We start from the raw sequence: 71169 nt of genomic DNA, 5'->3' as shown, positions 1-71169 counted from the left end.
ACTGAGATTCTTACCATGACCTGCATTGCTGTGGAAAGACACCAGGGAATTGTGCATCCACTAAAAATGAAGTGGCAGTACACCAATAAAAGAGCTTTCACCATGCTTGGTAAGATTTTAGGCATCTCCAGTGATTGTGTGTGAGAAATGATCTTCAGTGTGGATCCACAGACGGCAGTGATATGACCAGTGATTCAGAGGCAGAGTTAATTGACCTTTATAAAATAGCTCAAGGATAGTGCCTACAAGTAAAGTATTCACTAGCCAAAGCTCTCACAAGGGACTTAGCATGTGAAGTCCAAAATGTACTTAACAAAGATGAACCTTTAGCCACCTTTTTTTTTAAAGAAAAGTTCAAAATGTGCAAGCACTGATTAAAAAGTGTCACGGGGAAATGACCCTTTCATTGTTACACAATGAGGTTTATTTAATACTCCTTGTGCAGATTAAGTGCTTTTCCCTGTGGAATATCAATACATGGAGGTGGTTTGAGAGACAGACAACTGATGTCAAAAGAGCATGCTGTTATTGATGTGTTGACTGATGAATGCCTCGTAGAAAACTTTATTATTTGCTACAGTTTTCTACCTTGCCTGACTTTTCAAAGCTCTTAAGCTGTTCATAGCAAATCCTGCTTGTTGGACAAAGCATGAAAAAATGTCTTTGTTTACAGGCATAGTGTGGGTGCTGGCTCTCATTGTTGGGTCGCCCATGTGGTATGTGCAGCGCCTTGAGGTAAGTTAGGTCAGATGGGGGTTTGCTTATTGAACTCAGTCCTTGCTGCATATTCCTCTACCTTTAGGTGAAATTGAATCAACTCCTGTGAAATTAGAGGGGGATAAGGGAGGGAGGTGGAGCTTTGGTTCTGTATGCCAGCCTGGGAAAGGCTGAGGATTAGAGCTTGCATGTACTAGTATGGGACTAGTCATGGCTGCTCTCCCTAATTACATCAAAGAAGAGTTAATTACATCTGTGACTTCCACTGTGGATTTCTTTTGCACTGGCACACAGGAATAGAGGGCTTAGATTGTTGTTTCAGGATGACACAATGCTCCCCAACATCTGGAAGAGCTGTGCTTAGTTCAGAATTAATTAGCTGCTCATTATAGTTGATGAGTTACCACACACGTTTGGAGGTTAGGCAGAAGACTTAGCAGAATCTGCTGCTTGTGAATCTGAATGTTGATAATTTTCTTGTTTTCTCAAGTGGCTAATGTGAGGTTTCCATACATCCATCTTTACTTGCAAAGCATGTAGCCAAGGTCTCCTTTGAAGTCCAAATCAGAGCATCTCCCTGCCTCTTTTTGTCAATTTGGATTGAACCAAGTATTTGATTGGACAAGTGCTTGAAAGACTTTTGTCACTCTGAAAAATCTGTTGAATTTTGGTTGTTCCATTAAGAGCAAGGAATATCTGAATGTGCTTGGGATTTACACTTGGAATAAAACACCTTATTGATTCATCTTCTTTGCATTTGTTACAGGTTAAATATGACTTTCTATATGAAAAAGTGCATGTTTGTTGCTTGGAAGAATGGGCCAGTCCCATTTATCAGAAGATCTATACGACCTTTATTCTTGTCATACTCTTCCTTCTGCCTCTGATGCTGATGCTCTTTCTGTACACTAAAATTGGCTATGAACTCTGGATTAAGAAACGAGTGGGAGACGCTTCAGTTCTTCAAACCATTCACGGGAGTGAAATGTCTAAAATATCAAGGTTTGTAAGCAAAATGCACTTGGAACTTTGACTTCTAGGAAGCTTTATTCCTGACTTTTTTATTATTCCTTCTGAATAGAGTTGAAAATGCCTTGCAAGACATGCTACTGTCATGCTGCAAAGTGCTCTGCTGTCCCAAAAAAGAGAAATCAAGTGCTAGATTTATACGATGATGCATTTTTTCTTTCCAAGGGGATTGTGTACTTCTGAGCTTTCCTTGAGGGTTTTATTTGAATCTACAGCCATCAGAACACAGTCACAGATGTAACTTGAAGAGAGATATGTAACTGCCAGCCAGTTCCCAGTGACTCAGTGTGGAATTCTTGGTGCAATTTCAGGAAGAAGAAGCGAGCAATTGTTATGATGGTGACAGTGGTGTTTCTCTTTGCAGTCTGTTGGGCCCCTTTCCATGTGATTCACATGATGATGGAGTACAGTGAGTACCTGCCATATCTCATAGAATGAAGTCTGGAGTTTTGGGGTTTTTATTAGTTAATGGGACTTCAGATTGTGAAAATCTAATGATGCTACAGCATTCAGCTCTGAAATACCTTCAGATAGCAAAGGTTGATGTCCTGCTTTAAGGAAAACCAGGAGTGTTAGAGGGGTGAGCCTGTCTGTGTAGATGCTTTTTCTTACCATGTCTGTTATGTTGCCCTCATTTGCTGAAAGGCCAAAAGGGCTTGGCTGGAAGGTAAAAGTTATTTCTGAGCATAAAACATCTTGAAGTTTTTAATTATATTTAATTTAACTTAACTGTTTTGAGTTACACTTAAAATGAAATATTTATCCCTTTTATTGTGGTAGGCATATTGGAAATATAAATACTGGACATCACAGTGATGATATCCAATTAATCCAGCTGGAGCTTTTCAGTGCTCTCTGCTGAAAACTGGCTTGGAAAGGCCCTTAATGCTTTTGTGTTGGCTTTTTTGCTATTTGCCTTATTCTCTGGGGTCTTGCACTGTTCATCTCCCACCTCCTCCATGGATACTGGAGCAGCCTATGAGCAGGAACAAGAGGAATTTTTCACTAGTTGTACTCTACTTGCTAAAGGCAAGTAGCGTTCCTTTGTCTTCTGACACAAAAAAGATTCTAGCAGATAAATCAATAGTTCAGCCAGTCAGCTTTTTTGGCTCATAAATTTTCTTTCTTTTGATTCTGTTACTGTCTACATACAAAGCAGGACTGTGTGATAGATCTTGATTTTATCTTGTTGAGAAAACTCAATTACTAATGTTAAGAGCTTCCAGCATGGGTTTTTGTTGATTTTAAACAAAAACATCTAATGCCAAACTGGATATAAACAGACTAAGTAGTAAGCATTTATGACCTTCTTTACTTAGAACATATTTCTCTTCTTCTCTGCAGGTAATTTTGAGAAGGAGTATGATGATGTGACAATCAAAATGATTTTTGCAATTGTCCAGATAATAGGATTCTTCAATTCTATTTGTAACCCTATTGTGTATGCTTTCATGAATGAGAACTTCAAGAAAAATTTTCTGTCTGCCCTCTGCTTCTGCGTTATGAAAGACAACACATCCCCAAGCAGGCAGCTTGGGAACTCAGGAATGACCATGAGGAGGAAAAAGCCAAGTGCATCTCAGAAAAATCCCACGGATTCGGACGAAGGCATGAGGGAGGCATTCAGTGATGGCAACATCGAGGTCAAGTTCTGTGATCAGCCAGCTTCCAAAAGGAATTTGAAAAGGCACCTGGTCCTGTTCAGCTCTGAGCTTACTGTGCACTCTGCAGTAGGAAATGGACAGTAGCGTCACAAGGGGGTTGGGAATGGAGATGTTGCTCTCTTTATGTTCATCTCAATAAGCCATTTAAAAGAGTTTGCTGCTTTGCATGCTGAAATGAGGGGGGAAGATGATGTGTGGACTCTAATAATGTTGGGATAGTGACTGAGAAAATGTAATATTTATTTTATAATTATGAGGAGTAAGACTTTGGAAATGAACATTACTGTGTGATTTCCAGGAGAAAAAAATTGCTTCCTGACTTAATGTAGGGCTTGTTTGCCTTCTACTTTAGATAAACCAAACAACTGCTGCTTGCTCCATTTATTGTGTGTCTGGACTGTGCACAGCTGAATGCATGGAGACAGGAACTATGGAGAGCATGTGCACCTTTTTGGGACAGCTGACATGGGGATGACATTGTAAGATCTACTTTCTGCATCTTTGAGGACAGAGCAGCTTCAGAGCTGAGTTCAGGAAAGATGGAGACTGAAATGCAGTTCCATTTTAGAAAAAAAAGGGAATATGAAAGAGTTATCCAGAACATGACTCTGAAGAGGTTTAAGGTTTAAACATTACGTGCATGTTCAGATTTGTTACCAGGAAGCATATTAGTCAATGCATGCATAATTACTGTGCTGTTTACAGGTTCATTCCTGGGTACAAATTTCAATGCCATTTTGCTGCCCTGCAAACTGCATTGTTCTGCTGGAAAATGGAGAGGCTGGAAAAGTGCTGTACAAGAGAGTGCAGATGCAGGAGGTGTGGTCTGTAGAGTAAAACTGCACTGAACTTCCAGTCATGCTTGGGCATGTGACTCTCAGGTTGAAAGGGCGTTGTTGCCATTTTCTGGAGAGTTACAGGGGCCTGATCCAGAGCCTGTTGGGACTTCATGGAAGACTGTCAATGGAATACGATGATCTTTTGACCAGACACTTCTCTGAGGACATGCTTGTATTTTTGTCTGTCCATCATCTTCAAAAGGGATTAGTTGCTGTCTGACAGCTGGGCCAGTGCTTTGTTATTTTAGGCTTCATACTAAGTGAGGTTGATATTCTTACAAATTCTAAATGTTTTTGCTCTCAGTGGGCCAAACTGCAAAATTGCCAAGGTATGTTTGCAAGTGTGGGACTGGGGGGAGGTGAGTGTGATCTGATCTGGTACACTGAGATTCCATAAATGAGGCCTTGAAATTCAGAATTTCCCACTCCAGCTGAGATTAGGTTGGATCCTTTAGCAGCCTGTAAAATGTCAGTGCTCTCTTCTGTCACCCCTTGCCTCACCTATGGGACATTGGTGCTGCCTTGGCAGTCAATTTAAGATTCTTTTACATTGCTACTTTACATTTCATTGTAAATGAAAACGTAGAGTAAAATATCCTTGTATAATTTGGATGTCATTTCATCGTTCTGTAGTGTCTACAGATTGCAATGGGTTTGTGACACACTTGGTTCACATATGTATTTTTTATATTCTATTTGATACACTCCTGTGCAATGACTGAAAGCTCCTGACTGTCCTGAGGGCCAGGAATTAAGAGTTTATTGGGTTATCATCATAGTTTTCCTCAGCAGATGTAAAGTTCAACTGTCTGATGGTGAGAACTATGTGTTTGGATAGAATCTGTGACTGAAAACTGATTTATTTTAAGCTATTTATTTATTTGCACTGCTAATTTCAGTGGCAGATTTTAACAAGCATTTAACCAGAACTTCCAAGTATCTTATGTTTTTGTTTTGTCCTCCCTGCTTCTGTTGTCTCATAAAACGTTGTGTCAATGAATAACTGCTGTAGTATTAATTTTGTTTTCATTAAAGTTCCTTTATGGCTTTGTTGGTGCCGTTTTGCACTAGGGATATCTGCTGTAAACTTCACTTTGAGTCTCTCTTTTTTTGAAGATTGATGTGAGCTTATCCTTGCCTCTTTAGTGATTAAATTCCAGTCCTGTTACAGGTGCCAGCTGCTCCTGTGATCCTGAGAGCTGTGATTTAAAGGATTTTACAGAATAAGGTGAGAAAGAAAAAGAATAGTCCAGTGTCTTGGTAGAAGAGAAGTGATAAATATTTCAGCATAGATGTATGGGGCTATGTTTAGATTAAATATAAACTAAAATAATATAAAAGACTGTTCTTATACTGTTCTTAATGGTAATTATATTATTTGTGCTTTTTTGACAGAGTAGTTGTCTTGAAGCCAGGTAATCTTGTCCTGGCTGCAGGGAATAAATGATAATAAAAGATCCATTATTGGCATAAGCACCACCAGGATTTTGCCCATTGTTTTATAGATCTGTCAGAGCTTCAGCTTTGATTGAGCCAACCAAACCAGCTGTGCTGTTGAAGAGTTTCAGTTTCAGCCTGGTTAACCTATCCCTGGCAGTGCTTGTACCCTGTGTGTGGCTGTAACTGAGTGCTTCAAACCAGGCAAAGCCCTGCTGTCCCTCAGCCTGCCTTTCCATCTTCCAGTAACTGCATGGCTCCATCTTCCAGTAACTGCATGGCTCATCTGAGCACAAAAATATTCCTGGCTAATGAATTTATCAGAGAACAGAAAAAATAACCACTCTCATTTCCCTAAACTGAGAATATTTATTGAAGCTGTTGTGTTCTTTGAGGGAAAATGTTTTGTCTTGTTTTTTATTATCTTAGTTATGAATTACTTATAATTTCTTTGATAAAATTGAAGAGAAACTTCTTTTATTCTCAGCTGCAAGGGACTAAGCCTTTAAGTTGCAGTGAGATGATGCCAGGGACTGAGTGGCTGATGAAGACAGGAGCCTGGAAGGACACATTCAACTGAACAGACACTCTGGAAATTGAATGGATGAGGAAAAAGTGTCAGATGTGTCAGCTTGTTCAACTGATACCAGAGTATTAACAAGGAAAACAGTGAGTAGAAGGGATTGAACCCTCTCAGTAATTGCTGAGTAGCAATTGAAAAAATATCCACTATCAGCATGTTCCAAGGAATAACCAATTGCCCATGACTGCCAAAGCAGTGGAGATGTGTGATGTGCCTGCACCCAGGGAGTAAGTACAGAAATTCTCAGCCTGGAGATGTGTTAGCCGTGTCTGTGTGCTGATGGCAGGATTACCTCATGAGCAGTGCTTGCTTGTGCTGCTGGCAGAGGCCATTGAAACAAGTGATCCAGCAGAGGGGAAGGGACACCTGAGAAATCAGAGAAATATATTGCAGAGGAGACCTAGATTATTATTGCTAAGGAAAAAAATAATAAGGAATAAGTAGAGGAAAGGAAAAAAAATAATAAGGAATAAGTAGAGGAAAGGATTTAGTAGAGCTGTTGACTTGGAGAGATGGGAGAGGAAGATAATCATGGCAAGCTATATTTTTGTATTTTATATATCAATGTTTTTATATCTATTAGAGTTGATCTGAGTGTTAGAAAAGTTGGGAGAGTTTTGGCATTGTATTCAGAGAGCAGCTCAGTGAACAGAGCAGCATCTCATTGCACAGGGCAAAAGGCTGGGAAGAGTGAAACCTGCCCTCTTGGTGCCTCTCCAGGTGGGAGCAGTGGAAGGGACCAGGAGCTTCACCGGCCTGAGGAGGAGACAGGTAAATGTGCATTTAATACACACTGATTTTGTATATCCCTTCAGAAACACTGACATAAGTCTCTGTATTTCTGTCTGTACTCCAAGTCCTGCTTCACCCCTCAGATCTGGCTTCCAGGAGTACTGCTCCATGTTCAAGCCGTGATGAGCTTCCTCTGTTGACACTCCAGTGAAGCTGATGAATTGTGAAGTTACTTTAAATGCTGTGGTGTGGTTTGAGATGAAGGCTCACATGCTGGTTTATTATCAGGGTGAAATCTCCCCCCAGCTCTTCATGCACATCAGTACAACAAAACCTGCTCAGTCAAAAGCAGTAAAACCTGGTTCCTTTAATTCCAAAAAATACAGACTCACAGCCCTACAAGTTAGGCTCACACAATGTTTGTTTTGCTACAAAAGTGCTGTCCTCCAAGCCAGGGTTATTTTTGAGAAGGTTTAAGGGTGTTTGTATATACTTTATGCATTCATGAAAGAAGAGATCTTGTAGAGACACAAACAAACTTCTACAAATTGTATCTCTGCCCTGTAGGGTGCTTAAAACACCAACCAAGACTTGAAAAGATGTTGCCTGAAAAAGGTTGAATTTTGTTTCTCAACCTCCTGTGGAGGAATACAAAGCTTTCTATGAAAGGCTCTTATTTCCATGCATTTTCCTTTTTTTTTTTTCTCCACAAAGCAGAAGCTTCTGCTTATTCTTTGGTGAAATAATCATAAAACCTTTTCCCCAAACATATTGTGGAATATATTCAGTTTATGATAGGGACACTTTCCCAAAATTATATGTGCTTGCATTGAAAAGCTTTTTTCCATTAGCACTTCTTAGATGAAAATGTCTTTATTTTTTTAACCTTCTGTTGAAATCTCTTGCCAGCATTCTAACTTTTATTTGCTCCTTCCAATGCCATCACTAATTTTTTCTAAGTTCATTTCACCAGGGTTTCTCAGGACTCACTCTCCTCTGGTGAATTTACTGTTCCCTTGAACATGGTCCTTTTTTTCTATCTCTAATCTTTTCCATGCTTTATTAAATTGTATGGTCTTACACCATCTTTCCCCATGCTCCTGGGCAAAGCCTTAATTAATTGATTTAAAATTTATGGCACAGTCTCCATAAATCTCTTGTTGCATCTTGGAAATTCATAAGAAAGCTTTCCGGCTTTTTCAGTGCTCTGGGATCTGATTTGTAAATCCATTTCATTTTCCCATCCGAAATAGGCATCTTTGCTATTTGCATTTATGCTACCTTGATAAATATTCTAATGTATGGACACAGAACTGCTGCAGGATCAGGGATAATTCTCCTGTGGTATCACAGGTGCAATATTTTAATTTCATTTTCTGCCTCAACAGTTTGCTCAAGCAAAAATTAGTCAGGGTTGAACTGTTGACAAATAAATTCTTCACTGACTTAATAAAGCACAAGTGCATTTACTTACAGATCCATCACACTGGAGGGAAAAAGATTTCAAATCTTTTAGAAAAAAAACATCCTAAGTAATCTTTCTACTTGTAAAGGGAAAAGCATGTTTGGGATTTTTAAGCCATTTTCTCCCTGATTACTTTTTAAGGTGTCTTTCCCTATTGTCCAGACTCTGCTGTGTAGGATGAAAAAGCTGCTGACTGGAGTGTGTGGGAAGAGGCTGAATTAGAGTTCTCAGTTTGTATCTGGGCTGCTCTGCTCTGCTTGTTGGCACCCCTGGCAACCTTCTGCTTGCATGGTGTCACTGAACTCTGCAGCTGTCTCTGCTTAAGATCCCTCTTTTCCCAACAACTAAACTTGGTTTAGTAGGAAGTTGAGCTTTGTCTGCTACCATTTGCCTCACTCTTTTTTATCTCATTGATTTGTTTTACTTTTTCACTTTTTCCTTTTTTTTCCCCCCTTTTGCTTTCCCTGAAGCAACTCCTTGTGACCTTATCTCTTTTACACAGATTGGAATAACCATGTAATGAATTTTGAGACCAAAGTGAAGCAGCCCTATGGTTCAGAATTTTTATTCCATCAAGTCTGATCATCAGATTACAAACTGCATTTCCAGTCCTTATTTCAGGCACCCTTGGAAAGACCTTGCCCACTGTACTGGTTACATTAGGCTTGCATGTATATATTTTTTGTATTTTTCTGAACTGACTTTATACATTGACATTTTATTTCTCAGGCTGCTTATTGACATATTTCCATATTAATTTTTCTTTCTTTGACTTTACAAGTTTCTAATTCCTAGGAAGTGGAGCTTCTCAGTAATGTGCCAGCTGCACTGGGAGAGTTGGGTTTTTTTGCTTTAAATAACAAGCATAGATGTCAGTCTTTATTGTACAAATGACAACTAAACTATGGCTTATAAAAAGGTCCAGGAACTTTCTTCTGGTAGTCTCACAACTCTGTACAGTGTCTTTTGTGTATGTGTGACAACAGAAATGTCATGTTCTGCTTCTTGCCTCTAACACATGGTTTCCATAGAAACATCAGCTAAACACCCAATTTATCTATTAGTGAGTTCAATCCATAACTGAAGAATTTTAAAAACCATGCAGCCTAAAAATAAACAGCTAGAAAATATTTCATGTCTCCATGGGTAAAGTATAAAGGATGTCCTATTAAATATCGTATTGAAGTTTCATCCTCAGGCAGAGCTGAGTTGTGGAGGAGCAGATGTGTGGCAAAATCCCATCTGCAGCTCGGTGGGGTGGCCGTGGCCAAGCTCGGGCTGTAGGTGGCACTGTCGCTGCACAGGAAAAGCTGAGCTCTTCCAGCCCCTGCCTAGGGAATTGTTGTTATCCCAGAAGCGTTTGGAAACATGTATTCCATGGTAGGACTTGGTAAGGGTTTGGTGGAGTTGTTCTTTCCCGAGGATTAGAGAGAAACATGGAGAGAGGTGTTGGATTTTTTCTCCTTTGTGAAATAGTGCTTTGAAAAGCAGTTGGAGCTCATGAATGAACGAGGACCAATGATATAAACAACCCAGTCAAAATTAGGGTTATTGTATCTCAGATGTTTAAATTTTCATCCCTTCTGCTAACTTGTTTGCCAAAACAAATAAATACCACTCTTAGGTTCTATTGTTTCTTAAGCTGAGCATTTGAAATCCAAATTAATTAATGGATCTATGAAAAAATAATAGAGATGAAGGCTCTCTGAAATCCTTCAGACAAGTCATTTCCAGATTCCCCTGAGTGTACTAACAGCCTGTAGCTGTAGGCATCCCCCTTCCCAAATTTGGGGATATAGTGGAGGGAAGCCGGAGTGGAAAAAAAGTGTTATTTATTAGCAATCAGGAGAAATCTCAGTTCCTAAATGGTGAACTGAAAAATATAAAGGGTCTCAAAAAGTGATTTGTTTTTCTTAGTCTGCACAGATACTTGCTTAAACATTTTATGCACACTATAAAAAACCCCTCTAAATTCTCAAAGGGAGTGCAAGATCTTTGCTGTTAAAGTTTAAAAAAGGCAAAAAATACCCTTGTGCAAGGAAACAAATTTAGCAGCCTGTCAAGATCAGCTGTAAAATACAAGTCTTGCCATAGTGATTTAAGGCTCCACAAATACTAGGACAAATGAAGATATTATTTGCACTTAAGAATGTAAATGGAGGATAGAACTCGTGGCTATCCAAGGTAACACAAGCCATGAAAAAAAGTGTAAAGTCTTTTCATAATTTGCTCATGGAATGCTAATATTTTTCAGTGAGGTATTGATATGTGTTCATGAAGTCTGAAGTAGAATAAACCCACTTTACAGATGGGGAGGAGGAGCAGAGAAGGACATAGGCACAAAAGTGATTTGTTTGCAAAGTAACCTGAACAGGCAAAGGAACTTTGTGAATTTACAGTAATCAGCGCTTTGGAATGGAAATATTCTATAAGCTTGTGAAAAACAAGGCAAACACTGGCTTGCTTTTTTTTTGGGGGGGGGAGGAGGGGAACATATTAATGTTAGTTTTCTTAGCATGTGGTATTTTTCCTTCCAATGTAAACTTACAGAGTAGCCATGTTATACCTTCCTGGTTTTTTTAAAATATATTTTGGAGATCCCAAGTGCTCCCAGAACTTTGTTCCTGGGGGATGTGCTGCAGCTGTGTGTCTGCCAGGCAATAGGCAAGGTAAGTCCTTACACCTGGTGTACTTGGGGCACCCTCTCTTCACCTGTGAGTCATTGTCATCTTCTAAGGCTCCAAATCCTACTGATTTTTAAGAGATAATGAGAAATTAGACACTGCAATGTAATTTCTGCCTGAGAGCTGCATCAGAGATAGTTTTCAAATGTTAAGCAACCCTTCTCTCAAGTGAGATCTGAGGGTTTTTTTTTTTCAAGAAAGGGAAATAGAGGGGGGTGGTAGAAGGGGGAATATGGTGGATATATTCTTTTTAAATCCAGCACAGTAGTTTTGAATTCATGCTGTATTCACACAGTGTTCAGTAGTAAAGGGCCTTAATGATAACTGTAAATGAGGAGCAAGCACATAATTATATCTGATAGCAAATTTTTGCAAGACACCTGTGCAATATTCAGGGTTAGGTGTGAAAGATGGGCATGGAACTGTCAATGATCAAAACAAAATGAGGCAAACCATCTTTTCTAGCATTAGCATGGAACTGAGGCACAGCTGATGATTGCTTTTGTTTTTTTCTGTATTAGGGTGCATTTTTTGAGGTAGTTCATTAAAAGCTGATGCCTGAAGTTGTTTGCATTTCCCATTGATCTGTGTGTGCTCGGTTCATTTACTGTTCAAATCATCGCCTTGCTGCTTTCAGCTGAAACGCCCCGCTGCACCAGGACGCTCCTGGCTCAGGCATTAACTCCTCCTGATCCCGTTCCAAAGCTGCCTGACGCGTTTCCAAGGCAGGGGGAGCAAGGATGGGGAAGGGTGCTCGAGGAGTATTTTGGCTGATGCATCTCTAGTGACACCTTGTGGGATGTTTCACAGAACCGCCTACGGCTTTTTTTGGGGAAGGAAGAAACTGCAAGGCTTGTTGTGCTAAAAGCTGCCCAAATAGTGGGATACACTTAAACCTCTGAACTCGCCTATAATTAAAAATTAAACTATACAGATAGACTTTCTCATGTTGAAGTTGTCCTTCCTTAGTCCATTGAGGTGTTAAACCATTATGGATATATTTGGAGATAGATATGTATATATCATCTATATCTAGATAATATTATCTAGAAATAAATTTTAAGTTGTAAAAATAAACATATTAAAATTATCTTTAGACTGAACCAATGAGATATGGGAATGTTGCAAATGAGCTGCAGCTGGTGTGATTTAGGTGTACTCAGTACACAGCTCATTGTCCTGGTAAAGGTTTGATGTTCTGAGGAAAAACTGGCCAGGAAAAATATCCCAAACAATTGAAATTATGTTCAAAAATGAATATGTAGAGAACTTTAATTGGCATTTTATTATCCAATAATTCACTTTTAGAACCTTCTGGTGATTTTCAGCTATTGGTAAGATCTTTTTTTTCAATTGAGTGGTACTGGATAACTGTTTTGGCTAGATGTGCTGAAAGACTTGTTTCCTGCTGCTTGCTCTTGTTTTGAGGAGATGGCCAAGTCTGGGGGTGACCAAAACCTCCTGTAGAGAATATAAAAAATTTTATCTCATTATGTTCTTTAAGTTCTGTGCTGGTTGATGCTTCACCCATCTGACATTTCAAAATACCTTGCACTGGTCAGAAGATGAATCCCAGCTAACCATGGGGGAAGAGAGCAGGGTTTTGGTTTTTTTTTTTTGAGACAGACCAGTTTTTTTGAAAATTTTGAACCAAATTGAAATAGTTTGAACCAAATAAAAATTTGTGTTTTTATTGCTGGGCCTGTGGGTGTGGAGATTGTAGCAGAGGAGATGGGAGATTTAGCAAGATAAATTGCTACATGAGGATAATTTGGGAAAGAGGACTGAAAAAAAATTTGAAGATGATTTATTGTTTCTTACTTGCTCAGAAGAATATTTCTTCTTTCTGTGCATAAGTATAATGAATGAAGATTTAGCTTGAACCTTTAGTGACTGAGAAGGAGGAGTTGGTTACTTCTGGAAAATGCTGTGGGTTGTCTTCCAGCACAGCCCAGCTGGACTGGGGTTGGTTTGTTTGTTTATTTTGTCTAAATACCCAGCCTTTCCTTTCTTTGCATGCATGGTTCCTCTAGCTTTCTCCCCCTCCCTTAGCCATTGCAGGCTTCTGTGGAGTTGTGTGATTAGTCTTTCAACTGATGCCCCTGATTCCATTGGGAATGTTCTTTGTTTCCATGTCTTTTCCCTAGGCGGAAGCACTGGGCCAGCTGAGCCTGAGAAAGGCAAAAAGGGCTCTCCAGCACCTGAATCCATGAGTCAGTCCAGAGGCCCTCTTCTATTCAGAGACCTTCCACAAAACTCTGCTGTGATAAAATAACAGCTTTACAAAGGGGTGAGTTTGAGCTCTAATTTATATAGTAATTATTAATACACAAATGAGCTGTGGGAGGCTTTGGCCAGGTCTTCTTCTGCAGCTCCTGTGGAAAGATGATGCAGTTTTACACCCCTTATATATATTGCTTTCCTTTTAATTGGTGTGTATTGATACTTCCTGCTTGCTTCTTGCTTTCCATGCCTGGCACTTGAAAATGAGGTATTTGAATTGTTGCTCAGTTGTGTGGTGTTTTGTTTGCATGCAGATAGCACAGGTAGAGGGCAGAGGCAGAAGACAGATTGGCCTGCTGGTGTTAGCTCCAGTTTCCATGTCTCTAGTGAAGAATTAGAACTTGTGTAGCCAAACTTAGTACAAAGCTGATACCTAAAGCAACTCTTGTTGGGGGCTGAGTGCAGGAGGGCCATGAAGCTGGGCAGGTTTCATTCTCTCCTGGACTGAAACAACAGAAGTTGTGACTTGGTGACGTAGCACTGTGGTCCAGGTGGCAGAACAGCCCCTGGATTCAGGCTCTGCCTGCTGATCTTTCCCCAAAAACCTGATGCCACTGCAAACTTCCTCGTGTGCCAGAGCTCTGAAAGCCTCACCCACTGGGCAAACACTCAGTTACTAAAAATCCTGATTGCTGGCATCTGTATTCTAGGCAGGAGGCAGCTCCTTCCTATGAACAGCCTACGTAGGAAACAGCCCCCATAGTTTGCAGCCACTCTCCTGCCTTCACTGGGCAGAGAAGTTTATCTTTACTAGAAACAGTAACTTAAAAGTGACCTTCATACTTACTGAAAGCACAGTGTGCTTGGCTGTGACTCATGGAAGCAGCCCAGGTATTGGGGAATGTCAGCATTTCCTTCTCCTGCCTGGTCCAGCAGTCAAACCAAGCCTAGTTCTGTGTCAGGTTCCATATTGAAGGTGATGTGTATGATGGCTCTGTCCCTGCCAGAATCCAGAATAAATCAAAAGCTCCAAAACCACTGCTGGCTGCTCAAAACAGCTCTGTGCTGGCTCGGCTGGGTTTCACAGTGAAGCCCCATGCTCTGGTGTGTCTCATTTCAGTTTTAGAATAACAAATCCAGTTTGGGTCATGAGCCTCCAGCTGAAATAAAAGCCTTTTTTTTTTTCTGTAGCTGCATGTCCTCCCTGAGGAATCCTTGGTTTCCCTCTTTACTGTGATCTTTGACGATTTTTGCCTCCTGTGCTGTTCATTGGTGCTTTACTTCAGCAGGAAATCCCCTTTTTTTAAAAAAAAAAAGCCTTGTGATGAGTCACTGCTGCTGTTTGCTTCAAACTGAAGGGGGTTCCAACTATGAAATTGTATTATTGCTAAAATAGAATCCTGTTCCATTGCGTAGGTAGCAGTTGAAAGCAGAGAAAGGTCTGGGGGAGTTGCAGGGTGAGCAAGCAGTGTTGCTGCTCATTTGTTTACTAGGGGCCTAATGGCAATTCCAGTAACCAGTAAGCAGCCTAGGAGTCTAGTAGAGCAAAAGCCATCTCTAGCTGAAAAGCAGTTCTGTATCTCTGAAGCTGAGCATAAAGAAGCACAAAAACAGCCCCCAAACCATAATAGTTTGTGTGTTTCTAGCTAAGGATATTAAGATCCATTCAGTAAGAAGCATAGTTTGGTTTGGGGTTTTTGTGTGTCTGTGTATGTTCATTAGGGATTCAAAATTGAATTGCTTTAAGAATGGTTCTTTTAGACATGGAAGATTGCTTTCAATTTTGTTCCTTCATTGGAAACCTGGCTATCCTCATCTCTGTGTTACTGTTGGTTTAGCCCTTCTGCTTTAAGCTGCAGTGTTCTGAAACCATAGTCTATCACTTTCTTTCATCTGAAGTAACTGCTGCAGAATTCTGTCATGCTGGAGTTTTGACCAATTTCCAAATCCCTGTGTGTGTATACAGGAGATGGAGATGTCATTTGAGGTAGGCTTTGGTCCTGTCAGGGATGCAGGTAATCCAGGTCTATCATCTGGATGCTGACTTTGCACCCTCTTTCAGCTCTGGATTTCCTTCCTTTTTTCAGAGTCCACCTGAGACCTTCTGCAAGATACAGCAAAACAACCCCCCAAATTACAAAAGGCACCATTTAAAGGCATTTTGTATCAATGTGTTCAATATTAAGATTTTGAAGGCTGTAGTTAGTGGGCATTGAAAAGGACCATGAGGCTGCTGATAGCGCCACACTAACACTTGAGTTTGAAGAGAGTCTCACTACTGGTTTTACAACATATTGCTGGAAAGGAAATAAGTTAATAAAAGCCACAAAGATGTACAATTTCCCATAGCCTTTGACTAATGCTGTAAGACAGAGAGCAGTTAAAAAACCACTCTGAGCTGAAGGTGGGGGGATTTCCTTGGGAAGAATACTTGGAAAGGGCCTTGCTCTGAACCAGACCGGGAGGGAGACAGTTCTAACTTCCTGACAGGAGTGCCTGTGCTCAATGGGAGGATAGCTCCATCCCTCAACCCCCAAAATGCTTTTGGATTAGCATCTCTTCAAAGGTATTTCATGCTGAAGACTCAGAATCCCATAGCAATGCTCTATGATGTCTGATTTGCTTGGCTGCAATCCTCTCAGGTAACAGGACCAAAGGCTGAATATGCTTTTTTAGGAGTTTGGGTTGAACTAACCTTGAATGCTTGCCAACATTTAGAAGACTTACAAGTAGTAATCTATCAGACTCACAGGCACTCTGCTGTGGTTTAAGGCTTCCTACAAAATAGGATGCACAGAGAACTGCAGAAGCTTAGAGTAAGGTCACAATTAATAGGTGGATAAATATCCCTACATTATAAAACAATCCTCAGTGTTTAATGGTTTTCCTAGGTTATAATTGCTGGGGAAGTACATAAGGGAAGTAGAACTTTGTTTATTATAACACTACAGTGCTCCAAGAACTTTTTTCTTTTTTTTTCTTCTTAAAGGAAAATAGAAAAGAAAAATAACCCCACCTTATCTCCACTCCAGCAAATGGCTTTTCCTTACATCATTTATAAAAATTAATCATTTTAACAACTTTTTTCTTTGCTGTTCAAAGAAGTTTTATATTTTTCTTGATTGTTCCCCAATGCCTGTACACTGCCTCTGTGTTTTATGAGTAAAATCTAAATAACACAAGGGTACAGTTTCCATAAATTTAAGGTCATATGAGGTGGAAATAGCAGCCTAAGATCAGGAGTTCCTTCATTTTTATAGTCCTTTTGGTTGGTAACAGGAAACAGCTCTAAGGCAGTTTGCTTGTAGGATATATAGGAGTGTTTGCCTTTATAGATTTGTGTGTGTGTATCTACAGGCTTATGTGATGGAGAGCTGCCTTAGGAATATTTGGATCTGGCTTCTAACAGCCAGAGAGCTCTCTCTTGTGTGGTTATTAACTTTACCACACACTTGGAGAACAATATTGCAGAGTTGTAAGCATATATTACTCTTGATTTCACAAAAAGGGAAAATTACATTCATATGCTTCATGGGGAAGGTGGGGCAGACAACTTCTGCTTCAGTGCTCTGGGGACTGCTGGTGCTCGTAGAAAGGTCACCAGATCCTCCAGAGAGGCTGGGAAAGAGTACAATTCTCATCTGAAATGGAGATGTGTCGCATCTCCCCACCTCCCTCTCCTCCAAAGTGCCTTTCCTCCTGTCCACCAGCAGCCAGGACACCCCCTCTGAGATAGCCTCACTTCTCTTTGCCCTTGGTCAGCTGCAAACCCAGCTGGAGGCATCTTTCTCTGTTCAGCCATCTGTACTGAGGGCAAGCAACACCATCGCTCACTGGGTGCATCAGAGTTTTTTCCTTTCTTCCTTTTCTTCCTTTGCTCCTTTTTTCCTTTCATTTTTAACCCAGACTCATGTTGTTGTCCATCACCTTATTTCATTCTCAGCCCTTTCTATGGAGGTATCCGGGTGAACATAGTATCTCATTGCACTCCTTGCTTCTGAGATAAAAATCAGAGACCAGAAAAACTTAGTTTTGTGATAGATCAGGTTGTTGAGAGAATTCTGAGTCCTCTGGGATCTGTGTCTGATTTTCTGTTTGCAGCTCAGCCAAGAAATAGCAAAAGGCAGGAAAGTGTCTGCAGCTTGCAGGTTTTGGCAGTCCCTGAATCTGGGTGAAAATGCTTTGCTTCCTGCAAAAATACCATGTCTCCATGAAGTAAAGGTCACTTTTCTGTCAAACCACTAGAAGTTGCTTTAAGATGTCATTGACGTAGAGAGTAGTAAATTTAGAATAGCTGCAGGGCTGACTTTTCTCTCTCTTGGTAACTGGCAAGCAGGTGAAAGTGTGTATAGATAGGGAAGAAATCTCTCAGGAGTTGGTGCAGAAAGAGAAAATGTTTTCTTGGAGGATTTAGACACTGCTTAAAATTAGGTTTAATTCCAATTTGGACCAGAATTTAAACTCTGCAGTACCTCAGTAAAAAATGTAGTAGTAGAGACCAGTGGGTGGCAAACCAGCTCAAGGTGTCTCTATTGCCAAGAAAAAAGTTTTGTAGTCAAACCTTCCTGTGACACTAATCTGCATGCTTTAAGTTTGTGGGATTGACAAATCTGATGGAAGGGATGTTCCCACAAACATGAAATGGGATATTCCCATGATCCCACAACCTTTGTGCCTGCTGGAGCCTGCTGCTGGCCTGATGTGAAGCCTGTTTTCATGCTTGATGTTGTATCAACTTCATGAGCATCTTCATGAAAATCCAGTGAAATAGCGTAATATATTTGGGTAAAAGCAAAGAATTTGTAGAATCACCATCTAAGACCTCATAAAGGAGCTGTGGCATTTCCAATTTTTCCATAAGGAAGTGAGATTTTGTTGTGGGTGGTCTTCTGTTCACAGCTAAGCAGTAAAACCACACAGTGAGCAGGAACAAAATGGGTGGCAAGTGCCTTGACTTTTAATACATCTCAGGCAAAAGCTGGTTTAGTCCAAACTAAAATCAAAGCAGTTCACTAAAATTTAGAGTAGAGCTGGGCAGCAGCATCTCCCTCCCTCATAAAGCCACTCCTGTGAGCACAAAAATATATTTTAATAGTGTTTGAAGAGTGGATAAGAGGTAACCTCACCTTTAAGTGTTTGATTCATCTCAAAAACCTGACAGCTGGGACTGGCTGTCTCACTGCTACTTCTTGATCTGGGGCATATGAACCTGTTCAAGCCATAGAAAAGAGAGAGCCAACCTGCTTGTGAGTGCAGCAGAAGAGAGAATTTCAGCTTGAGAGAGCCCTGAGTGCGTGGGAGCAGTTCTGATTTGTGCACCAGAGAGAGAGAAGGACAGCGCAGCCAGCCAGGGAGTAAGGAAGGATTCTGTGGAGGACAGCAGGCTGCCTGCTTTCAGAACATTCAGCAGAACAATCTCCTAATGCCCTGAGTGTGCTATCAAAGTGTCAGCTTCATGCTAAATCTCAGGACATTTCTGGGCAGCAAATCTGTCTCAAGTTGCCTCTCCAGAATGCTGGAGTCCCAAAGTGTTTTGAGCACTATTGAAATTGCTTTTTTTCTATCCCCAGTCTTCTTTCTTCGTTGTAGTGCTCTTTTCTCTCCTGAATAATACTTACATGTCAATTAAGCCCTTTACAAGTCACCAAGGATCTGGTATTTTAAGCTGTTGTCTTTGCATTATATTAAATTTTCTCTAACTAATTTCCTTATTTTTCCCCTATGGGAAGCCCCTAAACAAGCAGTTCTTCAGTGGACAATAAAATAATTTGAATGGCAGCCATCCAATCTGGCCTTTTTCTAGGTAAGTGGCTTGGGTATGCTTAAGAACCAATGAAATTTTTAATATTCAGTTTTGTGTGGTGTAGCCAAAGGGGTTTTCTTCTTCTGAATGGGGGCAGTGGGAAAGTCAGGTAAAAAGGTGATTTCTGCTGTACCCCCACAGTTTTCCACTGGGGGTTAAAAGAAAGGGTTCCCCCTTCAAATTTTCCATTGACTGCTTTTCTCTGCCACCACCAAACACTTTATTGTGCCTGCCTTGCTGTGCTGAAAATGTCAATACTTTCATATCACTGATGTTTACAGGAGGTAAAAAAGCAAACCCTCTAATTGTTTGAGTCAGGAGGGCTGTGAAGCTGCTGTTTACAGGAAAGGAAGGGTCCACATGATCATCTCCTCTTCTCTGGAAGCAGGAAGGATGCTGTGCCCTGTTCACATCTGCTGCACAGAGGGAGCATCACCTCCCTGCCTGTGCCTGCTTTGGGCATGGCTGGTGCTTGGAGTAGCCCCGCAGAACAGGAAATGTCCAGGCTCAGAAGGACTCCAGTTCAAATATTTGTGGTTTGCATTTTATTCAGGGAATGTTTTCCAGAATCAATTCTCATCTTTGGTCACCTCTCTTAGCTCGTGGGATGGCACAAAAAGGCACCTGACCTTAAAGCCTTAACAGTCCTGGCTTTGCCTTGTCATGCACGAGGAGGAAAGTGGCTGTTCCTGGTGTCCCTGGCAGAAACCACAGGGGTTCTGGTGAACAGGCGATGGATAATAAACCCAGGAGCTGCACACATGCAAAGCTTTAGTTTAGCCCCATCATTGTTGAGCTGACAGGTGCTGACAAAATCACAGCCATGCCCTGAACTATTTCCAGTCCCATTGCAATTAAGCATGCTGGTCAGTCCAAAGGTGAAAGCTGTGTTGGAGTGCAGTGAAAGCCAAAACCACAGAAGGCTAAATTCACTGTATTCTGTGTGAATGCACTGCTGAGTAATATTTAATGTTTTTCCCTTCTTATTCAGTCATCCAGTGGGAAAAGCATTTTTCTTCAGAGGATTGCTTCTTGGCTTTGACTTCTTTTGCTGCTTGCATTTGAGTATGTGTCACTCACCTCCTAGCACTTTGCTACTGAGCCTTTGCTGGGTTTCAAACATCCCCTCTTGAGAGTGTTCAGCTTTTTATAAATACTTATGTATAATTAAGCAAGAGGTCAGGGTAAGAACAAGTGACTGATGTGGAGCTGAGTGTATAGGATGCTGTTCTGAGAAGTGGAAGATGTTGATGCTGTTGCATTTTTAAAAAATTTGTTTTAAGCAGGCAGCCAGTAAATCTGAGCTCTTGTTGGTAAACATGTGAACCATCTAACTAAAGTAATAAGTATTTTGTCTGAGAAAGTGACAGTAAATGCTTCATATAGAGTGGAACACTACTGCAAAAGACTGGAGAAATCACCCTGCATCTCTAGGACTTAACAGGAGGTATAAACATAGTTAAGCTCCCTTCAGGAAAAGGCAGGGGAAAGGATTGGACCCGGGTTTCCCACATCCTGATGCTGACCCTGGCCTGTTGTTTCCTCTGTTATAATTGCAAATGCCTGCAGAACAGTTTTGTTTGAACAAACCTGCAGTGAATTGAACGTGAATTTGCAAATGACTGCTCTCTGTGTGCCTCAGAGGAGCTGAGTAAGTGCTTTGACAGAAAAGCTCCACCCTGCTCTCCTGAGCAGCTGAGATATTTCTGCTAGGAGGATGGGAATGCTCTCAAGGCAGTTAGATCACAAGTATTACAGCAGGAATCTCCTAAAAATCTCAGCAGTGTTTTTAGTCCTCGGTGTAGAACTGCACAGGTTTTGTTGTCATCAAAACCGAAACTGATACACCAATCAGACTTAGAGATGAGTGTTTTTCGGAGCTTACCTATCGTGAATCTTTCACTTCTAGGTGACAGCACGATAATTTTTATCATCTTTGAAACTTGATTAATCAGCTCCTGTGTGCAGTGGGCTATAGCCTGGAATGAACAGTAGATTCTTGAAAATGCTGCATCACTTCTTTTCTGGTGAAGGGGAGACATTTCTGCAGACTTCACCTCTACAAGCACTCTTCCTCAGAATGAAAATCAGATATGATAGGGAGGTGTTTCTGGTCAGGGGCAGAGCTGAATGTCACTGCTGATGAGGAGACTCTAGCTCGTCAAACTGAGCAGTGATTCTGTAAGAGAAACCTTTAGAATAAATTCTAAATAAAAATACATTCCTAGAAATGGCTCCTTGACCTATTTGCCCCTTACAGTAAATTATTCTGCTTCTAGACTGATATTTGTGTTCTGTTCACTTGGAGTTGATGCAGCTTTTCCACCATGCCAGACCACCCCTGCTCCCACAGCGCCGCTCTCGCTGGTGCGTGGGCGCAGCATTGTGTCACCGTTCCGTGCTAATCTGGAGAATGAGAGGGAATCCTCTGTGGTCTCTTACAAGCAAGTGCTTTCAAGTAGATCTGTGTGGGCTGTGTTTGAGAGAGATGAATGTGCACTCAATGCTAGAATGACTTTAGGAAAGGGGTTTCCCTTAAGCCTGGGGTGTAGGTTAAACCTTGAGATATATATACACAGATAGACTTTTGCCTCCAAACCTCTTGGTTCTCATTTGATTCAGGGAGCCTTTATTTGAGCCTGCAATGTCCTAACTTGGCAATGCAGAGACAGACACCTTCCCTAAATATGGTGAGTAACATCTGCATTCCTTGGAAATCTGTACTTGGTAGGTCTCTTCCTAGCCTCAGAATGAAGTCATGTGCTTCTTTTCCCTTCTCATCTACCAAAAAGACTTCAAATCCAAAACCTGATATTTTAAAGGTTTATTTTGTTCCTAAGTGGCTTTGTAATTTCTTCCTACTCTTTATGTAGAATGACTATAGAAATGTTCTTTTATTTACTTTTCCTGAATAAAGTTGGACAATGAAGAGTACAGTAAAGGATGTATTGCCATATATATTACTGACTATATTTAAGTTATTATTTATCCCAATTATTTTGGGGTAAATTTAGTGGTACAAAGATTCAGTGCACTTATACTGGGTTTGACCAAAATCCCTCTTTTTGGATAAGGTTTCTGCTGAGAACTTGGCAAGTTGCATCTGTTTTGTGGAGTTTGGGATGTTCCCTGAGCTCCTGACTGCCTGGAGCAGGCACAGGATTCCCTTAGGCAGTTCTATCGTGAGGACATCTACTACAAATTATTTTCTGTAATCCCCATAGCATTGGAGAATGGGCTAGGTGATATTTTGCTTGCCTTGTGGCTGTAAATTGGTATTGAAGCTGCACCTCAGAAGTTTGGATGCATCCTAACCTTGAGTAAGGAATACTTGGAGATGCAGTATTAAAACCTCATTTTTCCAGGGCCGTGCTGTTGGCTGCCAGAGGGCACATTGCTGTTTGTGCTGTGGCAGCTCTAGGAACTCTAGACTGTTCTACCTCCATCCCAAAATGAACCAAAAGTTCTCATGTTCCCTTGGCTTGATTCTGGATCCTCAGGACATGGTGATACACTGCTGGCACTGTCCAAAATTCTGGCAGCAGCACCACATGTCTGGAAGTGTGGGAGTGCTGGAATGTGTGGAAAGCAACGTATGATTCTGAGTTGTTTAGGACTGGCCAAGAAATGCCAATGATTTTTTGCTGCTGGCTGCTTGGAACGTTCCTACATTTTTGTGAGCTCTTCTTTCTCCTTTGGTTTTTCTTTTTTGTTTGTTTGTTTATTTGTTTGGTTTGGGGGTTTTTTTGTTTTTTGATTTTTTTTTTTCCCCCTGGGATTTTGAAGCTTGTTTGGAGGGCATGAATCTTACATAGAACAGAGTGGCATTCCTCTTCTAAATCAACTCTTCTTGCTGTTAAACTTCCCTTCTTTTTGGTGCATTGCTTTTTGTAGCTAGGGTTGCCTCTGCCTTTTTTACAGACACGTGGCTCCTGTACTTGGAGCAATCTCCTTTCTGTTACCTTTTTATATTCTACCTCCTTATACTGCAGAGATTTGATTCCAAAGTCATGGATTTGATACTTCCTAACTTTAATCTCTTCCTTTGTATTGTACAAGAAAGTTTTGTCCTTTCCTGTCAGGACATCAGTTTCACTGCAGTGATGTCTCTATTAAAAATTCTTCAGCAAAAGCCCCACCTTTTGTGTGCTATCAATGAATATCATAGTTATTAATCTTACTTTTATCCTGCAGCATTTTTCCTTTTCACATCTGTATTTTTCTGAAAGCTTCCTATCCATGCTTTGGTAGTGAATAAAAAGCCCGTTTTTTTACTGCATTATTTACAGTTGACATTTAACAAATAAGTAAGTACTTGCTTCCCATCTTGCCCACTTCCAAATAATTTGTTGAGCAAATTAAAATTGGACACCGATAATAGCATTGAAAAGATATTAATTGAGTATTTTACTTTTTCAACATATTATATAGTTTTTAAAAAGTTAATTTTTATTCCATGAGCAATTTGCTTCCACAGAAATTATGTACAGTAAGTGTGCTCAGAGTATCATGGACTTTGTACCCAGACCTCTGTGCACTACTTGGCTTTAGCTGAACTGAACATTTGCCATGAAGACAAAACTTCTTATAAATATATTAAAAATGAGGAGTCTCATTTTTAACAGGAGAAGTACTGAGAGTGTTTTGAGGTAGGTTGTGTGTGACTTTGATGGCTTGGTGAGATGACATTTGCAACTTCCTCTGGTCACTTCTTATGTGACTCTTTTGCATGTTGGGAGTGTGGTCATGATATTTTTGGCACTGAGCTTGTGTTTTGTGGCCTTTCAAATGAGTCTGTGTGCTTTAAACTCACTTGTGCAGGTGCCTGTGTGGAGTGACTGACATGGTAAGCCAAATGTAAATGTGTAAAATGTGTGTCACCCGAGGCTGAGCACAACTGTGGTGGCTTTTTGGTGGCAGTTGTGCAACTGATTTAACTTGAAGGGATGTATACTCATTGGGGAATAATCTTCTGACTTTTAGATCTTCTCGAGATCTTCAGTCCAAAGATGTTTAGAAATTTGCTGATTGGCAAAGGGAAAAACATGCCTGCAAATTGGTTGTGTCTCAGTTCCAGTTCAAGAAACAAGTGTTGTATTGATTTTGAATGAGGTCCTGTTGTTTAAAGCAGTGTTTTGCACTCACCACTGACACGAATTCATGTGTCAAGAGGAGCATTTTCACAAACCCAGTATGGGGAACCACAGCCCACACTGTTTATCAAGTTGGGGATATCACAGCTCCATGGAAGGGCATCTGGGAATTAAGTTCTTTGCAAGGATTGCTGCTTAAAATCTACAGTTAGCTTAATAAAGGAGAATTGTGCTTAATATGGAAATCAGCTTCAGGTATTCAGCATTAAATCTTCCTGCATCACACAGGGCAGGTACCAGTTTCATTTTGTCCAAATTAAATTAGGCAAGACAGCTATCTACTCTACTATTTATCTACTCTAGGAAACTATCTACTCTTTATTTTCAGTTAAAATCAAGCTTTGGGTTTAAAATTTTAGTTAGAAACTGTCTTACGCTGAAGTTTCAGCACTTTATCAGGAAGTAACAGGGGGAGGAGACAACTGGCAGATCTTGCTGTGTTTGTGGCTTTTTCTAGGCAGCATTTGTGTGTGTGAAGCTGCATTTTCAGTAAAGGGCAGACAGACATGCAGGGTAATGGCTGGATCAAGTGCTACTCTGAGAACAAAACCTGAGAATATCTAGGTGGGGGGATGGCAGACATGTTCTGTGCTTGATTTCTTCATCAAAAAAGTATTGAAGGCTTTATTCCTATTTTAGTTTAGTTTCAGTGAGTGTTGCTTAGGCTCTCTTTCATCAAATGCTCTTTTATTTCTCTGGTTGTTCTTCCATTTTGATCATATTTACTGTAACAATGCATTTCTGCCTCCCACTCCTCCTACACGACAACCACACACAAATAATGTGTAACCTGCTGGCCTGTTTATCAACAGCACTGGTGATGGTGTTTGTTCCACTTTGTTTTGGAGGTATTTTGCAATCTGGGTAATGCTTAAATGAGGTAAATTTACTCAGCCTGGCTGTGACAGGCCCTGCAGCTTTCACAACAGAAAAATGTGTATTACTGGAAAGGTAACTTATGAGTGGGTTTATTCCTTTTGTGAATTTTGTCAGCAGGTACTTTAATTTATTTGGCATATTGTTTCTTTTCTGTTCTTTCTACTGGGACAATGTCTGGTGATGGTGGTGACCTGTAAAACTGAACCATGGGGTTGATCTTGGCAGGAAACCCAAACCAAACATCTCCTTTCCCCTTTTTGTGCGTTTAGTCTGGCTCATCTCTGGCATTCATTTTAAATTGCATTCCTACAAAATATTGCTTTGATACAAATTAAAGGAAAATGAATTACTGAGCAAGTTTGGGTGAAATGAGCAAGGGTTTGGAAACATCAGATGCTCTTAAGCTAGAACTAGATTTGGGAAAAGAAAAAGAGAATGGAGCAAGATGAGTGCAGGATTTAACATTTACAATAAGGATGTTTGTGAAAAGCACTTTGGAAAATATTTTGAAACACCAGTGTGATGAGTGCCTCTCTGGTTGTAATCAATTTTACAGTTAAGATTTCATTAGAATTAGTGAGTCTCATTGTCTTCCTTGAACAATGTAATTTTTTTCATCTTCAAATGTGTTTTTTTCTATGTGGGAAACTTGTTTTTAATGCAAATTAATACTCCAGCCAAACAAGTGCCTTTTTGACCTATTGTGGGTGTATCTACAAAATACTTAGGGCTTGGAACCATGATAAATTTGGGGGGGGAGCACCAAGGAAATTATGCACCCTTTTTAACAAACATTTCCAATTATTGCAAAACCCCATAAATCTGTGAGCAGGACTGATTCTGTTTTACTTCAGGGTGTTCCTGTTCTTAAAAGCCTTGACAGAAAGCAGAAAATTTATGTAATTCTGGGCAATCCTTTACATGACCATTACAACCCTCTCTTTTACAGAGCCTTAAATTCTTTGAAGTAGCTGAATTTTATCCATCTAGGCTTCAGTCTGCCAGATCTAATAAAAATCTACAGCATTACACTGCATATTATGATTGTAAAAACTTCTGGTTGTCCTAATAACAAACGCTTGCACAGGGCACAGGGACTGGATTGCATCTCTTTGGTTCAGGTTCTCAAGCGGAGATTTGGATTTTAGCTACAAAATCTGCATATGACTAAGAGTCAGGAGACCTGCACAGCCTCCCCCACCCCAGCAGTGTGAGCAGCAGGGCTTCTGCAGAAATGCATGTTTATGCTGCCTGGGTGTGCAGCTGGGATGTGGGACTTGTCAGCTTGCTCTGTGTTTCCCTGGCTCAGTGGAGCAGGGACACAGGAAACCCAGAGTGCCCTCACTGCAGCCCCAGAGAGCTCCCCAGCAGGGCCCCCAAATCTGGCTCACCCTGCACAACCAGGAGAGAACAAGATAACTGAATAAATAGATTTCTGTTCATTCACCACTGCTTTTCTCCTTTCCAGTTTTTCAGTGTGTTGCTTGCTTCTTACAGGACTCGTACCAACATGGGTGTCATATTTTCAGTAACATTTCACCTGCATCCTTTTAATGTGGGCTGCAATACTGTGCCCAGCTTGGCAAATACACCTGAAACTGGTGAAGTGTCAAAGCTCAGTGGACAAATTAGGGCTGGAGTAGCAGTCTGAATTCTGTGGTGTTCTGGGTCAGTTTGGGTTTTTTTTCATTCTGCTTCCTTTTAGTAATTTTGCTTTTTTTTTTGTTGTTGTTGTTTCAGTGACAGTGGAGTGTTCATTCCAGGTCAATGCTTTTCAAATTTTATATATTTTTAGTCAGACACATGCAAGCCAAGTTCAGGCACTACAAAATAAGGCTTAATCCTCACTAGTCCCCCGTGTCTGCTGCTCCCATTGAAATCAATCAAATGCAGCTTTCCATACTTCAATGTGATTGTGTTATGATTAAACAGACACTCATAAAACTCAGACAAGCTGGAATCAAGTTTCACATGAAACTGAATTGACATTTTTTTCCTTAATAGTACCCTTGTAATTAGTGATTACCAGATGCATTTAGAATGTGTGAAATGCCTGCAGGAATTGGAATTTAGAAAGTGGGGGGATGCCAAACACCTCAGATCTTCTGCTGGCAACCTTTCATTTTAAATTTCTGCCCTGCACATCAGTGAAGCAGCATGGTTTCTATAAAATGTTCAGCTGTGGTTTCACATTAAGCTGATGTTACCAATAAGGAGAGTAACTTGTAATTGAAAACTGATTTGCTTATAAATAGCAGGTTTAGCTCTGAATGGCTCCCCTCTTCATTTCAGTGGTCACCTTGGTCCTATGAAACCTGTCAATTTTCAGTTCTAGCAATTGCCATGATGATGATGATGTTTGATCTAAAGAGAAGAGTAAGGCTTCTGGGCTCCTTTTCTGATGAACTAGAGGTGTCTGAGGAAACATGCCCAGGGCTGTCACCAGCCTGCAGCACAGGAGCAGAATGATTGCTCTGGGTGAGGGGGTGTTGGCTCACTCTTTGTACCATGTCTTCTTCCACTTGAGATGGAGAAGTGGTGCTTGCTTTCTTCATGTTTGGAGTTCTAATTCAAAATCTCCAGTTTCAAGAGATTATCTTAATGTGGACTGCTTACTGTAGCAGCCCTTTTCTCTGGGAGCTTGGTCTGGAATTTTTTATTTGTCTCCCTTCTCTTTGGAAATGCAATGCTGGAGAGTAACTTGCCTGACCAGAGGGGAGCTTGTAGAGTGCTGGAACAACACACTCATGCTCAATAACTTCCATGTGGCTCCTTTTCTCTCCAAGTGATTTAGATCAGAGTCATTACTCAAATTCTCTTAATTTTGGGGCAGTAGTTTTATTGGGCACTTCCATGAAGCATAGGAATTTTTTGGACAATGTGAGGACATGCTTGAATTCAAGAGTATGAAAAATAATTGATTCTTTTAGGATGATTAATAAAAGCCTTTTTTGCAACCCTTCCAGTGTTCCTGCAACTGCTGGCAGCTTTGTTCCTTGGGTAGATTTTTGTCACAGCAGCCAGTTCTGGCCTTGCAGAACTGTCCCTGACGCAGTGGTGGACTTCATAGTGGATGGTGCTGGGAAGGAGGAAGTAGATTCCTGGCTTGCTTGTCAACCATTTGTAGTTTATGAAAAATAAAATAGAAATACAAGACACTGTTATCTGTTCTCACTGTAATTGGTTACTTAACTTTTTCTTCTTAGATTGTTGGGTTTTTTTTTACTTCTCCTTAAAAACTCTTGTTTTTTCTTCCCTACTCCTAATAGATTCACTGTGAGGAGCTCAAAATGAAGAAGAAAGATGCAGAAGATTGCATGGAGCTGTGCCCCCATCAGTGTGTTGAGATGGAAAGGTACTGTGTTTGTTACATGGAAAAACTTCTTTGTTAAAAATTTTTGGGCGCCTGCAGTTTCACAAGGTGGTTTTTGTCCTACTGATGACACTGAGAGGATTAAGTATGATGCAGTGAGTCCTCTGCCTTTCAGCTGGGGCTGCCTGGCAGCCACCACAGGCAAGGAGCTGACCTGACTTCAAGAGCTGGTTGTCCCCTGTCAGCTCCTGTATGTTACATTTCCTGGCTGCATGTCCAAATGGTTCTCATCTGTCTGTCCTGCTCGTGCTGTCAGTAGATCACTGCAAATCCCTCAGCTCTGTGTGGTGGACACAGACTCCAATGAATCATGGGCTTGTTTTCCTCTAAAGGCTCAGCCCAGCTAAACAGGGTGTTGGTGAAGCATCCCCATCCTGGCCCAGGCTGCAGCAGGAGGCACAATGGGCTGCTTGTGGTGGTGCCTGATTTGAAAAGAGAGCAGTGGTGTCAAGTACCAGTTAAAAATGTCAGCTCTGTGCAGTTGCACTGCATCAGAGTCACAGCTTCCCAGAGGAACAAGCACGTGGATGATGTGAACAGACTTGTGGGGCTGCAGCGGAATGTGCAGGGCAAGCAGCCAGTCCAGAAGGGGCCATGGGAGGGACACCATTCCAAAAAGACATGTACTGAGGCCAGCAAAGTGCCCTGACAGGGGCACAAGCTTTTTCTAGGTGTTGATCTCCACAGAAAAAGAATGAGTGCTTGAAAAACATCTCTATTGCCTCCCTTTGTGTCATTTCAGCTTTCAGTTCTTTCAACACAAGTTCCTGCCACCTCCCCACAGCTTTCTGCATGTGTGCCTATCAGTGGGGGAGTTCATCTGCTCCGGCAGCACGTGCTGCTTGGCAGATCTGCTTGGCCAAGCTTGCCACTTGATTGATTTCCATGGCAGAAATCAATTCCCTTTCCACTGGTGAGGCACACACAGCTACGTGAGGCCTGGGGGCTGAGTCTGGGTGACAGTGCCCCACTTGCTGCCTCTCCAGGGAGACAGTTGTCTGCAACTCCCCCAGGGCTCATTTGAAGCCTGGCAAAGTTGGTGGAAACAATTGAATTGGCTTTCCTGAGGTTTGAATGCAGCCCTAATGCTGTCCATTAGGAAGCCAGTCAATGTCTTGGTAGTAAAATGAACTGGAAGATCTAAGTGAAAGGAGGGTGATGCTCTTTTTCTGATGTACAAGCTGTATAGAGTACAGGGGTGAGGCAGCAGCATGGAAACTTCCCAAGGGACAGGAATATCCAGGCACAGAGGGAACAGCACCATGTGATAAGTAACATCATTTAATGCAAGCCAACAGCCATGGTCTTCTTGCATGTTGCAAATTTCCTGAGGGGAGTAGTCAAACACTGAGAGACACTGAGTGCCTGTATAGCATCAGTAGCTTTCCTTCTCCTCACTGAGCTGGGATGGGTTATAGGTGCTGCTTCACTTAATCACTGGGCCCCCCCTTTTGGGTTGTTTTTTTTTCTTTTTTTGGCTTTTTTATTTTCAGAGGAAACCAGATGTGTTTCCATTAAGAACATGCCCCCCTTTTGTTGTCATTTGTGTAATTCTTAAAATTAAGCAAAAGTATTAAGGAATAATTGTTTCTGCTCACATTAACAGCACACAGCTTCTCCAGATGTGGCATTTGACAGGCCAACAGCTGCTGGCTATTAAAAGTGCCTTAAAAGGCCCATTCCTTTGTCATAAAGGGAACAGAAGTGTAGGGATGTTTATGGGGTGAGAGGCAGATGTTTTGGCTGCATCAGATTTGAGGGAAAGTTTTAGGTGGTTTCTCTGCTATGGTCACAGGGCTTGTTTTAACCCCTATCATGCACCTTATGGAGCTCTCTTCTTGGCACTGGGGTGAGGTTATCCCTAATCCCACACTGACCTGTGGGACTCTGAAGACAGAGCAGTTCTGCCAGGTAGATCTCAGTTGATGTTTGGCTAGCTTCCCATCTATGCTCTTGAAACAGTAGATGAATTTTTGGGGGTGAAACTCAAGTTAAAATATTAAGCGAAAAACAATTTCAAATAATATGCTGCTGCTTTTTTTCCCCCCTAAACTCTCTTTTTAAGTATCTACTCATAATCATCAAAGGCAGGTGTTCTTTTTGTGTTTGTCCCAGCACAGTATGTTGTATGCCTAATAAACTGTTTTTTATGGTGGTACATGTGAGGTGGAACATGGAAGGAGTGGAGCTCAATTTCAAAAGTTCTGGCTCAAATTCCCAAGCCTAAACTTTGAGTGGAGTGTTGAGTACTGGAATAGCACCACTGGTCCTTAGGGAGCTGCACCACTTTGCAACTGTTCCCTATCAGCTCAGAGTCTGCTAAACTTCTAAGGGCTTACAAGGCTGCAAAATTTTTTTCAGTAACAAAAGTGTTTTTGTCTTCTCAGCAAATTTTTCCTTCTTCCTATTGCTTATTGGACTGGAAATTCTTTGCTATTTTTCAGTCCTAACTGAAGATTTCAATATAAAAATCTCAATGTATTTGCATGAAAAAAAAATCAAAGAGTTCTACAAAACTGAATTAAAAGAGAGCAAAAGTTCTGCAAAATGACATGGAACATAAGAGAATAGCCTTGTTCTAGAGATAAACTGTCCTTTTAAAAAATTATATCCCTATTTTTATTCCTATTTTAGGTCTATTTCTAGAACAAGTTAGGCTAAATATTCTGTAATTCAATCCGATTCTCCCCCTCATTCTACAGGCCTTTTTCTGACATTGAGTCTATTATTATAAAAAAGGGAAATATTAGCCAAAACAATTTGGCACATTTTAAATTGATCTGACTAGTTCTTTCTCCATAATTCAAATGAAGAAATTTCTATTTATCCATGAGTTTACTTCCTAGGCTTAGCCAAACAAGAATCCTATATCCCAAATGCCCACCCAAGGGGATGAAGCACATGTTTTACCATTAAGCTCTGGAATTCATTTCCCATCAAAATATGGCTCCATGGTGTTGGCGTCTGGCTGTAAATCCTGCCTTAAAGCCTTTTTTCACAATTGTTTATGGTGTGTATTTGTGCTTTCACCACCACAAGAGAATGACCCCAGCACACCAGCCTTGAAATTAATAGTTAAAATAGAATTATATGGCTTTGGTATGAGTGTTGTGTAATAAATGCCTCAAGACATCTCGTAGGTATGTCCATTGTTGCCATGTAACTGCTATGAGTAAGGAATAATACCAGTTTCCAGTAAAAAAACAGGAAAAAGTCAAGAGATGCAAAACTGGGACTCCTATGGAGCCTCTACCTTCTTATTTGAGGAACTTTTGGTTTTCAGCCTTCAATCTATGCTGCTCAAGCCTGAAGCATGGGGCTGATCATGTTCTGGCTCTCTGCTTAAAACTGGAATTGATATAAAAACTATGCAGCCATTTATAAACAAACAATCATTATTAGTTAGAGAATTATACTATTATAAATAATACAAAAAATTATAAATAGGCCAGTGTAGCTAAAAACTGAAGTGGTGCAAAGATGTGCTATGGGGCAAGAAGTGAAAACCATTTTAAATGCAGCAAGTTGAACATGTGGGAGAAATGAAAATAGCTTCAGTGGAGTGCACAGTGAAGTTCTGCATGGATATGACAACTTGAAAACCCAAGAGAACATGCCTAATTTTTATTCTTGGTGGACATGGCTTTTCAGATCTGACATGGAAATTGTGAGGAAGGTTGGGCTGTCTGCTTTCCCTGCAAGCTGCTAAAACTTGTACTGGGAGGCCAGCTTCCTTCATTACATCTGGACCTTCTGCTTCCGTGTCAAATATCTTAATTTTTCAAAAAAGAAAATTTTACAACTAACTCAAAGTCTCCAAAAAAGAGTTAACATTGTAATCTCTGATTGCCTTCTGCAGTAATCACAGCTTGCTATGAGTAGTTTTTATATCTATACCTTAGAAAGCTTAAGCACATGGAAGGATTATACTTTAACTTGTATGACCACAGAAAAATGCTTTTAATATTTTAATATTTTCTCAAAAGTTTTAATGGTGCAGAGGTTTCCTGTGAACTCCAGGAAACCAAAAGCAGTTTTGCAAACTGTTCTGTGCAGAATCTGAATGCTGTGTGCCCTCTAGAGCTCTCTGGGGGAAGCTCTGGTAAGTCTCGCTCTGGGGTAGCTCCTAATCAGGAGTCCCTTGATGTATTCGAGCACTCAGAGCATCTGTGTGCTCTGAAAGTCCAGATTCTAAATCAGATCTACACAGCAGATCTGAATAATGGTCTAGTTCACCATAAGTGTATCCTTCTGATTGTCAAAGTGGCTGATAATAAAATGCAGTCATAGTTTCTCAGTCTAAAAATGAAGTAACTTTCTGATTTTTGTGATAGTCTTCAAACACAGAGCAGAAATTGGTTTGTAGAGATCGGAGCCTTTTGTAGTTCTCTTTCTTTTACCCAGGCACAGTTGTGTCCTGCTTTTGCCCAGGTAAATCCAGAAAGAGGAGTATAGGGACAGACAAGGGTAGGAGCAGCCAGAGGTGATTATCATTTACAGCTACAACATCAAACTGTGGTGAGCAGAGCAATGAACACTTCCTGACTGAAAAAAATATATCAAAAGCCAGCCCCCCATGTTTATGGGTTATTCTCAGCTTGGTTGATGCTCTGACCTCAGGAGGTTGTGGTCACACATCTCCTCTTGCAGTGGCTGAACCAGAAGCAGAGCTGAGTGCAGCCTGCCTAAGCATTTGCTGCTGCACTCCTGCCAGATTGCTGCTCATCTTTTACGGTCCCCAGGGCTGCACCCAGCCATTGCTCCTTTATTCTGAGTTTTTTTTTCTTATGCTTTGCTGCTTCATTTGGCTTGAAAGAGTTTGGAAGCACTGGCTGCTCTGCCCGAGCTGGGCGAGTAGGCTGTGCTGGCAGCTGGGGGTGGTGAATTGCAGCAGCGAGCGGCTGCTTCCGTGCTCTGGCTTTTCAGCTCTTGTGAGCAGCCTCGGAAGCGGCGAGGGCTCTGCCCAGGGCATGTGCACCTCTGCTGCACAAAGGTGCCTCAGACAGCATCAGGAGCCGCAGTCCCAATGGTGCTGTTCTCCAGGGAAGTGCGCTTGGGAGCGCAGAGCGCCTGCTCTTCCTGCTGCCTGAGGTGTGGGAGCCTCAGCACAGAATGGCTTAGAAAAGTGCCCCTTACCCTGGCTTATCCAGGATTTTGCAACATTTAGCCAGCCAGAGGAGGGCTGGATTTCTGCCTCGAGGTTCGTTGTTTCCTCCCGCAGTGTTCTCCGTGCTGCTGCTGGGGCTCACCTGCCACCCACGCACAGCTGAGCCTGCGGAACCCTGCACAGCCCTCAGAGCAGCTGCAGCCTCCTGCAGCACCGTGGAGCTCATGACGATGTGCCTGGGGAAGGGCTTGCTTTTAGTCCTCGTGGCTATGAAAGTACAGCTTGTCTAACTACCAGCAGCAAGTCAAAAAAACCAACCCAAACAACCCAGCTCTAGAATTTTACTAGCCCTTTTTTGCTACTCTTGGTATTTTATTTCCTCTTGGAAATGAATTTTTTTTTCCCGTGCTTAGTGAAAATACATTTCTGCTACGGTCTCTGTGTTTTAAATATGGAGCATTAAATGAATTGTTCTATGCTCTCAGCGTGAAATTCACCACACTTCTTTACTCTTTGATGAAGATAAATGGGTTTGTTTGTTGGGCAATTTTATCAATTTCACTTCAAGAGTTTCCTCAGAACCTGCTGCTCACTCCCGACGATTGCCTGTCTAAACTTCAGGAAGTATAATTGACAAACTCTTACAGCTTTCAGTTTTTCTGGTGGTTCAAATAAAAAATTGTGTATTTTCTGTTGAAATGAAGAAGTAATCTTGCTATAACAGGTCGGTGATTTTTTTTTTTTTTTGAGCCTTGCAGTTTGCTTTCTGGTCATGCATTAATTATATTTAAAATTGGTTTAAGCTGATTAGGCAATGAAGTCTAAGTTTGCAAAAGAGATGAATCTTTCTTGATAACTTGGGTTGATCTAGGAGATTTAGGGGCTTGTACTAATTGTATCTCAGTTAATTATCTGGAAGTCACATTCCACCATGACAGTGTATCAGGTGAATCAGCCCTAGTTGCAAGTTTGTTCTGGGAATCTGGAACAAGCCCTTTTGTGCACCTATGTTCTCTATGTCCTTACCAGTGAGACTGAAAGAAAAGAATTTTCCTGAAAAAAAAAATAAAAAAAATTAAGTGTTCTCAACAGACCAATTTTTTTTTTACAAGATGTTTTTAAAAGGAATTTTTAAAACATTTGTGAATGTTTTTAAAAGGAATTTTTAAGGGAAAAAAATTTTGAAAATGCGTGTCAGGTGTCTGCTACAAAGTGTTAGAGAAAACAAAAGGTGCCATTAAAAGACTTTGTAAATATGAGATTTTTGAACTCAAAAGACTTAGAGCACCTGCTTTTGCAGTTCTAAACCTATTCAACTATTCTGATAGCATTTTTGCTGAAGCTGAATTTAAAACTCTTGAAACTGAGTGAAGTTTACAGCCTGTGGCAGTCTTAATATAATTCCCAAAAGGGTCGATTTGGATTCTGTAGGTGAAAAGTGGTACAATTCATAAAGGCTTCTTGTGTAAGTATTTTAAATCAATCTCTCCCACATGAAGATTGTGTGTCACTGCCCTGGTGCTCTCTGCTTGTGTTACCAGGAAGGAAGGGAGCTGGAGCCTGGTGCAGGACCAGCTCTGTTCTCACATTCACAAGAAAGCCTCAAATTCTGGTGTCAATTGTAACATTGCTTTTTCTTCCTGAGCAGGTGTGAAAGTAAAGAGCTGGATGTTGAAATAAGGAACCTGATAGGTAAGAGCAACGCTTTGGAGTCGTGTGAGGACCCCAAACCTCTTGCCCAAGAGAGGCTGAGCCCTCAGAGAACTTCGTGTTCCCTTAAGGTAATCACAGTGTGCTTTTGCAATGTTTATCTTGCCAGGAAAGAACGTTCAGGGGATGTTCTCTGCGGGGCTTGACTATGCATGAAACTTGAGGATTTCTGAAATGATGCAATGAACTTGCTGCACATTTTTTTTCCCTGACATAGCTACTTTTTGATATGAGGAAGAGTGACTGAGAAGGTGCATTTTATAGTGCTTTAAAAGGTCAGCAAAACCCACTGGTTATTATCCTAAATGTCAAACCCTATAGCCGGATGTACCTTTTGGGTAACACAGCTCCTTGGAACTGTGTAACCCCCAAAACACTGTCATTTTTGATGCATTTGGAAGTTCTGATTTAGCTGGGAATGAGCAGAGGTGTGGGAGACACAGACCTGTGGAAGTGTCAGAAAGGCTTTCAGATGAATAGGAAGAGAGGAGAAGGAAAATGGTGATGATTCAAACCCACACTTCTGTGGTATTGCAAACAGAAAATCGTAAGCCACCTGCTAAGGCAATTGTCTTTGCCTGCAGTGAAGCCGTGGTTAACAAGCCTGACAGAAACTTGTTCTGGGTTTCCCTCTCAGTTTCGCTCCTCTCCCCTGAAATAGCGAGAATAGAAGGAATTTCCCCGTTTTCCACAAACTAGGAACAGGAGGAGGGAGGGCTGCAGAGGAGAGGAGTGATTAAACCGTGAATGATCCACCTGCAAGGGGTGGCGCTCTTACCTGTGTCACTGTCGCACGGGATGGGGAAAGGAACGCTCTGAGGGCTGCACGCCAAGGCACGGTGCAGGAAATTGGTGAGGAGGTAAAAGGGAGATGACTCTCTTCTACGAAATCCGAAATTACACCCAGCTCCTTTCACATGCAAACCGCCATCTCCAGAATGACTCATGACCTCGGGGCACGGAGCTGAGGCAGCCTGAGGAGACACCGCAGGGTCAGACCGGTGGGATTAGAAACCAGTGGGGGAGAGGGAACCGCAGGGAGGGATGGGGATTCCCGGAGGCGGGGGAGAAACGAGCCTGGCGAAGCACAAGTCAGGGCAGAATCAGGCTGTGAAATTACAAGCCACAAATGATCCATGGAAATCCACATGTTAGCCTCTCTCCAGCAGAAGGAGACATAGGGAAGGATTTGGGGGATATGGGCAATGTGAGGAGGAAAGAGAAAGGATGTGCTCATCGGGACCCTTTCTGAGGAGTGCTGCAGTGCTTCACACAGGAGACAGTGGCAGTATTTAATCTGTGGTGCTTTTACACTCTTTGCATTTATGGCGCTCCTTACCTTTAAAATGCATGTGTGAGGTTTTCAGAGCTTAAAGAGGGATACTTCATAATATTTCTGCACTAGACACATGCTGGCTGGTTTTTATTTATATTTCTAAGTCACAACTTTTCACTTGGCTGGTTATTGAGCTGGGATTCAAGTGAGTGACAGCTTGACAGTCTTGCTGAGCTTCAACAACCTCAGTGTCATGTGCTAGGAGTACCTGTCTTGGATTGTGTTTTGGGAAAGGAGGGCAAATTTTTAACACCTAGTAGAATTTGTGAAGATTATGAAATAATACTAAAAGAACCTCACACCAGAAAATAGCAGTTTGGGAAATGAGGCTGATTGGCACTTGAAATGAGGGACAAATGAAATGCTCAAGGGTTAAGAAAAAGTTAATAATGAAACAAAAGTGTACCCTTCCCTAAGTGTCAGTCATTCATCAGGAAGTTATTTGTCAGAGACAGCAGGTCATTTTCATTCTGTAACATTTTTTCTGGAGTGAAGAGTACAAATTGCACTCTACAGAATGGCATTTCCATCTGACCTTAAATCACTTTCAAGACAAATCTATAAGTATCTTAAAAAAAATCCCCTTTTTGCCAGGATTTTTTTCCATAAGAATTTATGAACTTCTCAACACGTCCTTCAGTCTGTGATTCCTTCAGTTGCAGCTTGTCCTGACGCTGCATTCTCCATTCCGGAAAGGGAACAGATTTGCATTTTTTAGATTGGCAAATTGTCATCCAATTCTTTTCACGTGGAACTTGGATTTTCATCAGCAGGCCTGAGTTTGCAAATGCTTAGGTACTTGAGAGGCCTTGCCCTAATGGTTAGTGGATAAAGGAAATCCTGAAGCAGGAGCCTGTGCTCAAATATTTTGATTTACTCTGAAACCATATCTTGCTCTAATTTTATCTAGTTCCCACATATTAAGACACAAATTTGCATCTGCACCTATTTTTCTGTCAGAGGGAACATGTAACTGAGCAGCACAAAAGGCTGAGGCTGACACACTTACTGAAGGGAAAATCCCTTTTTAGCACACCTCTCTGGTGAGCCACAGGGGCCTGGTTGGGGCAGGAGGAGGCAGATTCTTCTTCTGGTTCAAGAGCCAATTTTATTCTTCAGCTAAAATCTCTCATTTTTTACCCTTTTGCCACATGCCTCAGAGTGGGAAAATGGATATTGTGGCAAACACTGCTAGCATAACAGCTTCAGTAATAAAGCCAAAAACAGAGCTCAGCTGAAACATAAGCAAAGTGAAGGCTCCTGAAAAGCCACCAAATTTAAACCCAAGTCATCTCAGAGTTAATCTAGCTTCTACCAGTCTTTAACAGAGCAATAAATTTAAAAAAAAAAAATTATAATCAAAGAAAATCCCCAACAAACCACACAGCAGATGCATGACCAGCTAGGAAAAAAATTACTTTGTCATTTTGTATGATTTTATCATCATCAAGGAAAGCCTCACATTTTATTGCATCAGGCCTTTTAGTGACTCTTGGTTTCACTGCAGTTACTGAACAGACAGAATTTTCAGAAGTGAGAAATGGTTTTCATTATGTGAATTTGAGTGATATTTTGTAATACTGTGACACAAGTTGTTCCCAGAATTAAGATCCAGCACTCTAAAAATGAGAACTTTTATCATCTTCTGGTGCTGAGGCTTGTGAGAGGGTTCAGTGCTGGCCACAGCTACAAGGCTCTGATTTTTCTCCCACTGCAAGCTTCCCAAAGATGCCTAAAAGGCCTTTATGCTCAGGAAGCTCAGGTCATCCTAGAATACAAACTAAAATATTTTTCATTTTTTAGCAGGACATGAAAAGAAAACAAAACAACAATCTCAAAGCTGCTACTAATATAAATTACAGATTATTCTGGAAATAAAATAGAAATTAATAAGAGGCTTCAAGTTGTTGTAAGATGCCACTTGGGAGTTAACTTAGGAAGTGTGAGGGGCAGCAAATTTTCCTGTTTACTTTCTGAGCAGCTTTTTCCATACCTGACAGATTTTTTAGATTTGTAACTGCATTTATGGTCTGATTGTCAACTGGAATTTTCCAAGCAATTTAAAACTGACTGTTTTGTTCAATAGCTTTAAACCAAATATAAATGCTTTTAAAGATTTATGGGGCTTTTTGAGTTCTGAAACTTGATAGGTCTCAAAGTGTCCTTCTTTCAAGGATTTCTGTATATCTCAGGTGTCTGCAGTGCTGTTGTACAACCAAGTTTTTCTTGATAGCAGTAAACATAAAGAAATGTAATGCCTTTATCACTGCAATATCAATAAAAATGAATGCTGCCATATCCTTCTCTTTTTTTTGGTGCTGTTAACTGTTTTCACAGAGACAGGCAATGATTTTACTTCAGCCTCCCAGTTTTTGCTGGAAGAATACCACCACCTCTGAAGAGCTTGAGTTTTTCTTCCCTACTTATTGCCATTTCTTCTATTCATACAGATCTCGGGCATACTCTTCTCTCTCCAATCTGTTTTTACATGGCAAACAATTATACCTATGAATGCTGAGCTGGATGAGACAGGCACTGAAAAGTACTTGAGTCTTAGTTCTGTTCTGTCCAGTTTTATGTAAAATCATTCATTTTATTGTGATTATGATGTAAATCATCTGCATTGTTGCAGTCATGAGGGAATCACTAACAAGAACGTAGTGTTCTAATGTCCAGGTAGCTTTCCAGGAAACTACTCAGCTCTCCAGGAAACTGTTGTGACCTAAGTTACAGAATCAACCAAAGTCTCACCCTCATCCTCTCTTCAAAGTAATTTGAGCATCAATATCTTTCAAGTGGGAGCTGTGATTGATGAGTGGGGCTGAGCCCTGGGTTTGCCCCTCTGTCCCCACTGTGGGGATGCTCGGCACCTCACTCACCACATCCCAGCGTGCTTGTGTGAGGAAACCAGAAACTGAGGCTGCCTCCCCTTGCAGGCCAGACCATAAAATGCAGCTGTTCAGCCTGAGCTTTCTCCAAAAGTGAACTTGCTGCTGGAGAGGGGATGAGACTGGTGAGAGTGGGAGCTTGGGGGAGGGACAGCATCATCATCCTCAGGAGCAGATGTGCAGTGTGGAACGTTTGGGATTTTAATTTTATTAAGCAGATGCCCAGTGTTGGTGCTGTTCTGCACCAGTTAATAGTCTTCAGTGCTGTACCTGATATGCTCAATGTCTAGTTTTGATATAGGTACAGATGAAATTCTTCCAATTTCTTCACTAAAATAACCTTTGATTTTGAATTTTTCTCTTCATTCACCACAAGTTTTCTGTCTGCTCCATAAACCAGGAGAAAAATGGAAAGAACTTCAGGGTAACAGGACATATTTCATATGCAAATATTATAAAATAGTAGCTTTCTTCCAAATTGGGGTTTATATCTTGCAAAAGAGGAGTTGCTTAGTCACACATTGTGAACCAGAGATCTGGAATGTGGCTGCAAAAATTCAGCATGTCACAGGATTGCTTTACTTTCTCTAAATCTGTTTTTGGAAATTGAAAGAGGGATTTCTATTATTTTTATGTCAAATTTCACAGGCAAACTTTCATTTCATTCCTTCAAAAGGAAATGAGCAACCTCTGCTGCTGCTGCAGAAGCGATAGACCCAGAGATCTTTCCACAATAGAAGCAGAATTTTTCTTTTATGCTTCCCTTTGAAATCCATTATTATTCATAAATCCAAGACTGAAGACGAGAACATTTTGCACTTTTCTGTTTCATTCTGACTTTGATAGCAAGTCTGTGGAAGCCTTTTCTTTGTTAATCTTTTCTGTGAGTTTAACTTGGTAAGGCTAACATCTTCCTCCAAGTGGGAACCTGAGGCACGGGTTTGGGGTGTTGGCTACCTTTGAGTACCCAAGTCTTGAGTGTCTTTAAGCTGGATCCGTGCTCAGGTAAAGCAAGTGGCTGAAGTGCAAATAAAACATCTGTCATTCTTCATCTGTGTGCAGCTTTTCTTTGGGGAAACAAATCAATTTTCCGGTGTTGGTTTTCCCCTAAACATCTTGGGGTTTTTGTGTGGGGGTGCTTTTCCTTGTAGCTGTTAACAGACTTTGCTATCGCTCCTTTGGAAGCATGACTCACTCATTTTTCTTTTCTGATAGTTCACTCTTAGTGTCAATAATTGCTGTAATTACTGAAGTCTTTTTTTATAACTGGAAGCAGGGATAGAAAACCCTGTCCTCTTATTTACTGAAAAAGCAAATACCCTTCCTTCCCTTAGATGCAACTTCCTCTCTGGGGGGAACTGGCCAGGCAATTGTGATTTCCATGCACACAAAGCTGAGAGCTGCCTTGCCTGGCACATTAGTCATAGGCATTGTGCTTCATCCATTCTGGGAAGCCCCAGCCAGGAAGGAGGAAAAGGTTAAAATCAGAATTCCACCACTACTTTCTGGACCGTGGCTGCTCCCACAGGCAGCCCTCCTGGATCTTCTGCGTCTGAAAGAAATTCTCTTGCTCTTTTAGCCAGCATAAAATCTGTTTCATTGCTCTTCTTCCTCCCAAGAGCCGCAGTGAAGGAAGCACTCCAAGCCAGCTTGGATGCACCTGGGCAGGTGGGAGTCACATGGAAGCTCCAGCAGAACCATTGCAGGTAAGTTGCTGTGCTGGCTGTTCTCTGAAGTGTTTTCTGACTAACAGGAGCAGGTCACTTTGTAGGTTGACAATTATGGTCTAATCTTTGTGCTCTACTAGATTTTTCTGGGTTATTTAAACTGTGTAAGAGTGGATGGAAATGTTAGAATTATTTTTGCAAATAGCATTCTTAGAAGAAGCCCTTTCCTAATGGGTTTTTTTGCCCTCTAGAAGTTGCACAAAGAGTGCAAAGTGGTTCATTTGAGTGACCCCATAACTTCTGTGAGTAGTATTTGGGCTAGTTGGTGCCTAGTGTATGTTTAGTTGTTAGATTTGTGAGTTGTCCTATTCACTTTATTGCTATTCTTAAACATGCTCTTCAATATATGCCTAAGGCCCAGATGCTGAAAGCAATTCAGCATGGGAATAACTCCATTAGCTGCCAGGTATTTCTTCAGATACTCTAAATTAAACATGTCAGTGAGCTACAGGGAGAGGGATTAAGTGTTTTCTGGCTTGGAAGTCAAGGTCTCCACATCAAGAGTTCAGCAGGACTGGCCATGGGGCAAATATGTGGTTGGGATTTTTGCCTTTGAAAAGACACAGCAACACTGTCCTTTGATCTTCATTGGTATTCAGCATTAAATTCTGTATCTACAGAAAATTTATTCCAGACCTCAGAAGTGCTCACACCATTATTCTTGTTTTTCATACAGTGGTTGAGAATTTAGGGAGGGAAACAAAAATCCCGGAGCATGTATCTGACCAAAGCATGTTCTGTTTTTATGAGGTTGTCTCTTTTTTTCCAGTACAGCTCTCTCTCTCTCTTGCTAATAGATCACATGTTTGTTTTCATGATAATCCATAGAAACTTGTTGGAAATTATGATATAGAACACTGCCATTATAAAAATGAGGGTCTAGCTTCTGCTGTCCTGCATGGGTGAAACTCCTCACTTTAAAAAAATGGAACAATTGCAGACTGATCTACTAAATTTCTCCAAATGGCCTATTTGTTTTCTGTGTTGCTTGCAAGCACTTAGCAGGGGCAATCCTACTAATTATTCTAGTTCTTGTAAACGAGGGGAATTACTTACACCCTCTCCAAGTCATGCTCAACTTTTGTGGCTTGTACTACTTGTTTGTATCGCCATCTGCAAGATAATTAAAATCCTCTTCTGTGTTCTGTGTCTCAGATGATACAAATAGATACAATTTCAGTTATTTCAGTGGTTATTTGCATAATGCTTCAATTAAAACATAGCCTGAGTGTGTTTAAAGCAGATGTATGCTCCAGGATCAGCTGCCAGCAGGTGTGAAGGAATTTAGATACAAATTTGGTCGAAGAAAATGTTTGTATCAGTTCCTTATGTGCACCTGTCAGGGTGGATGGGAACCTTACATGAGAATCTTGAAGAGAACAGGCCAGAAGCATTAATTTTTGAACACTGCTTTTCTCCAGTCAAGGCACACGTTACTGAGCAAAAAGAAGCCTTTATCATCCAATTCTCCAGAGCAACAGATCCTCACACTGGAAAGACAGAGACGAGAGGTAATCCTAAATATTCCCTAAAGAACATGGTGACTGATTGTACCATGCCTATGGATCTGGAAGGGCAGAGGTTTATTTAGTACAAAGGGCAAATTTTATTAATGACCCCTATTGCTAAAGGCCAAGGAACAACAAGCAGGGTTTTCACTCAGTAGGAGTCTTCCATTCATTTGTTTGAAGTCAAAGACCTTTTAATGGGAAATATGGTCATGGAACCTGTAGAAAACTATCAGGAAAGCCCTTGGCCACTTAGAATTTGAAGCTTGGGATTTGTGCAGTGTTGCAAATGATCCACCTGCAGCTTGTTGTGTATTTGCATGTTTCCTGAGTGCTGCTTCCTGAATGTTCGTGTGCTTTAACCGAAATACCAAAGCGCTGGCAGATGGGCTGCAAGGCTTGCCAAACCTTCAACTTGCTTCTTCTGAAATAAATGAACTGTCCAGATGATGAGGAGGTTGGGAACACTCGCTGACAGAGGATTAGAATGCCAGTCTGTTTTTGATTTACTGAAAATGTTGAAATAATTGTTATTTACTGTGCCTTCCTGGTAATTACAGCTTTTGGAGGTGAACAAGCAATGGGATCATCAATTTAGAAGTATGAAACAGCTTTATGAAAAGCAGGTAACAATGCTGACAACTTCTGTTGCAATGTGTGCCACCTGCTGACAGTTAAGTCTGTGTTTAAATACCAGCCAACCATAGCCATGGTAAATATCTTACTTTGTCTTGAGCTCACAAACTGAAGAAGCTTCATCGCATAAAAGCGAAGCCAAAGTGTGTCAGTCTTCAGTAGGACAAACTGACCAGAGAAGCAAAAGGTCCCTAAAATTGTAGGGTCAGTGTGCACATGACAGCAGAGATCTTCATGCCCTCCACACTGTAGTGAAAATTGCACATAACTGAGAGCACGATTAACTGAAAATCAGCCTGGTGTGCTCAGCCCCTGATCCACATCATCACACTTGTGCTGGTTCTTGTCCCATCTCTTGTGAAATCTGGATAAATTCTCCATGAAAGTTGTCCTCTGTAAGCAGAGACTCTCAAAATGAATTGTAAAGAAATATTTTCATTTCTGTTTTTTTTTTCCATCCAAGATCCAATTGACATAGCTGTTATTCCTTGCTTATGGCTGTGTAGTGTCATTGCTGCAGACATTATCATCAGCTGCCTAGTGAAGTTCAGTGCTTACAATTTTATCTGGTATTCCAGAACCCAAGTTGGTTCATTGACTGACACTTCTCATCTACTGTTTCCTGCTATGAACAGGAAGTTTATAGAGTGAATTCATGTGCTTATCAGGAACGTTTTCTCTCTAATATTTTCCAGAAAGCTTTGCTGAGATCTGAATAATTCCTTTTCACCCCAAAGAGAAGAGCAATCCAAATGGCTCTTCCTCATTTAATCTGGAACTGTTTTATGCCTCTGGCTCAACACCCTGAACGTGCTGTGCCTTCCAGAGTGCCCAGTGAGCCCAGCATGGTGTGTCACTTGCTTTTCAGCTGGCAGAGATGAAGGCAAGGCTGGATGTGTCGGAGAGGAGAGTAAGCGAGCTGGAGCAGGAGAGGCACTGGCAGCATCCGGAGGAGGAGAGGTGGCAAGTGCTGGGCAGGGAGAGGCTGCTGCAGGAAAAGGTAGGAGGGTGCCCTGTGGCACCCCTTGTGTTCTCTGTGCTGAGCTCTCTTGCCTTTGGTCTTTGTCCCCTTGTGTGGGCTGTGCACAGCCCAGAGGTGAGACTGTGGCTCCTCAATATCCTACCCAAGCTGCTGAGCTGCCTCATCACAGAACTGTTTGTAGAGAAAGAGTCATTTCCATATGAGTGGCAGACAGCAAAACATTTGGGGGGGGGGAGTCAAGGGCAGGTTGATTTCTACTGCACAGATTTCCCTCCTCACAGTTCAGTTCAGGGTGAATTTCTGTGTGAAGGAAAATACTGCAGGTATTTCAAATGGAAGAGGAACAGCAGTGCAGCTGTTACACAAAGTGCTTGGCAAGAAATACTCAAGGTGTGAATGCAGCTCCAGCCCCCAGGTTTTGGTATTGAGTACAGGCTCTCATACATGTGCAGCTGTCTCAGCTCCCTGCAAATATCACTGACACTGGCAGTGCAGTTATCAGGGCTGGAAGTGTCTGGGCTGATCAGCTGCTCCAGAGTGGTGTTCACCTCACCCTCAGAGTGCTTGGGCTGCTCTCTCGGGACTCCTTGTGGGCTTTTGCTTCTCAATTTAGATCTCTGAGCTGGATTCCCACCTCAGTAATACCACCAGCCTGAATGATGAGCACCTAGATAAAACTTTGTGCTCCATTTTAGAAACCCACAGAGAGGTGCTTCCTGTGCTCATTCTGCTTCATGGTGTCATGTACTCCATGACCTCTGGTGAGAGTTGCTGGATGGTGACCGTGGCTGAAGGTGGGCTTCTCTATTCACATGGTGACCTGAAACAAGTGGCAGTTGCATCACTTCCAGGCTCAGATGAGATGTGAGTTAGCTGCTGCAGGAAAAGAAATGCAACCCCCTTAGCTTACATCTGCAAAGGCAGAACATCCATCTTACTTGCTTATCAATTAGTCCCAGCTAAACACACACTTGATTCCAAGTCCACATTTATATATTTTAAGACAAACTATGTTATGTGCTTGCTGAATCACTGCCTGTATTTGCTCTGAGTGTTGATTCAGTGTGAGGCAGTCCATATTTTTGTTCATGTTACTGCCTGACTTTTAATGGAAAAGAGCTACCATTTTATAAAAATAAGGATCAGTAGTACACTCTCTGAGATTTTTTACTGCATACATGAATAATGAACTAAATGACAATATAGTCAATTTTTTTTTTTGTGGGGACAGGTTAACCAGCATTGAACTTTGGTCTTAAATCTGCAATTTCTTGAAAGTTTCACATTCAGCCAGTAAGTGCCTGTCAGCTTGAGCTAGCTGCTGGATGAGTTCCTATACTTATTGCAGAGATACCCTGCTAATCTTGCCTGGTTTTTGGAGAAAATGAAATGTCCTTGCTAACTTAGAGCACAGCAGAGTCAAACTTCCTCATATGTAAGCAAGTTACTCAGGGGTGTTTTTCACTGGCTCAATTAGCACACAGTGATGAACTTCTGATGAGCCCAAACTGTGACTGGCTGCACAGAGATGAGCCTTTTACACAGGAAAAAAAACCAACCCATTCCTGTGGTGTGCTGTGCCTGTGATTGTTGGATCTCACATTTTTATTCACATAAAGCAGCTGCAGAAAATATTTGAAATACTTTTTTTTTTCTGTTTTCATCTTCAAATTTCTATGGCACTGGGAATGGCTGGGCCCCCACCAGCATTTAGCCATGGTCTTATTCTCTCAGTAGAGAGAATAATTCTCTCATTTTCTCATAAGAGAAATGCAGGTCTGGGGTAACTGTGGGTGTGATTTTGATCTGCTTGGCCTGCCAGCATTCCCATGCCTTCGTGCAACTGCCAAGAGCAGGGATTTACTCTGGTATGTTGTCTCTGCCTCATCATATGGTGAGTGGTCAAAACAATTTCTACAGACTTTATCATATCAGGGTGTACTAATGATCTGCCTTCCTGCTGCCTCCCTTCCCAACTGTGTTTGGGACAACAAAAATGCAGCACATCTGTCAGACAGATGATTATTTGGAAAATTGTTCTTGAAAAATGCTTCCATCTGCATTTCTGCAGCATCTCTCTGTGTTTTTGCATCCCAGAAAGATACAGAGGTCCTTAGTGAAGCTCTCAATGAAATGAAGGAAGAGAACAGGCTCCTGAAGCAGAAGAATGCATCAATGACCAGGAGGAAGGAATACTATGAGAGTGAAATAAGTCGTCTCAACAAGGTAGGAGCAGGAGTGAGCTCTTGATTCCTCTAATTGTGGCATCTCTGTTGTCCCTGACCTACCAGATAGCAGCTTTTCAGTTCTGGGTGAACAACCTGGTGGCAAACACATGATCACCATTTGGGAGCTGGGGAATGAGCAAGAACTCAGTTCAGCTCAGACTGTGCATGCAGGGTCTCCTTCCTTGGCTGCTAGCAGGGTTGCATTGCAAGGAGAAAAATTCACAGAGTATTTGGCTTCTCCTATGAAACCTCTCTGCATGTCATGTCTAAGCCCTTCCTACACCCTCCCTCCTCAGAGCAGAGGAAATGGCACAAGGATGCTCCTGTATGCACCTAGTGAAAGACTCTGGTTGAAAAGAAAGGTCACACAGCTTAAAAGCTCATTTTACATGTGTTCTGTGTTTGAGAATGGCTTCTCTTCAGAAGACATAGTCCTGTCCTAGTGCTTAAATCCATATATATGCATATTCATACCTATAATATTATGTGTATATATGTCTCACTGAGGAAATTGTCTTTAAATAGCTACATGGAATTATTTTTTTAACTGAGGGAAATTAATAAATGTAATTTTGTTTAATCAAAAGATCACATAAAGCAATGGGTGTTTTCTAACAATTTTGTATTTAATTGTTAGAAAACCACAAACACTTCCTGAGGAAATGCATTGCAGTAACCATTGCTGTGTAACTTGAATAAGTGTTTTAATAAGCTAAAGGGCCATGATGTGCAAAAGTCAAGCCAAAACATAATGCTGCTGTAAGAAAAAAATCTGACAAAACCCATGGTCCATAGCTCTTTTTGAAATGCATTGACAGGACTTGCTCAAAGCTCCAGTCTAACTTTAATTCAATGCCTTGTTTGTTAAACAACTTATTTAAATGTTTTATTTTGCTGTGTTATTATGTGGCTATAATAAGACAGATGGGGTGTATAGACCATTCTTTTAAATGAAGCATCAATTTCATATACACTTTCCCAACAGTAATTTACTGATTTTCAGTGCATTTGCATCCTTAAAATCTCATGTCATGAATGTACATGAGACAGGAAGGCACCCTCTGTGCCCTTTTAACTTTATTCCCCTGCTATCTTAGGTTCAGCCACTTGAAATTCTTACAAATTCTCTGCAATCAAACAACTTTTTCTTCTTTTTGTGTGAATAGATAAAGCAGGGTCTCACAGTATTGTGTCCAAATGCAGTTTAGGAATAATCTTCACCTTACCATTAACTTTCTGAAGATTGATTTTCCAGATTTTTCCTTTTTTCCCCCTCCATAATTCTGAGTTGTAGAACCTCCTCAAAAAGGTGTTAAAAGGATATTCAAAGGGGCAGAAGAAGGGTTAATCAGTAATCACTATTTTCACCCTCCCAGTTTTAGGTTCATCCTTCTGAATGTATTGACACGGAACACAAGCTTTGCCACTATTATAACCAGTTTCACTTCTGCACAATTCTTAGGGACAGCACCTCATCAGATAAAAAGCTTTCCTTTTCTGTGCTTCCATGGAAAGTGCTTGATTTTCCCTGGGCCTTGGATAATTATTTCCAACCCTTGGATTACTTTGGATACTGGTTCTCCTGCTTGGCCAATTCTTCCCCGTTTGCCTCCTCCCCCTCCAAATATCTTCCATCCTTCCTGCTTGAGTCTGAGAGCAAGGGAGGGCTGAGGATCATCAGCATGAATTCAGCTTCTAAAAGGGTAAACTTGTGAAAGGGATAAAGTCAGGGATTTGTATTTTATGTGAGAGAATGAAAAGAACTGCATAGTATTTGTGCTTCAGTAAAGAAAATAATATGTAATTATAATTTGTGGTTATAGACAGAGAGATGTAGGAGTGATTTAATTATTCCAGTTAAAGGGAGAGCTGTGCAGTACTGTAAAAATAAAGTCTGAGAAGAACCGTGGCAGAATTTCAGTGTAGAACAGGTAAGAGTGGTACCAGTGTTGTGTGTATTCGCAACTCCCTCTAGTGACAAGCTATGGAGACGACACATCTTCCTCTCAAGCTGGAGGTATTACTTTGTTCCATGTGTAGGAATCCCTACTTTTAGTGAAAAAAACCCTTTCAGTCAGACTTTACTGTAGTAAAGTGGGTTTATATCCAGTGTGTATAATTGAAGCAACTACAAGTGAAAGGGAAACCTCTTCCTAATAATTTTAAATTATTTTCTTTTTCATGTAGTGAATCTCTGTTTAGTAATTTTGCTGTTTGATGTTGCAGGCCCTTCTGGATACGTTGAAAAAGCAGCACCCACCTGTTGTTGGGACTCCTCCAGGGAAGGGTGACAGGAACAGCATCGAGGAGATGAGAACCCAACTTGAAGTTCTTAAACAGCAGGTAAGAACAGCTCAAGTGAGCCTGGATGGATTTCACACAGCATAATTTTCCCTTCTCTCCCAGGGATTGTGCTTGGTAGACTTGCTGTGTGGAGCTTCTGAAAGGAAGAGCCAGTTTAGCCACAGCCCTTTGGAATGATGTTTCCTCAGATGCTGTCATCACAGCAGAGTCCACAAAGTGAAACTGAGTCCTGGCAGAGGACTGGAGCAAGGGCTTGTGGAGGACTCAAAGCAGCAAAATGGCTCTCCTGACTCCTGGAGGTGTCCAGCTCTCTGTTAGAGTCTGAATGTCATCCACAGGGAATGCTAATTGTCATTAATTCCTGATTGTGTTTTCTGATCCTTTTATCTTAGAAGTTGCCACTGAAGAGAATTATCCAAAGATCATAGTCTTGGAAGACTAGAGCATTGGCACTGCAGTTTTTAAGTGTGAAGCAAACCATTTGCATTCATAACCTGCATCCCAAGGACTATAGATTTGTATCTAATTATTTTTTAATCTTTGTTCTGAGCAACTCAAATGCTTTGTGCACTGTTTTTCTTTCCATATGAAAGAATCTGTTTAAAAACAATATAGTTTTCAGATAACTTTAACACTTCAGGTCTGTTGTGCTGGATAGTGTCAGGGTTAACATTATTGACACACAAATGGATGTGATCAGAATGGGGATTTTATTCAATGGGAATAAAATACTTGTTTCTGTCACGTTTGACAGCAGAGCCAGATTTTGCTCTCTAATGTAATGCTTGCCACATGCTGGAGAACAAAATCCTGCACTTGATTGTACAGTAATGAGTTATTTCATTCTACACAATAAAATAGAGTAAACCAGGTTTTTTTTTTCCAAAATTCTCATGGGGTATCCATTTTATGAATGTGTTTTTCTAGTTGTATAAATCAGTACAGTGAGTCCAGACTTCCTTCTACATGAAATGGAGCAGAAGGCTCCAACTGGATGGAGGAGGGACTCCTGGGACAAAGAGTGACGTGACAGAGTCCCACAGGAGCTTGGCTGTCGTCAGCCCATCCCTGGTCACAGCAGTGGGAATGAAGGCATTCACTCCTTGGGAGGTGTCCCCTCTTTCTCAGGGCAACAGGATAAATGGCAAAACTGTGCCAGAGAGGTTCCCTTGCAGCTCCAGCAGATTGTACAGCTGGGGAGTGGGAGGGAGGTGGGACAGTAGAGAAGGAATTGGGAGAAAAGAAGTGAAGAAACACCGAGAAGTGTGTAGATGGACAAGGAATGCAAGGATGCAAAGACTCCTGCAAGTGACAGTTTTGTCTCTGCTTCAGAGGGTCAGGAAAAGAATTTTTTCTTCATATAAAGCCCTGTGCTACCTTTTTCTTCCCCTGAGGTATGAACATTTTTCTAGTCCTTCTATGAAGTCATAGCACTGCTTCCAGCACAAAGAAAACTAGATCTGTCCAAGGGGCAGGGCATGAGCCACAGCAAGCAAGTTTTTTGGGAAAAGACTGTCAGCAGGCTTTAGTGAGCAACCAAGGGGACATGAAAGGGCTTCTGAAAGTTCTGGTGGTGGTTCCCACCCAAACATGCCTTTGCTGTTGTTTGTCAGTAGAAGTGCCACCAACCTCCAGCTTCTCACCAGGTGGATGCCTGCCCATTAGCTGAAGAATTAAGTCAGTCATCTTAACACCAAATAATTTATGGATTTGTGTTGTGTTTCCAAATCTGTGTGCTCACTGCCTTTGCCTGGGGTGGTCAGATATTTTTTTAATGGGATGAAGCTCTGTGATTCCTGACCACATAAAAAAGAGCTAAACCACTGCATCCTTCAGCATTTGCAAGGCAGCTTATTTTCTAGGAACAGGGTCAAACATCTGTATTTCCACTGGGAACTGTGTACATTCCATTCCATTTGGAATTGTGTACATTATGCTCCCCTCTGCCTCTACACTGAGCTGGGGAAATTCTTCTCTAACTCCTTGCACCTGAGATACGCAGGAGGGAGTTAAAAGTGCCCATAAGTGAAGAGGAAACTGGAATAATGTTGGTGAAATGTTTGTCCTCCTACTGCTAATCCCTTAAAAAGATGGATACTAGTATTTGATATCTCATTTATAATATTTGTGACTGATATTTGCCAGTCAGCTTTTTGAGTGCAAGGTTGTACAAAAACTGAAACTGGGGACTGTTTCAGTTTTCAATTTCTGTTTCAATTGATGAGTGCCACTAGAGCATGGCCATTGCTTGTCACTTTGTACCAGCCACAAAAAAAAGACCAGGGAAACTTTTGTTTGGAGGATTGTAGGGAGCAGGGATCCCCTTGGAATTCACCCTTCTGCTTGGGCAGGATTTAGAAAGCAACCAAACCACAAAGTGGCCCTGCTGAAGCTCACACACTGTTCATGATGATTGCAGGTCCAAATATACGAGGAGGACTTCAGGAAGGAGAGATCTGACCGAGAGAGGCTTAATGAGGAGAAAGAAGCACTGCAGAAAATTAATGAGAGATTGCAATCTCAACTGAGTAAACTCAGCTCTCAGGTATGAGTCAAAAGAAAGCTCCCATTGCCAGCATATGTGTATTTTATTTTTTTTTTCTCACTTTCCACACAACTCAAGGTTTTCTGGCTTCCATTAATTGACATTGGATTTTATATGAGGTCACCACCTGGGATGAAATCATTCTGAAGTAATGCAGTAAGAAGATGAGAAACGATTAGAGAAGACTTCCAAAATAAGTAGATGAAGGGAGTACTTATTGCAAAAACTTTTCAAACATATCTGAAAATGGAGGAGGGGGAGGGTAGCCACAACCAAAAACAAGTCCAGAGGACTTTGATTTTTTTCACTGGCACTTGATATAAGAGCTCTAAGATCAAACCAACTTTTGAAATAAAGAGCTTCTGTAGTTAATCCTGACCTCTGCAATTGAATTACAGAGTGATGTTAATATCACTGAGGAAAAAAATGCTCTCCATACAAATTAGCTGAGCAGCCTCTGCAATAATTTTTTTTCTTGCAACATCCTTTTTATCTCTTCAAAGTAGTGTCAGTAGGAAGCCATAGTAAAATCATGGCATGCAAAACTCTGAGCTTTCACAATCCTCATTTAAGAATGACGAAATTCCGAGGTTTCCTGTCTTGACAAAATTGTGCAATGCTTTAAAAGAACGGCTGATTACCAAAATGCTCTGTGGTGATTTATTTTCCTCCCCAACATTGTTGTGACACAGAAACTTCAGGATTGCCTTATTCTCAGCCAAGCCATGCATCAGAGGTGGTAGGGTCTTGCTCAAGTGTCAGAGGCCAGGTGCTGCCTAGTGCACCAGCAGTTCACACTGGAGATCTTCCAGTTTGCCTCTTCCTGCCTCGGGATTTGATTAAACAGAGCTTGTGGAGGATTTTAAAGATGAGAGCAAGCACAAAAAATATTTATTAGTTTGTTTTCTTAAGTCAAATTATTTAGTTGTGACTCACAGAGTCACAGAATATTAATCATCTTTTACCCCTCCTTACTGTGTCCTTAGGCAAATTGCTGTTGGCTCTACTGGAATGCAGAGGGCCTTAGAAAAGGCAGACCCAAATCTGAGGCACACAACTTTGGTCCTAAACCAAAATTATTTGCTTATCTTATCATTCCAGTGACTGTCCATGTAGTTCTGCTTCAAACTATTGAAAGCCACTATGTGTAATGAAAATACAGAATTGTTTTTTAATATAAAAGACACAGTAATATGCTTGCCATATCTTGGGGTCAATATTTTCCTCACATAAAAGGTGTCAAGACTGTGGTGTGGCACAAGTCAGCTGTCTTAAATAACTTTTTTTAATAATAAGTAGTATGAAGGGTCTAAACAAGCAGCGCTGCAATCCACTAGTACCTGAATGATGTGTTGATTATATTCTACTGCTAATGCATTTATTCGTGTTCTTCTTTTCTTGACAGACAAAAGACCTCCCAGTACAGCCTGAGAGGCCCAGTTACCCAGCCCCACTGTTCCTCTCCCCGTGTGTCAGTTATGGGGGCTGTGGGATGGTTCTTCACTGTCCAGATCCTCGGGCACACCCAGTGCCTCGCAGGGCCCAGCAGCAGCAGCAGGGCTTGGTAAGGCTCCCACCATCCCCTGTGGGACAGGGACACTGATTTCCTCACAGGTGTCATCACCCTGCCATCCTCAGCAGCAGCTGAATCTGTGCTTTCCTAGTGTGGTGTTTCGTCCAGATCAAGATTGAATTAACTTTGAAAATACTCTTTATCTGTAACAGCACTAAGAAGAACAACAGAGTTCCTTTACATTTGTTTGTTAATTTAAAAAATAAGGTTGTTTGATTGGAGTCTTGCTGATTTCTTAGATTAATTTATTCCCATGACAGAAATTCAGAGCTCTTTCTAGCTGTATAATTACCCCACTTCAGAGGTAGGGATCTGCTCTGAGCCTTCAACATAAGGTAATAAAAACCAAATCAGGAGAAGTGGAAGTTTTGTCTGAGTGTGGCTAACACAATGGGAAATGTGCCTTTTTACCTGGAACACAACAGGGTCCTGTCTTCCTCAGCATGAAGAAGAATAGCTTTGCACTGGAGCAGGTTCTGAGAGTGGGAGTTATTTATTCCAAGGAAAATACTGCTTCAAAGAATATTTTTGATGTGCATTGGGTTATCTAAGTGACCTGGCTTGTTCCAATCTACTGAGAATGCATTTAAACATGGTGAATGTCATTTTAAATACACAATATCTGATTCTGGCTATAAAGCTGTCACATATGGAAAGATGCTCATTATTTGAAAAATTATAGCTGAATTTTTGCAAAATGCATGTAGGGCTTTCAGGCTGTAGAAATCCAATGGAAAAGCTGTGGTCAGACAAGTCATTTCTGTGCTTCAGGAGTGTGCTTATCTGCCTATTTATCAAAGTTGGAAGTATTGCAGAATGTTTTTCCCTGCAATTTGGCCACTGGCCCAGATTATTTTGGCTCTTCTCCCTAAACTTTCATCATCTGGGTTTCTAATTCTGTGAGGGATCACTGGGTTTACGACTTTGTCATTCCTGCCGGAGCGCCGGTGTCAGTCTGACTGGTTGCTTTGTAACTCCCAGTTTCATTCTGACCCTTTTTTTTCAATTTTTAGCCTGTGTGAGTTGCTGCTCTGAGCTTTGGGTACCTCCCTGAGCAATTTGTTAGCAATCAAGAAAGGTGTTAGAATTTAATGGGTGTCCTGATATGTAATCCTGCATGTTTAGGCTGTGCTTTTGCTTTTTCCTTCTTTTTCTGTTCTTGCACTTTTTCTTTCCTTTTTAAACTCTGGTAGAAACATTTTGGTTAGTCTGATGTAAAATGCACATCTTGTTCTTGAAATTAATTCAGATTTGCAGGGTACAGGTACATAAAAAGAGAATTGATCAGAGAACATAAAATTCACCAGAAACTCAAAAAAGCAATGCAAATGAGTGTAATTTGAGCCATTGTTGATAAACTACCTGTGCTTAAAGCTTTGTATCAAGGTCGTCTTTTTTTGCACACAAGCACAGAATTAGTTAATAATTCCTGTGACTGATACAATTTAAATTGAAATACAATAGCTCCTTTTTTTCCTGACAGTGTATGAGGGTGATGACTGCTGTATAAGCGTGAGTGACAGCAAAACATAAAAGTTAAATCTGTTTTCTCTATCTACAGCTTCATCCTGCCATCTTAATTCAGGCAAAACTTCTGTGGGAGTATATGAAATTTGTTCCCTGCAAATTGAAATCTGCTAGATTCCCCTTGGGGCTACTCAGTGATTTTGTCAGAGTAATTTCTGCAAAACAAGAATCATTTTTCCAGTGTAACTAATTTGAAGCAGCAATTACCTAGACTTTGACAAGCTTGTATGGACTACTTATTCCAGACAGACAGCCTAACACAGCTCCAGCTGAAATGGCTGGTCCCAAAGTTGTTTTCTCTAGTGGTAATTTGCTGCTCATTTGCCACAGTGGGTGGTGTAAACTATAATGCACTATTTCTTCCAAGATTTCCCTGGACAAAACTGTGTCTGCATGGACATAACCTTCTCAGTACTTCCTCTTGTGACAAAGATGGGAATTTTCCCTATCCCACGGTGTTTTCAGGAAGTTATTTGATAATAGCTAATGCTATAGAAACAGCAGTTCTAACCTGTGAGCAAGGGGAGGAGGGGAGAGAACTTTATTCCATGGTTCATTCCTGTCACGCTGGAGCACTTTACAGCTGCTACAGATGCATTCAAACTGGAGCAGCTTCACCTCTTAGGTGGGCCAGGTTTCTCTGGGGTTCTTTGGTGGAGGGAGATGCCTGCTGGTATCTTCTGCTGCTCTGGATTCCTCAGCCCTTTTAAAGTCTGGTTTGGTCCTCTCAATATGTCCTTGTGATTTGTGGGCTCTAGAAAGGTTTTACACCAATTTTTCTGATGCCATAGGGGAGGAAGCAAGCTGGAAGACTGGGAGCAGTGGAAACAAACATAAATATAAGATTTTGTTTTGAACTGCTTTTGTATGGCTAATGAGAGGCTTCACAGCACAATTATGTTTTTATCGTGTCACTGCTCTTTTGTTTGAAGTGCCTGTGAAGTCCATATTGCTGCAATAATGTTTTATTGTTCTGTGCAGCCAGACTATCAGTGGTGTGTTCCTGACCAGCTTCCGCCAGATGTGCAGCGCAAGGCAAATGGTAAGACAACAGCTGTACAGAGCATGTATTAAATGGACTTTTTTTTTTCAAATGGAGGCCTTTGAGGGATGTAGAGTAAACTTTCCTGTCTATCTGTTGAGTGCTGATGTGACAGCTTTGCCTTGGAGAGTCAAGGTTGGTGTGTGTGCACCACAGGTGAGGTTTCTGATGTAATACCCTCTATGCTATAGCTTTGTTGCAATTCATAAAATGTCTCTATTACACATTATAGGATCACACATTTGCCTCATTAAACACCTAGTAATAGACCTAAAGAAAAGATACCCTCAGAATTCTCCTCAGAGCTTCTGTTGCTCCAGCAAAGACCGAATTTAGTGATGTGTCAAAACAAGGGGCCAGCATGGGGCAAGTTTAGGAGTCCTTGGTAACAAATTGCAGGCTTTAGGATGTTGTTTCACCTTAAAGACAGAATGCCCATTGCTGTTCCTGGTCTGTTCTGGTAGTTCAGGTGGTCTGAAAATAGAGCCATGGAAGTGAGCAGAATTAAATACTTGCAAAGGGTCAGTACAAACTATTTTTTGGAAACAGGGAGGAGTAATATTTGTATCTGGCTTTGAAATAATTCCTGGGTGTTTTGAAGTACTTGTTTCAGACCACTCAAAACATGGACACCACAAGGAATCTCTTGTGGGTGGGAATCTGGTGCCAGTGGGTACCACATGGGGTGGCAGGGACTGCTGAGTCCAGAAGCTGTTGTATTACATCTGGAAGAAGAAGAAGATGGCTACAGAGGAACTGTTCCATTATTTGCTGTCATCCATGCTTGCCCAGAAGAGAGGGAAGAGTGGGAATATAGCTCACCAAAATGGCTGATGGGCATCCCATAATTACAGAGCAGCTCTTGGGAGAGTTCTGATGTGGTCACAGGGAAAGTAGTGCTGTGCCTGCACTACAGAACAGGAGATTAATTTTGCCATTCCTCCCACTCAGACTCCAAGTGATTTACTGCACCAGAGGATACAGGGAGGATGTTTCTAACAGGGAATGAAACCAGTCCTGCCACCAACTGCAGCTGTGGTCCAGGGCAGTGCCCTGGGGGGATCTGAAGGAGGAGAGCTCTTCTTCCACCCTGCTGGACTACATGACTTCCCTGAGAAAAACTTCTTGAAAATCTGTGCTCTGTCTTTCTGTTTCTGTTCCTTGCCCAGAACATCCAAACACCACCTTCTCGACGGGACAGAGATTAGGATACTTGAGACTTTTACCTTCTCTTTTTGCTCCAGCCCCTTTAAAGAGGATTTCTTAATAGTGTAGTGTAGGATGTCTGCTTTAACACCTTCTGGGCTCTTATTCTCTTTATCCTGGCTGCTGAAACAGATGATTTTGATCATTTATCCATGGATCACACAGAGGTCAAACTTCCACTCTTGAGTCACTAGCTTGGCTTTATGTATTACATATAATTGTCTGTATTAGATCTGTAAGTATTTTGGGAAAGGTTTCCAAGATAGAAGCTCCAAGAATATGTGATGAGCAAGAGTTCTTGATGTGCCCATTTCTTTGCTCCATTTTGTACGAGTGCTAATTACCCTGGTGGGTCTAAATGGGCCAGCATGTGCAGCAGCATTCCTGGTTCTCAGTTCTCATCCTTCATTTTTGCAGTAGATTATAAATGGACAGATAAATATCCTCTCTGCTGAGCTAGGTCTTCATTATAGGAAACAAATCAGCAGTGAAGCAACTTTTAGGCATGAAACAGTTTCCTTTAGGAATGCTATTTCAGTAGATGTTTCTAGGGAAAGCCTTTAAATTTCCCTTAACAAATTTTCCTTTGACGCTGGGCATTTGTTCTTAAGTAATAATTATGAAACACAGGTCACAGGTTGTAACTTCAGAGCTGAGCACAGTAAATGAGTTGGGAAACCAATATTTTTGATAATATTTCATTTCATAAGCCTGGCTTAGAGATATCTGAAATCAGTGAGAGTCTCATAATGTAATTGGGACTTTAAAGGTGTATGTAACTAAACAGAGCTTACTAATTTTTTTTGTAGCTTTGTATAGAGGCACCTTCATTGTGTTTTCCTCCCTCTCCTGTGAAGGAGGAAGGTGTTTGCACTTGGCTACTTTGGCATTTGACTTGGGTTCTGCAGGGGTCCTTCTGTAACCAGCTGGAATCTCATGTTTTCTGCTTCTCCTGTAACCATATCTGACACCATTGTCCACAGCTGCTGCCATGGTAAGAGGAGGCTGTCTCAAAGGACTGCTACCCTTGTTAAGCCCAGTTTGTCTTTCTATTTTGTCTAAAAAACATTTTTTTGCCATCATCTATAGATATAGGATTACCTCTGAAGAATTTTTAAATTAAAAAAAAAAACCCAACCCTTTGCTACAGAAATTTGATGAACACTATTTGATGCTGTTTTCTAAAGTTTGCTCTCCAGACTGTTATTTTCCCCAGAAATGTGTTTTGGTAGTTGGCGGAGGATCACTTATGCAACATTGTGTCCAGCACTGAGCTCTTGTGGTTGTGTGGTGGTTTGGATCTGGCACTTTGAGATTTGAGCCCTTTCTAATAAACTGGGAAAAAATTCATCAGAAACAGGAAAGGATGAGGGAAATAGGGTGGGCAAAATGAGAGGAAATAAAAACCCCAACCCTCATAAAGCTGCTTAGAACCTCAAACAATTCATAGCTAAGTTCAGCTTGTCCTCCAAAAAAGCAAAGATGTTCCCATAAAAGGTCCCAGTATATTTCCAAGAATAACTCTTCTTTCTCACCTCTGGACTGATCTCTCCCCAGGTACCTTGCTGTGCAGGAAATCTTAGTCCTAAAATGTGCTGAAGTTCTCCCAGCCTTGTCTTGTTGGACCAGCAGTGCTGCCTTAGGAGGAAATTTAGCTCCTAAGTCTCTCTCTGCTCTCTTACACTCCTGATGTCAGAATCTGACCTTTTTGTTCTTGGTTATGTCATTCTGTTTGGTTTTTGTAGTTGATTTGGGTGGTTATTTTTAATTTTTAAGGAGCAAGGCAAGAAGATTTCCAGCAAATGTACTTAATGTCATTTTACTTGGCAAGCAGTATTGACTTCCTCCCTTATTCAACTGTGCAAAATTGAAAAGACAGTTGTAAAAAAGAGCTTGATCTTGGAGATTTTCCCTGGACCCAGATATTTAATGCAAAATTCTCTGGAAAAAAGGTTTATTGCTCAAAAGCCTACTCGGGGCAAGAACCCTTTTGCATGCTGCAACTGCTGGCATGTCTTGGCTTTTTCATTTGTACGATTAATCTACTGCATTTTTTCCCTTGGCACAAATGTTCCCAGTAGATGCATTTAAGGACCCCAGTTACCCCTTCAGAACATCAGCTACAACCAATGGGTTTCTCCAGCCTGATGTTTTTAGCTTGGATCCAGTGATGCCAGGCACGAGGAGAAGCCCAAATGGAGCCTTTTGCTTCCCTCTCCAGGGGTTGCTCTGGAGGTTTGTGACAGCAGCTGGTCACCTCCTCATCTTGGCAGGCCCAGGGAAAGCAGAGCTCAACCTGCACAGCCCTAAGGGTGCCCAGATGAGCCCATGGATGTGCCTGCTTACTTCCATTAGAATCTCATCTCCTCTTCCTTTCCACAGTCTGCTGCTTCCCAGATTTTTGCCCTGGAGGCACCTAATTTGCTGCTAATGTTGTTATAATTACAGCTAATTGGAAGAAGAGGAGGGAGAAGTGTGGGGTTTGCCGCTAAAAATAATGACATCTGTAGGGAGAGGGGGGAAAATATGAAAAACAGAAAAAAAATGGATTTGTGGAGGTCTTCAGTAAAAACCAGACAGAAAAAAAAAGTCAATTAATTGACATCTTAATTTTCCTGGAAAAAATCCCAGACCCCTAACATTTTTGTTATTAGCATCTCCTCAGTGCATATATTACATGAGAAATTATCAGTGCTTCCAAGTAGTCAAGACAGATTTAATTAGCAGCTTGCCATCCCCATTGGGAATGAAAATGTGATTTTTTTCAGCATTTTTACTGATCCAGCTTGATTTCTGCTATTGCAAAAAGGCCATTAGCACACTTCTGATTCCTAACTCCAGAGCATGTGAAGTTAAAGTGCTTTTAAAAGTCAACTTGAGCTGAAGATCACAGAACGTGTTGTAGTTCTTGAGAGTACCAGGCAGAAAAGTCTCTTGGGAAGAGGAACAGGATATGTGATTTAAACAGCTGCAGGATTTGATCATTTTATTTCTATAAGCCAAGAGATGAGGATTCATTATTCCTGATGTTTTCTCTTTAAGTGAAATAGTGACTGCATTTGTGCTTATGCTACTAGAGATGTATCAGAGCATTTTTCCAAAACGTTTTGAAGCTTCAGGAAGTATGTGTTGCACCAGCAATAGCATCTTTCATTTCTCCAATTTTGTTTTATTTTCCTAGCTTGAATGACTCACTTTCAAACACATTTTTGGATCACAGACACCTGCTTAGCCTTGGGTACTAATTATTCCCTCTGTCAGATTTAGCTGCTCTCTTGGATGCACCTAATGCCAATGTACACCTCTGGGCACTGCTGAATGTCAGCAGATCTTTTAAAATGTCTGGAAAGATTTTACATGGAGGCTTTAAACCATGAGACCCTGCTGTTTGCTCTGTGTCAACCACCACCAGGATTAGAGCTTTGCTAGCCCCACTCTCTTTTGCTTCTTCACTCCTACTGCCACTTGTATTGGTTGGATTACAGCCTTGTAATGAAGTACAGTGTTGGATTTGGGGGTGTGTGTGTGTAAGTGTTACAAAATGGAGGAAAATGACTCCTGAGTGAGTTGTATTTCTCAATGTCACAGTAATTCCCATTGATTTTGCTTTTGCAGATTCCTCCCTGGAGAAGGGAGCCCATCGCTGACAGACCCTGGCCTGGAGAAGTGTAAACCAAAGGCTGCAAGGGACTCTTGCAACTTTATTATTCTGTGTTCTTCTGGGTTTTTTGCTCCTTAGCTCCTTATCTCTTCAGTGCATGTAATTTATGTCTGGTAAAATCCCTGTGAGGACAATGGAAAAGCAGCTCACTCAGGCTGGTGATCCTCAGGATCAAGTTAAACTCTGCTGGGAAGCGTTGCTGCCCTTTGTTCTGAAGATGCTGTTTGTGCTGCCTTGTGAGAATCTCTTTAAAAGCCTGATGAGAAGAGATGCAGTTCTTGCTGGGGATTCAGACTGTCACATCTGGTTTGAATTGAATTCAAGAGCTTACAAGCCCAATAGTGGTGTGATTTTTTTTGTGGTGGTTGTTGTTTGGGAATGATGAGGGTTTTTATTTGATTCCAGGAAATGGTTTGTTGATTGATCACCTTGAATTCTGTCCTCTCCTTCTTGGTTGGTAAAAGGGAAATCTGCTTCACTGTTTAAACCCCTTTGTGTAATTATGATCAGGGTACCACCCATGCCAGGCCAGCTAAAGTGTGCCCATTTCCCCTTTTGAGTCCAGGTAGATCTCCTTTTGTTTTGGCTCTCAAATTACATGTAAAACATAATCACATGGTTTTTTTCTGTGTGCACTTATTTGTATTGCAAGGATTTTAGTAGAAATATTGAATGGGTCCAACTTCTCAGTGAATATGGCTTTATATTTCCAAATTGTTCTTGTAATGAATCTGTACATTGTCATGTAACCTCTAACCAAGAATTAAACCTGGCTTTTTCAGTGAAATTGTATTTAGACAATAATTTTTTTCAGAAAATTTTGGTGGATGAGTGTCCAGCAAACATTACTTGATAATCTACATGCAAGATGGTCTCTTCCCTTCAGGCTTTTAAGAAGGCTACTTTTGAGAACAGGTATCCAAACCTGCTGGGACCTCACCTGAAAGAAGAAACAGATTTTTGCAGGACAGGAGATGTCATGGTAGCTCAGGAGTATTTCATGTGGATTTAAATTCTGACACAGAGTTTTTTGAGCTATGCAAAGACAGAGCCATCAGCTACAGGACAGCCTGCATGTGTCATTTCTTCTTCTGGAACAGGTATTTCCATTCCTTTCAATATTCAAATGCCTGTGCATAGAAATAATAACCTTACCGCATTAAACATGTCCAGCATTTGATTTTGGGCTCAATGGGGAACGGTCCATGGGAAGGGATTCTTCTGCTTTTACATTGTAGAGCAATGCTGCTTCTGCCAACAGGGATGAAAGAGCTGGCATTCCTGACTTACAGGACAGACTCAGGAAGAGCAGAGCAAAACACTGAGAGAGGTTGTTTTTGGTGAGCTATTGAAAATTAGAGTTTGACTGCAACCTTAGCTCCACAATGGACTCCCGAGTCTCTGCTATGGAGAGGGGAGTTTTTATCTCTGCACGAATTTGGGGCTGGCTCGCAGACACTGCAGCAGCAGATAAAGTAACAGAGCACAATATACCCCGCTCCTCCTGATCAGCCATTTGGCTAATAAGGGTGAGATCATGGAAAATGCTAATGCACTGCCTTCGGAAAATCCAATTAGGATGTGAGCTCCCTCAATGGGAGCTCCCAGCAGGTGACCAGTGCTGCGGGCAGCGCAGGCCGCTCCGAGCGCCGGGGATGCAGAACAGACGCGCTCTGTGTGCCCGCAGCGGGGGCAGCGCCCGCTCCATTCAGCGCCGCTCCTCTCCCCAGCCCTCCGCCGAGCCCAGCACCGAACATTTGTGGGCTCCGCTCATCATCTGACAGCGTTAGCTGGCCCCAAAGGGCGGCTGAACGCGAGCTATTCACAGGGAGAAAATGCTCTTTGCAGGGCTATCTTTGTAGTCACAGGCTTTTAGCGTTTGTCAGGCTTGGGCACAGGACTGTAAACTTTGGCTCACGTAAATCCTAACATTCCTGGTGTTGTATCTTTTAAATATTCCTGTTTGTATCTTTTTAAATGCACATAAAATGCCTGGAAGTTGCTTTTCCGCTGGATTTTCTTGGAATGATGTATGTTCCCCCAATGCAGGTGCTGTCATCTGTCTGAATTAGCATTGCCAGGCTCAAACACCCCCAGAGGAAATGATTTCTGCAGTGACCCAGACAACTCTGAGGGGGTGAGTTATTTCAGTTAAAATCAACCATACTGTTCTTAACAGGGATTTTTCCTTTCTTCAGCTGTGCTAAAACTGGATATCAACACTCCCAGTTCTCCCTTAAAAACCTGGGGTCTTTGGGGAGTTTTTGTCCCTTTTCTTTTTCCTGTGGAGAAACATGTTTTGTTTTTATACATAGTCTCATGAATTATAGCAAGAACACACCATCCATGAAAATATTTTCTTCTCAGATGAAATGAGTTGTCTGAAAAGCAGAGCTAGAAATGCGTGGTGAACACTTTGGGTGAAATAATGATCTTTTACCCTTTGGCTCTGAGTCCCCACACCCAAAGACTTGCACTTCATTATCTTCACATCATCCTCCTACCAGTTGTTGCTTGGCCATGACAGCAGTTCCTGGGTAATCAGGATTATGGGGTGCCCAGCATTTCTGGTCTTCATCCTCTCTCTCTCTTTCAGTAGTCCAGAATGGAATGAGAAAAAGCAGGTGGTCTATGACCATACAATTTGGTCAAGCAGTTTCAGCTTCCCACTATCATGCATGGGGAATATACCCTGGAAATTCTACCTAGCCCATAGCACCCTGTGCTGCGCTGAGAGGGTAATTCTAGTGAGAATCAAATTATCTCTCTTTTTAAAAAAAAGTAATCCTGAAGTCTACAAATGGTTTCTGTGCTTTAACTCTTGTGAGAATGATAGAAGAATTTCTCTGATTTGTGCAGATGCAAGTTTAAAGGTCTGCAAGACACCACAGGGTGGAAAGCATTTTTCTGATTAATAGAACACTTTCCCCCCAGGAGCCAGGATGCTGGATACTGCTGTGTTTTCACTTAGAACAGCAACAGCCCTGCTTCCACCTGCCCTATAAAAGGGCAGCACCCAGGTGCTTCCTGTCCAGGGCTGCTTTGGTGAGAGCCCAAGGCCCAGGCTGGCCATGGGCTGGCAGCACCGAGAGCAGGGCTGGGGCAGCCAGCAAGGGCACCTGGTGGGCTCCTCGTGGTCTTTGATCAGTTAAGACCTCACAGCAGTGAGACTGGAGATGGCAGTTTTGGTCTAAATGGGAGATAGCAGCCCAAGGAAGGGTCTGAGGCTCTTCCCAGGGCCAAGGGAAAGGATTTGGAGAAGGGAAGTCTTGTGGAGCAGAGCAGGATGTGTGCTGCTGGTGTTGCTAGCACATGACCTGGCTGAGAGAGAAGTGACAGCTCTGGCACATGGCAAACCTCCTTCATTGGCCTTTTTGTTACCTGGGTGGTTCCTTTCGTTTTGTTGCTTGGTTTAGCTGGGAGAAGAGAGGGAGATGTTTTAATTTTCTTGGAGGGAGCTTTCCTGTTGTGCCTTGCTGTGTTTAGGCATCCTGTGTGTCAGCTGTTGGTCATGTTAATCCCACGTTAATCCATTTAAACAAGGACATTACCCTGCAGGGCTGGCACATGCAGAGACTCTTTGCAAGTCATTCACCAAACCAGTTCCAGCTTTGATTATATATAGCAGTAACTTAAAACTCTCAGTTAAGGTTGGGCACCAGTCAGAATATTTCCCTATGCTAAAAGTTAAGGAAAACTGTGCTTTTCTGAAGGTTAAAATGAGAGCTGCTCTTTTTGCAATTCCTATTCTTTTTTCCTCTTTCTCCTCAGTGCCAGATTTGCAGCCTGTCTTTTATAGTCATGCCGCAGCATGGAATCTGTAGAAATAATGTCAGGAGAAACAATCCTAATTATGGAATGGAGGGGATTAGCAATGATAGCAGAAAAACACAGTTATCAACACTAGGATATTTAAAAGAAAATTCTTTCTGTGTAAGTGACCTGTTCAGACACTAAAGCAGCTTTGGAGGGGCAGTCAATCTCCCCATATTTCCAGCTTTCTTTTAGGAAAGAATAGCTTAACAGGAGAAAAGCTGATCTCTCCTGAACTGGAATAACAGTTCTCTCTTATGTTTGCAGTAGCAAGAGAGGGATTAGTTAATTCCCCGTTAAAATTCCCCTGTGGTCAAGAATTAAGTGAGGGTGCGGATGCCAAAGAGGGGACTTGGAGCCTCCAGTGATGTACTTGCTCCAGAAGGGAAGGGAACTCACTAAAATCAGGTTTGAGGCATGAATATTGCATTACCGTTAACTAAAAGCAGGCTTGACTCTGGCTTAGTAATGCCAGCTAAATTGGTTGCTCACAGGGTTCCTAATCCTTAATAGTGATAATTAAAATTCAAAGAGTGTGTGTGATGTTGTTATCTCACTGCCCATGATTTCTGAAGAGACATGTGACTTCCCTGAGGATTTGGGTGTGGTTGGGTCAGAGCACTGGAGCTGCTTTTCTATTCCTGGGTGATAAATTAATAACACAGGACTTGGAAACACAGCTCAGAAAGAGCTGCAAAACCAGAAAACCTCCCCACCAAATCAAACCCACTGCATTACAAGATACCTGTTGGGCAACTGAAAAAAAAAATTAAAATCCTCAGGAAAAAAAAAGGGCAATTAATCTCAATGTGCTGTTAATTTAATAGTATTCCCATGTGGAGTCTTAGTGCTACTGTCACAAGCTGGCCATAACTTCCTGCTGTTCCACAGATGCTTGTGACAGGTTCTGCTTTTCATGCTCATTTCTTTGCAGCCCTTCACTTTGGAGTCAGAGCAGACCATCTATTTCTAATTTATTTTGGGGTTTTTTTAGTCAAATGAGATTTGCAGAAAGTCAAGTTCCCATTGGAAAGGAACTTAGGTGCTGCTGTGCTGCCAGGAACTGTTTTCCAAATAATTGAATTCTTATTAATAGGCATTTTCACTTTGATGAATGCAAACAGTCAAGCTATGGCATGCTGTGTGGCTTTCTGTGTCTGAAAGCAAAGATAAGAGATGTGGGAAATGCAAACAAAAAACCTGAGTAGTACCAGGAAGGGAGAGGATATTAATAAGGAATATCCCTTATGAGTTCCTTGTTTGGTTTGTTCATATTCACCTGCCCAAATTTGTTTAGTTTCTGTATGGAAACACCACTACTGTTTATAAGCAGTGTTTCATTTTGGTTTGGAGCAACTTCAGCTTATGACAAGTGTCAGCCTTCCTTCTTCTGAGAAGAAAACGATGCAGGCATTGCCCCTTGATTTGTGTGTGCTGGCAGGGTGTGACACTGGCAGGGTGTTTCAGAACTCCTGAGCAGATGCCATTCATCTCACTCAATTGCTCTCAAAAATACTACATTGCAGTTGCAGGCATCTAAATCCCCATTAAATTCTTCAGGCTGCTTTAAGCTTTGACGTATTAGCCCCTGAAATTGTGCAGACATTCTGCCTCTGAAGTCCCCAGAGGGAGGGCTCTGCAGAGCCCAGAGCGAGTCTGGCTTTGCTGAACTGCATGGATTTTCCTTGCTCTGTAGGAAAAACCTGTGTGGAAAACTCAGGCTCTTCCAGGTGGTCCAGGGCCTGATGTTTTTGCACAGCCTGTGCTCCTGTGTGCACTTGCATATTTGTATTTCTATTATATACATAGAAAACTAAGTGTTCATTTCTGAAGGTTTGAGTGTAAGAGTTAAATATGTCCCTACATGTGCTCTTCCCTCCAGGAGAGGAATGTCCTAGAGGTTTAGCAAGGTTGCTAAAACTTTTAACCTGGCCACATAACAAGAGTTAGTGTCCCCAGGGTAAAGTGTTGTAGTGAGAGAAAATGAGGGTTTATCTTCAGCCTGGAGTTGAGACTTCACCAGGGTCTGATTTTTCAAGTCTTCCCAGGCTGAGCAGCTTTGCTTGTGGAATATGTTGGAGTTGCTGCACTCAGGGCTGGCAGAGCCCTCTCCCTGCCACCCTGCTTGCTTTCTCAGTGCAGTCTTTATGTTTATCCTCTGCTGAGGGAGAAGTTGTGTTTCCACTGGGCTTTATTTACTCTTTTATAAGACTACTCCCACTTGACTGCTAGAATTTAATTGGGTTCCAAAGCAGTCTGTCCTGCTCACAAAACTGTGCTGGTGCTCTGCTCCTGGTTTTGCTTTGGTGACGAGGGGCCTCTGGAGCTAAACCACTGTTTCTTCCCTGCCTGCAGGCTGTGAAAAGGCTCCTGGTGCATCTCTGGAATGGGCATGGGCACCTTTCTTCTCCTCAGCCTCCTTCACCAGGATGGGGAAGGTCAGTGCTCACAGCTGAGAGTAAGGATTTGTCCAAAATGACATGATTTTATACCAGTCTGAAAACCCATTCACGACTATTTAAACACTTCTCTTTTGCAGAGAGAAAGTACAGCACGAAACCTGCCTTCCCAAAAGGTTCCCCAGGCCATTTCCTCACCTCACAGAGCTGGTTTCCTTCTGCAGGGCACAAACTCTTCATGCCAGGGAACAGAAAACTTGCAGGAGCTCTGGGGAAGGGACCCCGGTAGGGCAGGTCTGTGCTTTTGGCCTGGTTTCCCACAGAGCAATGTTTATGGAGCTGGGCTGGCTCTGCGCTGGCCACGGGTCTGCCAGGCCTGCCCAGTGACTTTGCATCACTGAAATATCAAATTTGATACAAAACCAGCAGGTTCCAAGGGTGTTGGCTTCCTAGAGGTGGGCAGGTGGAAGGCAGGGAACCTTTTAGCTCAAGGCAATCTCAGAGTGTCCCCTGGGCTTGGTGGACATCAGAGAATGCAGAGACAGGACCTCAGCCAGGTGGGACCTGTCCCCTAGAGTCCCAGCTTCAGTGAGCCAGGGCCACTTGTTTGATCTCCATCCCTGCCTCTGCAGGGTGCAGGCTGGGGAGGTGTTTCTGAGGGGGAGAACAGGCCATAACACCTAAATGTGGGATGTGTGTTACACACTGACTGTCAGTGACACCACGTGCACCTTTGTGTGTGTATCAGTAAAAATCTGGGTGTGTTCAGAAGGTGTAATTCAACCTGGCCATTTTCATCAGAGGCAACTTTGTCTGAGTAAGGGTGTCAGAATAGAGTCACTGCTGTACAGACTCATCTCTGCCTTGGGGACCTTCAAGTTCTTCAAACAACTGCATGTGTGGCTTTGCACTGGGCAGGATCTGCTTTGGCTCTAGAGGGAGCAGGCACCTAAATTGTGGGACATTTGTGATCCAGATCCAGGCCAATCCAGAGGAAACCTGCAAAGCTGTCAATAAAGCAGGAGAACATTAGGAATTAGTGCATGATAAATGACCTGATGGGCTGCCAGCTGATCACATCAATACATTGAAATGTCATTGCTGGTGCCAGGCTGAAGTGTTTTGATGCTGGTCTTCCGATGATTTGGGAACAGGATTTTTGTCGACATGGCCATGATCATCATCTTCATGGCTAAACAGAGGAACCACTCTAGCTTCCCTGAAAAAGTGGGATGTATTAAGGAAGCACCTGGCGCTAAAGCCATCTCTCTCTCTCTAGTGCTCCATCTTTGTTCTTTAAGAGGAGTAAACTGCCGTTGGAAAACAAATGTGCTGCATCTAACCCTGCTTTCAAACATCCTGATGGTGATGGGGAAAATCAGTGGCTTCTAAGAGGTGTGTTTCCTGCTTGGCTTTTGCCTGGTTTTAAAATGCTACTTGCTTTCCTTTTCTCCTTGCTGAGCCAGCCCTGGCAAATCTTAGAAAGGAGCCCTGGAAGACCCATTTTCTCAGCAACACTGGTGATATTGCCAGGTAGGGGATGGCCTTATTTTCTGGGACTTGTCCTTGGGGTAGGTGTAACAGATTGTTGGGATATTTACAGACAATAAATGTGTGTGGAGAAGTGGGAGAAGAAACTGGGGCTGGAAAATATTTCATTGGCTTGTACAATGAAGGCTGCTACAATTGAGGCTTGTACAATTAAGGCTGGTACTGAGAAAAATAATTATCTTCAAGCAAACAATTCCATTTGGAATAGTAACACCCCAAAAGCATTTCCAGCCTTAGTTCGGGGGTGCTTTTCCCAGCTCTCTGATTCACTTGATTCCCTGTGTTCCTCCAGCTGGAGTTGTAAAAATGACAGCAAAGATTAATTAAATGTATCCCATCAATTCCTCCTTGGCCCTTTGGTAGTCTGCTCTTCTGTACAGATTTCTTGATGTCTTGAGGCAAGCTGTCCCATGGGCTTTCTTGGGGACCACACACAGACACTCAGCTTCTTCTGGCATTTTTTCCTGCTAATTGCCCACCTTCTAACAAGCAGCTTCTCCAGAGTGGCAAACAACTTCCTTTGAATAGCTCAGATGTGCTTGGCTACCAGGGAATGGCAAATCAATAGAAGCGTGTCTGTTGTGCCTTTTGCTCCTCACAACGTGTGAGTGCTGTGGAAAACAGACACACCAGTGGGGCTGGTGGCCTCCACATGCATGTCTGAAGTTGTATCCATATGGATCCTGCTCCCCTGCCCACTTTGGGGAGGCTCAGACCAGGAGCGCTTCCGAAGGCAAACCGGGTACGTGCTTTCCCACAGGCCCTGTTCTTGAGGCAGACACAAATCCCTGCAGTTACATAAGATGTTGGGCCTGAAGCTTTGCATAATTGTGTTCTCTATCATTTCAATCTTGTGTGTTTTTAAATTTTGCTTTCCTGGCCAATGCAATTTATTACAATAAACTTGTAATCTGCTGCATTGGGCTTTATCATCTTCTCACTTGAGACGGGAAGCAATTATAGATCTCTGGAGGAGATGTCCTACTTAGGCACAGCAAAATGTCTTTCACAGACACCATGTTTTATAAGAGAGGATTTAAAACTGTGATAACATCCTGGAGTGCAGACTTGGGAACTTTGTCCTTCCTGAGCTGTGCTGTCTCCCATCGATGAAGCTCTGCGCTGTCCCTGCTTTGCCTTGTGTCACACCTGGCTCACTTTGCCATCTAAAAACAGTCACCCAGTGCCATCTGAGATGCCACTGGGTAGCCAAAACGTCTGCAGACATGTTTTTGGCAATGGGAGGCTTTGCCCTTCAGTACAGGGAGCTGTGGCTGAACAGGACCCCCAGAGAAGTCTCAAAGGGTGTTGGGTGTTTTTTTCAGGAGACTGAAGCAGCTTTAGTTTCCGAAGCAAGACCAGTTCTGCGGCAAAGGGCTGATGCTGGATGATCGGTCCTCTGAGTTCCTTGGAACTGTTTGCACCTCTGGGTTTGACCCCGAGGACGAAATCAATCCCCTGAAGCAAGTAATGGCTGGAATTCCCATCATGGGTGCGTGTATTTGGCCCCGTGGAGGGCTGGATGGATGCTCCGACTTTTTGGGAAAGCCCAGCAGATGGAGCTCGTGTTTGAGGGATCGAGCTCCAGCGAGGAGCTTGGAAAATAGGACATAGACCTGTTTTTTATTGGATTGTTTCAGTAACAGGGGTGTGTTGAGCAAGCCTGGCTTCCTAAGCTCTTGCTTGTAACAGGAAATGTTCAGTGCTAACGATGTGGAAAAAGGAAATGTTTTTGCAGCTAGAAGTGCTTGGAGCTTTCACTGTTTTAATTTTCTTGTCACTGTCTTATTTTGCAGAACTGTTTTAGCACTCATTCCTTCAAATATATCTGTCCCTTAGTGTGCTTCTCATATTTAATTATAATAACTGCACCCCTTAGTTACTAAATCCATGTGAAATCAAAGCAGTGGAAAACTTCCTTAGTGGTCTAAAAAGAAAAAAACCCGAACATTGAGGAGTGGAAAGGAAAAGTATTCAGCCTTAAACTTAGTTACCTAAAAGGCAGCTAATAAAACTTTGGAGTGTGGCAAAGAAAGCAGAATGAAGCATGTCTTAGTCTGCAAAGGTGTAACCCACAAATTCAGAGGTCCAGCTATACATCATTGCTCTGCTAATTTTGGTGTGCACGTCACTTCTCAGCCTTGTGCTTCAAAAGCTTTTAAAACCATGTTTTTAGAAGCCCGTTTGTTATTTGTGCAATCCAAGTGCTCCAGCAATAGATGAGGGAGCAGTGTAAACACTGTGGCCATGAGGTTGTAGTGCTTATCTGCAGCACGGGTGGTGCAGGCACCCATCACAGCCTGGGGCGGCCACGAGTCACGTTCTGCATGGAAACCACAGGGAATGGATGCCACCGATGTCACCTCCTGGTGGGACAGACAAGCCCTTGCAGCACACCTCTGTCCCCTGCCACCCATCCTGGTGGGACATCCTGGGGGTAAGGTGAAGCTGAGTTAGACTCGCTTGCTATCAGATTTATTTTAAGCTCTGCCACCAACCAGAAAATGTGTTCGTACTGAAGAGGCTTTAATTTCAGCCAGCACCAAGTAGGGCCTCCTGCCTCATGCCATGGCATTTCTCACTTTGTGACACAAAAAACAGTCAGATGAGCTTTTATTCTGAATCATGTAGGATGAGCTTGCCTTCAGTAATGCCTTTAGAAGAACCATTCTGTAGCTGGCCATCCCACCCTGTCACTGCCTGGAGCTCTCCTCTGCTGTGTGCAGGTGAGTGCCAGCACACAAAACATCCCTGCTAATTGCTGAGTGCTGCTGCATGCACTTGGGTAGGAAAAAAGCAGCATGTGTGCTTTAACAGAGCTGGATGTGTGCTCTGAGTGCTGGCT

At 41.9% G+C, this 71169-nt stretch overlaps 2 protein-coding genes across 2 annotated transcripts in view; both read left to right on the top strand.

The window, feature by feature from the left end:
- QRFPR (pyroglutamylated RFamide peptide receptor) overlaps positions 1-5156 on the top strand; it is a 12771-nt gene extending 7615 nt beyond the window's left edge. Inside the window, exons 2-6 of the mRNA XM_058804065.1 lie at positions 1-109; positions 674-735; positions 1484-1719; positions 2058-2155; positions 3091-5156. The exon at positions 1-109 is cut by the window's left edge and continues 50 nt beyond it. Of these exons, the coding sequence (XP_058660048.1) occupies positions 1-109; positions 674-735; positions 1484-1719; positions 2058-2155; positions 3091-3494 (909 nt within the window). The 3' untranslated portion in view covers positions 3495-5156. The remainder of the gene's footprint in view (positions 110-673; positions 736-1483; positions 1720-2057; positions 2156-3090) is intronic.
- A 23342-nt stretch (positions 5157-28498) lies between these two features.
- TNIP3 (TNFAIP3 interacting protein 3) lies at positions 28499-61231 on the top strand. The gene is made up of 12 exons (XM_058804149.1): positions 28499-28563; positions 35337-35469; positions 41242-41328; positions 42771-42860; positions 43418-43483; positions 44362-44493; positions 46573-46701; positions 48930-49046; positions 51427-51552; positions 52958-53116; positions 55634-55694; positions 60516-61231. The coding sequence occupies exons 1-12, from the start codon at positions 28499-28501 to the stop codon at positions 60545-60547; spliced, it is 1197 nt and encodes a 398-aa protein (XP_058660132.1). The 3' UTR covers positions 60548-61231.
- The last annotated feature ends 9938 nt before the right edge of the window (positions 61232-71169 follow it).

This window comes from Ammospiza caudacuta, chromosome 4 (assembly GCF_027887145.1).
Source record: "Ammospiza caudacuta isolate bAmmCau1 chromosome 4, bAmmCau1.pri, whole genome shotgun sequence".
Taxonomy (NCBI): Eukaryota; Metazoa; Chordata; class Aves; order Passeriformes; family Passerellidae; genus Ammospiza; species Ammospiza caudacuta.
Note: the sequence above shows the minus strand (reverse complement) of the source record. Positions and strands in the feature narration are given on the sequence as shown.

What these genes read in the sequence shown, in the direction of transcription:
- TNIP3 (XM_058804149.1), top strand. Translation starts at nt 28,499, where the DNA reads ATGAAGAAGAAAGATGCAGAAGATTGCATGGAGCTGTGCCCCCATCAG. An exon ending in CAGTGTGTTGAGATGGAAAG is followed by an intron (nt 28,564 to 35,336) that starts GTACTGTGTTTG and finishes CTTCCTGAGCAG; the next exon opens with GTGTGAAAGTAAAGAGCTGG. An exon ending in AGCAGCAGCAGCAGGGCTTG is followed by an intron (nt 53,117 to 55,633) that starts GTAAGGCTCCCA and finishes TGTTCTGTGCAG; the next exon opens with CCAGACTATCAGTGGTGTGT.